This window comes from Cavia porcellus, unplaced genomic scaffold, assembly GCF_034190915.1.
Source record: "Cavia porcellus strain 051 isolate PalLab524CR breed Dunkin Hartley unplaced genomic scaffold, mCavPor4.1 scaffold_14, whole genome shotgun sequence".
NCBI lineage: Eukaryota > Metazoa > Chordata > Mammalia > Rodentia > Caviidae > Cavia > Cavia porcellus.
In genome coordinates this window covers 58,335,699-58,407,787 of record NW_026947497.1, presented here as the reverse complement: position 1 = coordinate 58,407,787, position 72,089 = coordinate 58,335,699, and the positions used below count along the sequence as shown (strand labels likewise).

General features: G+C 38.4%; 1 long non-coding RNA gene across 1 annotated transcript; it reads left to right on the top strand.

The window, feature by feature from the left end:
* Window positions 1-40,206: 40,206 nt before the first annotated feature.
* Window positions 40,207-64,874, top strand: LOC106029148 (uncharacterized). Its single transcript, XR_001202821.3, has 5 exons — window positions 40,207-40,474; window positions 58,449-58,566; window positions 59,413-59,444; window positions 60,497-60,556; window positions 63,354-64,874. It is a non-coding gene; the product is annotated as an uncharacterized LOC106029148 (long non-coding RNA).
* The last annotated feature ends 7,215 nt before the right edge of the window (window positions 64,875-72,089 follow it).

Below are 72,089 nucleotides of genomic sequence, written 5' to 3'. Positions count from 1 at the left end.
GCTGAAGGGAGAAGAGGAGGAACACCTGTGCAGGAAAGCAGCACATGAAGGGGGAGAAAACAGCTGTGGGAGAGGCCTGAGAGGCCCCAGGATCTCCAGCCAAACAAAATTTGGAGCTGAATAATACATCAACTGAATTTAAAAATTCATTAAAGTAGGGCACAGGAACTTGTTCAGGCAGAAGGCAGAATCCATGAAATCAAGACAAGTTATTTGAAATTACTCCCTCCGGAAAAAGTATAAGGAGTGAAGAAGAGCGAGGAAACATGAGATTTCTAGGAAAATATCAAGTGGATACATTGTGCAGGTTCCAGGAAAAGAGGGAGAGCGTTAGAATGAACATGAAAGAGAGATCAGGCCTTCCCGGACCAGGGGGAAGAAGACGCACATTCAAGGCTTCTGAAGCCCGACACTCCTCTGGGTGGACACAGAGGGGAAGGCCCTGGGTCACGGCACCATCAGAGTTTCAAACGTGAATTACAGAGAGAGTTCTGCAGAAGCAAGGAAAATGACAAACTCCTCGTGTGCCTTGGATGCCCCTCTGTGTGACTGGGCTCATTCATCAGTGTTTTGGGGCAAAAGATCCCATCTACTAAAGTAACTCACCTCAGGAAATTGTTCTCAAAAGTGAGGTGCAAAATGAAGATTTTCTGAGATATACAGAAGCTGAGGGAAGGTCCTGCGTGCAAATCCTCAGTTATAGTAAGTGATTCCGAAAAGATGCAAAAAGCTCCATAACCCACATTCTCACTGCCAGTAAATATTTCACAGCTTTTCTCATTCTTTGGAAGACATTCCCGAAGGCTGATACATACAACTCAAAGAGGTGAAAGAAAATATCTCCTAATGTGAAACAACATAAGCAGGAAGACAATCTTTGACAAGAAAATAAAAGCGTGGCCAGGAAGAAAAAGTTAATGGTAATCCCATACTAAAATTCCTTTTTAATGTGTTTCGGAAGAAAATAGGGATTCCAAAAGGAAAATTGAAATTTAAGGAAGAATGTTGTAAAAAAGTGAATTCAACATTGTGGTGAGAATAAATAACCAGAATTGGTAAAGTATCAATATTATCTATTTACAACTGCAAAAATGAAAGACAACAGAAATACAGAAAATACTGCAAATAGAGACACTAGGAATCAAAGCAGTCTAATATCTGGCTGTTTGGAGGGGGACAGATTCCTGATTAGAGTTACATATGGTTCACGTGAATACTCCTCTTAAAATTTCTAGAGTGATTCTAAAGTTGCAAGAAGGACCGCATTAACTTACAAAAAATAAAAGTGATATAAAGACAAATTTGTTCTCAGTTGGCAAAGAACTATGAATAGAGAAATAAGAAAAATAGAATTAACAAAATATGATTGTAGAATTTATTGTAATAATATGGTAAAACACAGTGAATACAAATGAATTGTACTCTCAAAGAAAATATAAGTTAAATTAATCAATACAGATACAAAACACCTAGAAATAAAAAGGTATCAAATTGCAAAGAAAATATGAACAAAAATGCAAAAATGAGTGAAGCCATATTACAGAAGATGAACATTTGTATCAGAAACCATTATTAAGAAGTCATTAGAAAACTTTAATCACATGTATCTAAAATATCTTAATTATCATGCAAGCAATAAAATAATTTCAAGTTCATAAGTCAAACTTAAAGACAGGTGTGGTGAACTGACAAGTTTGGAAACCAGAGATGTTTAATTTTAAAGTATTTATATCGATAATTAGGTACAAAATCCACAAATATTCCTAGTATTTCCAAGTGAATTAGAGTTAAGTTTAAAATTAACAAGTTTAACAAATCTTGATTCTGCCTGAGCACCAAACGTATATCATAATTTAAACAAAAACTTCAATCTATGTAGAGAGGTGTAATTGTGGTACCAGAAGTAAGGAGATGCTCCCAGGCCACATGTATGGGACACATTAAAGAGCCACAGGATCTGGCCAAAAGGATTTTCTAGGGATCAAAACCAGAACAATTTGAGTACAAAATAATGCCGATTTGGAATGGAACCCAAAGTGTAAAACATCATGGTGATTTAAATTTAAAATGAATTAAAGTGAAGACAGACAAACTTTCGCATAGAGAAATTCCAAGAAGATGTTAAAATAACTTTGCAGGAAAAGGTATGTAGCCCCACATCATTCCTCAAAGGTGAGTTATATCTCGCACCTGAATTCTAAGAACAGATTAGAGAGTAGCAATGCAGTAAGTCTAGAACACAGAAGTGTGGCCAACACTATCTCTAGTGATTCCTTGTTATTGCTGTTGTTTTTGTGTTTTTAAATCCCTACCACTTTGATTGTATTATATAAAGTACCACAAGCCTGGGGGTGGCAGTGCACTCCAGAGGCCCAAGCATTCTGGGAGGCTGAGCTCATCCCTCTCTCACCAATACTTTCTTAGAACACTGACCTGCCCCCTTCAGCAACAGTAAGGACTAGAAAGGTAAGAGGATCTTAACACAATAATCCAATAAAATTAGAGCTTTCCAAATCCTAGTTAACTTGTAAACTCAGTTAACCACAACGTGCGAGTGTCAGACTGTAGCTAGAGTGATGTGACTGCCCCTGTCAACTTACCTTTCCTCCGGGGTGGTTCTGTGAGTTTGGCCATACGATTTGAAGTTCAGTCCTTTAATATTGTTCAGCCAACCACCACCAGAATCGGAGGGCAAAGAACAGTTCCTAACACGGCCACTACGCACTGCGGGAATAGATTATTATTTTCATAAATATTTCACTACTAAGAAGTGCGTGTTGAAGTATGTTTATATCCAGTAAATTTAACACCTAGCAATCTGTTAAAATTAAGTCTGCTTTGGGATTGTTTTAGAGTATTTCACTACCGATCCTAAGTGCAAGGCTGAGGTGAGCACCAGCTCTGGGATGAAATCTTCTAAACTGCATGCTGGTGGAGTGGGATCATGTGCTGTCTGCAGATCACTGTTTAATAAAACCCTGTAAACTGCATCTGACTGGAGTGTTGTGCTCTTTCAGTTGCTGGTCTGTCACCCATTATTCCCCTGTGGCGACAGCCAACAGGGACCAGGCCTCAGTCTGCTGTCCAGGAGAGATCTCAGCAGGTCTATGCACAGCTTCCCAGGATGCTCTTGTCCTAGGAAGCCAGAAGTTTCTCCAGGGCCCAGCAGGCTCCTGCATCAGCTGCAGGTCTTCAGGAAGGAAGCCTGGATTTCAACAGCGAGGGCAAATCAATGATGTGGGAGTCACACTCATGTTGGTCAGCTGGCTCAGCGGGAACAAGAGAATTCTTACAATCAAGTCAAACCCTCCAAGACAGTGTATGATTCAACAATGTTCTGTTCAAGCAGCACGGATAAAAATAAATCTTTTTAAAGTAATTCATTTTATTAAATAGAACTTATAATTTTATACTTAGAATGACATAGGAGAAAGAAATTTTAAAACTCTATTGCATATTGGAGGAATTTTCATTTTCAGAACAATCATATTTGTCTGGGAGTGAAAAAAGGATCTCTCATTTTGTACTGTTTTTGACAAACTCTGAAACAATTGCAGCAGCATTGTATTTCAAAAATTATTTCCTCATATTGCATAACTAGTGCAAAACTAAAATTGTGATACTGCTGAGTTTCTGACTGTGGTTTTGAGAAAAAAGCTCTAATCCTGTATATCCACTTTCAGCACAAAATGTTAAGACACAAAAGACCCCACTTTACTGTTAGTAACAGGTGCAAGAAAATTATACCTGCACTTCAGTGGGTCTCAGACCTGACAGGCCTGAAAATAGATGACTTCTGGATAAGATGTATGTGATTTCCATTTATTTGTATGAATATTGGTAAACATTTAGATTGCAATTGTTCATCGTACATATGGAACGGGCAGCCAAGTGTTAGCCTGTCCTGCAAAATTAAAAGATAATCTAATATTTCCTGTGGCATTCTTTGTCTAATGCAGCATTATATCTCTTTCTAGAGCTCACTTTTCTTAAACTTTTGCATTGCAGTACAAATGTTAAAAATAGATGATGAAAAGGTTTTCTCAGTTATACACCTAAACAATTACAACTTCAAAGTTAAAAGATTTTTAGCAAGAAAAAATACTGAACTGTAAAGTGAGTGTAATGGTGCATGCCTGTGATCCCAGAACTAGGGAGTCTGCGGCAGGAGAGTCACCATGAATTGGAACTCAGTCTAGTGAGTATACTTGTATCAAAACAAAATCAATTACATAGTTTATTAGTTAACAAAAAGGATTTACAAAGCAGAATAGGAAACAAAGTTTTCTTTCTTTGCTTTATTCCTCTACAAATTATTTAGACGGATTTTCAATAAAGTTATTAAGGACTATCTTTGATTACAATCTATCAGAATAATGAAACAGAAGTCAATATTGGGTGAATAGAAGTCATTTTCATTAAAAATATTTTATTGGAAACCTAAGAAATAAAATGACTAAAACCTGTTGCAGAGTTTGTATACATTTTAGATCTTTAGGGTCTCTTCAGGTTTTGTAAATAATATACCTTAACTCTTGCTGTGTACAATTTTTTTTGTTTAACTATAAAATGTCACAAAATTAATCTCAGTGAAGCTTAAATAATTTAAATACTCCAAAGCAATTAAAATTAACAAAAAGAAATTTAAAAAAAGATAAAAAGACTGAATTATCAGTGTTTGTAGATGACATGATACTCTGCATAGAAAACCCCAAAAACTACACCAAAAGACTTCTAGAATTAATAAATAAGTTCAGTAGTGTAGCTGGATACAAACACACCCTTGAAAATAAATGACAATCCTGCACCTGAACAACAAACTCACTGAGAGAGAAATTATGAAAAACACACTTTTCACAATACTGTGCAAAAGAATGAAATACTTAGGAATCTATCTAACAAAGGAAGTAAAGGATCTATACATTGAAAATTATAGTACTCTGGAAAATAGAAGTCAAAGATCTCTGAAAATGGAAAGACATCCCTTGCTCTTGGATAAGAAGCACCAAAATGTAAAAACAGCCATACAACCAAAACTGTTATGCAGATTTAATGCAATCTTGATCAAAATACCATTGCCATACTGCACAGATCTAGAGAAAACATTCCAAAAATTCACTTGGAAAGAGAAAAGACCTAGAATAGCAAAAGTAATCCTGAGCGACAAAGACAGGGCAGGAAACATTACAATCCCTGACTTGAAATTGTACTACAAAGCTACTGTGATAAAATCAGTATGATATTGGCAAAAAGACAGACCTGAGGATAAATAGGATAGATTAGAAGATGCAGATACATCCACAAAGACACACAGCCAACTTCATTTTGACAAAGACACCAAACATGTTCACTGGAAGAAAGATAGCCTCTTTAATAAACAGGGCTGGAAAAAATGGCTTTTCACATGATGAAGACTTAAATTAGACTTATGTCTGTTACCATGCAGTAAACTGAAGTCAAAATGAATTAGAGACCTAAATATTAAAACAGAAACACATAATATACTTGACAAAAAGGCAAATACAAATATTAAAGACAGGAATAGACAGAGATCATGAGCAGAGCCCAAACTGCAAGGGAGATACTTCCAAGCATCAACAACTAGGATCTCATCTTATTAAATTTTTTGCACATCAAAATACATTACCAAAAGACTGAAAGAATACACCCAAACTGGGAAAAAATTTAGCCGACTGTCCCTCAGACAAAGGACTAATATCTAGAATATATGAAGAATTGAAAACATCAGGCCTCTCAGATTCAAAGACCCAATCCAAAAATGGACATCTGAGATGATACCATACTTCTGAGATGCAAAATTCAAATGGGAAATATATATATGAAAAAAATGTTCAACATCACTTGTCATTCGAGAAATGCAATTTAAAACAACACTGAGGGGGGCCCAGGATCCGGCTGCCTGTGGGTCGCTTAAGTCCAGCGGAAGTATGGAACTCTCCTGTTCACCTGGGGGCCAGGCTCCTCTGGCTCCCTGTTGGTCTGGTAAGACCAGCAGAGGTAGTGAACGCCACTTTAGACCCGTGAACTGTTTGCTCTGCCTGGGGCCCAGGATCCGGCTGCCTGTGGGTTGCATAAGTCCAGCGGAAGCATGGAACTCTCCTCTTCACCTGCAGGCCAGGATCCTCTGGCTCCCTGTTGGTCCAGTGAGACCAGCAGAGGGAGGGAACCCCTAGGCCGGGCGAACTGTTTTCTCTGCCTGGGGCCCAGGATTCGGCTTCCTGTCAAAATCAGTGAGTAAGGAGGGAGCAGGGACCTCCGTCCCAGCCTGGCTGACCTCTCTACCTCACTTGGAACGAAACTTGAAGCGCAAAAATATAGGAAAATGACAAAACTAAAGACCAAAATGCACTCTCAAACATGCAGCCCATCCCAAGAAAGCCTAGGAGCCATGTGTATAGAAGAAAATATATGCCACATACCTGAAATACCTGAAATAATAGTAACTGAAATAAAGAGGCAACTCTAAGAAGCATTAAAGGAAATCAAACTAGAAATAATCTCTCAGGAAAAAGAAGGAATGATAAAATAAATGGAGATGCTGAACATATCTAAAGAAGACACAGTTAAAAAACTTGAGGAGATAGACAAAAAGATAGAATTCCTGAATGAACAATATAAGAAACAAACAGAATATATAAAGCAGATGCAAAGAGATATACAGGAAATCAAAAACTCCATCAAAAGTTGTAAAAACCGCCTCAATAAATGTGAAGATAGAATTTCAGATCTTGAAGACAAGATTGCAGCCAGTGAACAGGAAAGGAAAGATCTTTTAAAAATGACAAGAAATCAGGAAATAACAATTCAACACCTGCAAGATGACGCAAAAAGGAACAATTAAGGTTAATAAGGATAAATGAAAAAGAAGGGAACAACATAAATGATGTCAAGAGGATATTTAGAGAAGTAATAGCTGAAAATTTCCCAAACATGAGACTGGAAACCGATATCAAGATCAGTGAAGCATATAGAACTCTAAATAGCCATAACCAAAATAAAACTACACCCAGACACATAGTAATGGCCATGCCAGAAATCAAACAAAAGAATAGAATATTAAAAGCTGTAAGAGAGAAAAGACAGATAATTTATAAAGGAAAACCTATCAGAATTACAGCAGACTTCTCAGCACAAACAATAAATTCAAGAAGAGCATGGAGTGAAGTATTTCAGATCCTAAAGGAAAATAATTTCCAACCTAGGCTGATGTATCCTGCAAAACTGTCCTTCAAAATGGATGGAGAAATAAGATACTTCCATGACAGAGAGCAGCTGAAAAACTACATGATCACCAAGCAAACCCTGCAAAGAATACTGAAAGACAGACTAGATGCATCTAGGACAAAACCACTAAACAAAGCAGACAATGAAACAGAACTGAAAGACAAAGATGCAACAGCAGAAAGAAAACATGTCAACAATAAACCAATATATCACAGTTACAACCATTAATGTAAATGGTCTCAATGCACCAATTAAAAGAAACAGATTGGCAGAATGAATCAAGAAACAAAATCCAACGATATACTGTCTACAAGAAACCCATCTAACCTAAAAGGATACTCACAGATTGAAAGTCAAAGGATGGAAAACAATACTGCATGAAACAGGAACCCTAAAATAAAAAAAAGCAGAGGTAGCTATTCTGTTTGCAGACAATGTGAACTTCAAGCCAATAATGATCAAAAGGGATAAAGAAGGTCACTACATACTGGTTAGGGTAAAACTCCAAGAAGAAGAGATAACTATCTTAAATAGATATGCACCAAATTCCAGAGCACCCAATTATATAAAATAAGTACTAACAGAAATGAAAAACCAAGTTAACAGTGACACAATTCTAACAGAAGATCTTAACATACCATTGACACCAATGGACAGATCAACCAGACAGAAAATCAGCAAAGAAATAAAAGAACTGAATTGTACCTGTGAACAAATGGACTTAATAGACATATACAGAGTATTCCACCCAACAACAACAGAATACACATTCTTCTCACCAGTACATGGGTCATTTTCTAAAACAGACTGTATATTAATTCACAAAACATATCTAAATAAATGCAAAAGGGTTGAAATCATCCCTTGCATGCTATCAGACTATAGTGCTATGAAATTAGCAATTAATGATAAAAGATACAACAAAATTCCCACAAACACATGGAAACTGAATAACACACTCTTGAGTAATCAGTGGGCCACAGAGGAAATCAAAGAAGAAATTAAACAATACCTACAAGAAAATGAAAACACAAATACAACTTACAGGAATCTGTGGGATGCAATGAAAGCTGTACTCAGAGGAAAATTTATTGCACTGAGTTCCCACATCAGGAAAACAGAACGAATACAAATAAATAACCTGATGTTATACCTCAAACATCTGGAAAAAGAAGAGCAAGCCAAGCCCAAAGCCAAAAGAAGAGAAGAAATTATAAAAATCAGAGCAGAAATCAATGCAATAAACACTAAAAAAATTTCAAAAAAATCAATGAATCAAAGAGTTGGTTCTTTGAAAGAATAAAAAAATTGATAAGCCCCTAATCAACCTTATTTAAAAAAGGGAAGAAAAAGCTCAAATTCATGCCATGAGGAATGAAAGAGGAGAAATCACTACAGACCCTATAGAAATACAGAAAATCATCAACATCTATTTCATAAACCTCTACTCTCAAAGGTTTGATAACACAGAGGAAATGGACAAATTCCTAGAAGCATACAAAGTACCAAAGCTAGGGCAGGAAGATGTAAAACTACTGAATAATCCAATTTGTATTAATGAAATTCAAAATTTAATTAAATCCTTACTTACAAAGAAGAGTCCAGACCCAGATGGATTCACTGCAGAATTCTACAAGAAATACAAAGAAGACTTAATGCCAACACTCCTCAAACTCGTCAATGAAATTGAAAGGGAAGCAATCCTTCCTAAGTCATTCCTGGAAGCAAATATTACTCTAAACCTGAGAAAGCCCCAACTAAAAAAGAGAACTACAGACCAGTCTCCCTAATGAACACACATGCAAAAATCTTCAATAAAATATTGGCAAATAGGATGCAGCAAATCATCAAGAAGATCATACACCATGACCAAGTGGGATTCATCCCAGGCATGCAGGGATGGTTCAATATACATAAATAAATAAATGTAATACACCATACCAATAGAGCCAAAAGTAAGAACTACATGATCATTTCTATAGATACAGAAAAAGCTTTTGATAAGGTCCAACATTCATTCATGATAAGAACCCTGCAGAAAATCGAAATAGATGGTCTTTACCTCAATATAATAAAGGCCATCTATGACAAACCAACAGCCAATATCATACTAAATGGCCAAAAATTGAAGGCCTTTACTTTAAAATCAGGCACAAGACAAGGATGTCCCTTATCACTGCTCCTATTTAATATAGTACTGGAAATACTAGCCAGAGCAATTAGATAAGCGAGAGAAATAAATGGCGTAAAGATAGGAAAAGAAGAAGTTAAGCTATCGTTATTTGCAGATGACATGATACTCTATATAGAAGATCCCCAAAACTCCATTGAAAGACTGCTGGATATAATAAATAAATTTAGTAATGTAACTGGCTATAAAATCAATACTCAAAATCAATAGCATTCCTATACACTAACAGCACAGTCACAGAAAGAGAAATAAGAGAAGCCACACCCTTCGCACTCGCAACCAAAAAAATGAATTATCTAGGAATTACTCTCACGAAAGAAGTGAAAGACCTGTACAGGGAAAATTATATTACACTGAAAAATGAAATTGAAGATGATCTCAGAAAATGGAAAAACATCCCTTGCTCATGGATAGGGAGAATAAATATTGTGAAAATGTCCATTCTCCCAAAACTTTTATACAGTCAATGCAATTGCGATAAAAATACCATCAACATACCTCATAGAACTTGAGAAATCACTCCTAAAATTCATCTGGAGTGAGAAGAGACCTAGAATAGCAAGGGCAGTTCTAAGCAGCAAAGGCAAGGCAGGAGGTATCACAATCCCTGACTTGAAACTATACTACAAAGCAACCATAGTAAAATCAACATGGTACTAGACCCAAAACAGAGCTGAAAATCAGTGGAATAGATTAGAAGATATAACCACAACTGCAAACACACTCAACCACCTTATCTTCGATAAAGGGGCCAAACAGGTTCACTGGGAATACGACAGTCTCTTTAATAAATGGTGCTGAAAAAACTGGCTGTCCATATGTCAAAAGCTAAAACTAGACCCATGTGTATCACTATGTACTAAAATAAAATCTAAATGGATCAAAGATCTGAATATTAAAACAGAAACACTAAATTTATTGGAAGACAAATTGGGTAAAAACATTGAAGATATAGGAGTAGGTAGAGAATTCATGAACAGGACTCAAACCACACGGGAAATACTTCCCAGAATCAATAACTGGGATCACCTCTTATTGAAAAGTTTCTGCACGTCAAAAGAAGTCCCCAGTGTGGTGAGAAGAAAACCCACAAACTGGGAAAAAAATCTTAGTGAACTGCCTCTCAGACAAAGGACTTCTGTCTAAAACATATAAAGAATTAAAAAAAAATCAGACCCCCAAAATTCAAAGACCCAATCCAAAAATGGGCATCTGAGATGAATAAACAATTCTCAGATTAAGAAATACAAATGGCAAATAAATACATGAAAAAATGTTCATCATTGGTCATTAGAGAACTGCAAATCAAAACCACACTAAGATTTCATCTCACTCCTGAAAGAATGGCCAAGATCAAGAAAACCAACAACAAAAAATGCTGGAGAGGCTGTGGAGCAAAAGGAACTCTCCTGCACTGCTGGTGGGAGTGTAGACTAGTGCAACCATTGTGGAGGTCTGTCTGGAGATTTCTCAGAAAACTAGGACTGGAAGCCCCATATGACTCAGCTATACCATTTCTAGGCATATTCCCAGAAAAACTGAAAGCATCATACCACAGTGATATATGTGCACCCATGTTTATAGCAGCGCAATTTGTAATAGCCAGATCTTGGAAACAACCTAAATGTCCATCAACTGAAGAATGAATAAAAAAGTTTTGGTATTTTTATGCAACGGAGTACTACTCAGCTATAAAGAATGACCTCATTGAGACATTTATAAATAAATGGATGCAGCTTGAGACCATACACATAAGTGAAATAAATCAAACTCACATGTATAAATACCGAATAGTTTCCCTAGTGTAAGAAATGATAAGAATACATACAAGTACGTGGTAATCATGATTCCCAATCATATTAGTTTGAATACATACAATGTTTTCACTCATTAACTGCAATGGTTTTAACCTAGGTTGTTCGATTTTAGTATCTATGATAGCACGAATTGCTATTTTGAAGAAAGCAAAACAACATCAATGCTAGTGCTGATTTAATATCGTCTTGTTTTAAAGTCCCATCAAGTTGTAGTACATCTGTTTCCACTGGTTTTAACATGTTGTATCTTACTATATTTCACTGTATGATATAGTATAAACAAAACTCTTTATAGGCAAAGAGATAATATAGAAACCATTGTTTGTTTTCTATTAGCAGGTTCTAAATACCTTTTAATTCTTGCATTCTCTTGAAAGGCTTCACATTGCCTAGATACGCTTGATATTATAGCACGCGAAGTTACACTCAAATAATTTAAGGAAAGAGGCACTATGGTGACTACTATTATGTTAGATTATCTGGTGGTGAAACACAATGATGCTTGAATTGCTTGGTTCTGCCCTACATTGTTCTATTACAATATCCTCTCTTATCTCAATCTTCCCCCTTTTTAAAAATTAATCTATTTTCTCTCATTTTTTTAATTAAGGGAAAACTAAATTAAAGAATAATGGGACATATTATAGTAACTTTTTGTTGTCCTATTAACCTGACTTGAACCCCAGTATTGCTCTCCCCCTCTTGTTCTGTCTGATTATTATATATTCTATTTTGTTTGATAGTATCAAGTTTGAGGGTATAGGCAATCACTTTGAAGGCAATAAGATATACTATGATGCCCAATATGGATTGACTATCATCTTTTTTTTTTTCTGAAGTCCTGTAAGGTCCTCAGTGTAGATTTTATTGGTTTTGTTCCGTATTGTTTTGATCAATTATATTACAGCTATTTTTGCATCACGTGCAGCCTTCTATTCTAACTGACTCTGTTTTGCTTAGTCACATTTGTTTTTATTCTCTTCAAAAAAGTAATGAGAACCGTGAGAGTAATAAAACCCTAAAAGTCTAATTGTTACTGTAAAAAAGAGAGGAAAGTAAGGTGGACTAAGGAATATAACCGCAGGTATGTTCGAGAGTGTAGCACGGAAAACCATATAACTGAGCTTTTGTTGGATCATTGAATGGAACTGTCTCCAATTCCACTGTATGAATGTTCACTTTATATGCTTTAATTTAGTGATATGGACAACTGTTTCTGGGAAAATAATGTGTAGCCTGTTAACTGGTGATTTCGTACTGTATATAATTTTTTCTAGAAATACTGTATTATTTGTACCCTTTTACTGCATTTTTATGTCCTTTCTTTTTTTCTTCTCTGTTTAATAAAAAACAAAAAAACAAACAAACAAACAAACAAAAAACAACGCTGAGATTCCATGTCACTCCAGAAAGAATGGCTGATATTAGAAAATCAATCGGTAGCAAACATTGGTAGGGCTGTGAGGAAAAAGGAACAGTTTTCCCTCGGTTGAAAGGAGTGTAGACTGGTATAACCACTGTGGAAATTCCTCAAAAAAAAAAAAAAAAAAACTAGGATTGGAAGTCCCATTCAACCTAGCTTTACCCCTTCAGGTATATTCCCGGAAGAATTGAAACATCATACGACAGCAATGTATGGTCAGCTAGGTTTGTAGCAGCACACTTCATAATAGCTGAATATTGGAAGCAAACCAAATGCCCATTGTCTTGGCTACTTTTCTCTAGTTGTTGAGACAAAATACCTGGCACACAAAATAAAGGAAGGGAAGGTTTATTTAGCTTACAGGTTTTGGAGGTTTTAGTCCACACTCAGCTGACTTCAAGGCATGGTGGCATGGCTAAGGAGCAAACATTCTTGGAGTTTGCAAAAGCAAAGAAGAAATGGGCAAAAAGAGAAAAGGGAAAAGCACACCTCTTTTCCTCCCTTATACTGTATGCTGTGTCCCCTCCCCTGTGTGGGTTCAGCACTCACACTGCCAATCCCAGCGCTAGACAAAGAACCAATCACAAATGCTACACTCAGTCACCTCCAAGACTGCATGAGGCTTTCGGGGAACACCCACACACGAACCATAACACTCACCAACTATGAAATGGATAAAAACATGTGTCATTGTTATATAATGCAATACTGCTCAGCTTTAAAGAAGAATAAGCTTGATGCTTTTATAGGTAAATGGATGCAAATCTAGAACATATGCATAAGTAAAATAAAACAGACTTCCAACTATAAGCATCACATTGTCTCTCTAGGGTTAAAAACTGAAAGAGTAAATAAGATCCAAAATGTGCGATAGATACTGTGAATGTGAAAGAGAAAGAAACTGCTCAAAAGGAGAGAATGACTGGGATGAGGGAAAGGAGAAAAGAGAGAAGGGAAAAGATTGTATACATATGTATTTACATAATATGACGTCTATACTATTAATTTCTGTTATTTCATCAAAAACAGTGGTATGTGCTATCATTATTTTTTATGCCTATATCTTGTAATCTGAGTAATTACTTGAAAGATAGTAATGAGCAGTAAATTAACCATTGTTAATCTTCTATTATGTCGCTTTGACATTCTGTATCAAAGTTTTTATTCTTTTTTGGTATTTAAAAAGAATCAAAAATTAAAATCAGTTTAAATACATATTCCATGATGGATTAATTGCCAGTCTAATGTTCAGTTTAAATATTTAGGTCATGATCAATTAGAACTCACAAACTACAAACCAGTAAAAGTCAAAACTCCATGAAAAGAAACTGTATCTATATACCTACATGTCTATAACTACACATATGTAGGCATAAATAATCAAAAATTTAGCACATAAAGATTAATACATACAATTTGGGCACCCCACCAAAAACCATAAAAAGAACAAACCAAATAAAAGAAAGCAACATAAGGAAACATGACTGAAACAGAAATTAAATGAAGTGTGCTCAGGAAGGGAGTACTAAAGCAACTGATGAGAGAATACATCACCTTTACCAATGGTTAAACTCCCTAGATTTTTAATCAGTGAAAACAAAAAAAGCATCAACTATTTTCATGAAGCCAAATAACAACAATTCTACTTTCACTGTATCAAATGCAAAGGCACAAGTCTTGCATGGAATATAGAGCATCTTTGTGTAAGGTGTTGGGGACTGGATCTTAAATAGACCCCAAAAGCCCACTTTCCTGAAGCTTGGGCCTCTCCTGGATGGGTGTGAGGTTTGGAGGTTGGGGTGTAATGGGAGGAAGATTGGTCATTGGGGTTGTGCCTTGCAATCATGTTAGGGGCCTCCATTCTCCACTCCCTCTCTGCTTTGCGGCCCCATGCAGGGAGAAGGCCTCTTTTGCCACACACTTGCCATTACCAAATCTGACCTCCCGGGCACCAAGCAACCGGGGACTAAAATCTCTGAAACCGTGAACCACAGTACACCTGTGAAGTGAGTCACCCCCTGTAACTGTCATAGCCATGGAAGTTAACTAACACAAAATGTTACATTTTTAAAATTGCTAAAAATGAAAGGAATTGATCAGAAAATGCATCAAAATATGTAGGGATAGCAAGAGGTAAAATAACCTCTTGGCAGAATTACCATGCTTTCAGTTTCTCAAAGACACTCTACCCAATCCACTGCATCAAATTCAATCCACAAAGTACTGATCAATCAATCAATAATTGGTTAACCCATGAACAAATAATTTGATTAAAGTAATTACTAAAATACTAATAGAAAACCAACTTTTTGACAGGAATCATGAGATAAAAAATGTGCTGTTAGAAAATTTGGTTCTGGTCTAAGTGTTACAACAACATGAATCAAATGGTGAGTCTAAGAAGCATTTTCAGTGAGATTGCCATATCCTCCTGGTGGGCACAACTGACACAAATGCTAGAAATGCTAATCTTCAGTACTGAAATGTACAGTTTTTCCTATTTGTCTCAGCGACTTATTTTGCAGTTATTGAAAAATAGGATCTAAGGCTAAGTAAATAATAAAACATCCAAAGTACTATCGGCAGTTCTTTTATGGTCATGCGTAGGATTCCGAAGTCGCTTCCTGTGTGGGAAGCTCAGTGAGGAGGGGGGCTGCGGGGTGTGACCTTGCTCTGGGCCCTGCACAGGGCGAGGAGACCCGAAGCTGGCGGGCAAGGCTTTCCTTAGGGAGTATAAGCTGCTCTCCTGGCTCTCCACTGTCACCTTTGCTCACTCCGCAGAGTTAGTTTTCTAGTTCTCCGAGGACGAGGTGTCTAAATCACAGGCATGGTCCTCTTTCTTTCGCAGAGCCCTGGGAGCTGGGTAGACGCGCTGCGGCATCGGGTCTGTGAGGCCAAGGAGCCCTGAGGCCGGGTCTCCCCGCAGGGCCTCACCTGAGCTCCCGCAGTCACCACACTGCAGCATTTCCCCTCCTGTGTGAGGCTCAGGCCCGCTAAGGCTTCACCTTGCTCTTCAAGTTAGTTTCTCACTTTTCCCTGAGAGTCGGTTACACCATACATAGAAAAACCGGAGGAAAAACAGCCTGACCGGGATTTCTGCCTTCCATGTTTTTGTTGTTGAATTTCTCTTCTACCTTATCAGGTCACCAGTCCCATGTTTCTGATTTTGTTAAGAATTTTTCATTTGCAACAGCTGCTTTATCCTGGGGCAGCAAATTGCCATTCTTTGTGCCTCCTCCATTTCAGTGTCAACTGCAGCTCTGCTCAGAATCACTGTTCTAAGAATGTTGCAATTAGAATAATCAAAAAAAAAAAAAAAAAAAACCCAAAAAACACACACACACCTGTTCAGATCGGCAGCATTCCGCACCTGCCGACATAGGTTCATAGGTTTTGATAGTCAATCTCACATAATCCTTTGAATTCCTGTCCCCTCTGAATTCTCATGTGGGCCTCGGGAAAGGACTCCAGGTTCCTCCTCACACCACCCGCTCCAGCCCTCTCCACCCAGCCAGAGCTGCTGACTCCACGCCTGTGACTTCTCACCCCGGTATTCAGGATTTCCCTTGGCTGATTTCACCCTAATCTCTACTTTCCATCACTCTTCCTCTGTTCTTAAACTTTCAGGAAAATACTCACTTTGCTAGTCTTGCACTTTTTCAGAGAAATCAAAGATGAAAAAAATAGACACTTGACAAGAAGAGGAAGAGAAGATGGGTCTGGAGGTGAAACCGGAGACCAGATATTATTATTATTATTATTATTATTATTATTATTATTAAGTTTAATTTCTTACTTCAGAGTTTTGTAGTACTTGTCCCTGAGATTTTTTTCATATTTTGTTAGATTAATACATAAGTGTTACACTTTTAATGTGAATGTAAATTGTGCTGTATTTTAAATTGCAAATTTATAATCATTTGTTGCTGATATTTGAGGACTAATTATCTACTGAATTGTGACCTGTGTCTGCTAAAAGTGACTGTTAATTCTATGTGGTTGCTGTTGTGCTGGTAGTTGTTATTCACTCTTTGGAATTCTTTTAACAGACAATTACACTGTCTGAAATAAACACAGCTTTATTTCTTTCTTCCCAGCCATACCTGTTTTCTTTCCTTTTCTTGTCATATTTCCTCACTTAACAATGACTTCCAGTGTGATGCTGAAGAAGTGTTCCTAACAGAAGGAGAAAACATCTCATTCCACACAGATTTGCACACACTGAGATACGAATATTTTTGTAGAAATTTTATACAGCCAAAAAATTCTCATCTATCCTTGGTTTGCTGAAAGCCTTATAAAGAATTATTGAATTCTCTATCAAATATTTTTGAGTATTGATATCATAGCATATGATTTTCTTGGTTTACTCTTCTCTTTATGTAATTTTTTTGATATTTAATCATTATACCAGGATTTTCTGCATGGGATAACGTCAATACTCCCTTTGAATAACTATTTTTATACATTTTAAGTGTGATTTCCTTTAAAATGTATGGATTTTAACAATGTGCATCATGAATATTTTCATTGTTTTAATACTAAAATAATGTCAGTTGTAAGGAATAATTCAAAAGTTGTACCTTATATTTTCTGAACAAGATCACGGATATTTGTTTCTTGAGTGCCGGTGAGAACGCATCAATGTGTCCACTTCATTGTATGCTCTGCTTTTGCGTGTTGAGTTATCAGTTACCACTGCTTAATAGACACGGGTCTACTTCTACTATCTATTCTTACGTGCACTTTGCTGCATTGTGGGTCTCAATGAATCGGCCCATTTTGCCAGATAATCAAGTCAGTAAAATTGTGCATGTTGTTACCTTAATGTCCTGTAACCTTCTGGGATCTGCAGGTGGATGCCTTCTCTTCTTTTCTTTTCTTTTCTTTTCTTTTCTTTTCTTTTCTTTTCTTTTCTTTTCTTTTCTTCTTCTCTCTCTCTCTCTCTCTCTCTCTCTCTCTCTCTCTCTCTCCCTTCCTTCCTTTCTTTCTTTCTTTCTTTCTCTCTCTCTTTCTTTCTCTCTCTCTTTCTTTCTTCCTTCCTTCCTTCCTTCCGTTCGTTCTTTTGTTCTCTTTCTTTCTTTCTTTCTTTCTTTCTTTCTTTCTCTCTCTCTTTCTTTCTGTCTTTCTTTCTTTCTTTCTTTCTTTCTTTCTTTCTTTCTTTCTTTCTTTCTTTCTTTCCATTACTTTTTTTGATACACGAATTGAATCTCATGCTTGCCAGGTGCTCACTTATACATTGAGCTAAATCTTTAGCCTCTCTCTCTCTCTCTCTCTCTCTCTCTCTCTCTCTCTCATTTCTGTTATTTTTTAACTTGGTTTTCTTCTTTTATTTTCTGTTACTATAGATATTTATCCATTATATTGGTCTTTTCAAAGAACTAATTTTTTTTTGTTTCCTTGATTCTTGATTTTTTCTTTTCAACTTTACTTATATATTAATTATTTATCTCTTTTGGTTAGTTTTGCATTTAATTTGCTATTACTTTTCTAGTTTCCTAAGACAAAAACTTACATTATGAATTTTAGACTTTCCTTATTTCCTAATGTGAGCATTCAGTCATTCAGTGCTAAGACATTTTCTTGAATATGCTTGTTTTTAGCATTTCACAAAAATCAGTAAGATCAATTTTTACTTCGTTCAAAATAGTCTTACATTTCTTCTGAGGTTTCTTGTTTACTTAGTTTTTACTCAGAGCAGTGCTCCTTAGTATCTTAGTCTTTTACAATTGTCTGGGCGTGTTTAATTTTTATCTTGACTTTGCACAGCTCCTGTTTAAATCTGTTGAGGTGTGTCTTACAGCCCTGTCTTGTGTGCTGGTTTGATGAATGTTCTATGTAAGCCTCCAGGACTGCAAGTGCTGCTGTCCTCAGCCTGAGCATCAGGTGAATGCCAGTGAGACTTCATTGACAGTGTTGCTCTGTGTAACTCTGTGTTTACGGAGTTTTTACCTGCAGTAGTCACTGGTTACTGACACAGGTTTGTTATGTGTTCAACTCTAATGTTATGACACATACTAAGAGAAAATACAATTCTGGCTTCTCTGGGAAGAGTCAATAGAATAATGGATGCTTTGCAATAAGGTAGATAAAGAAATTTTGGTAATAGGGTTTAGGAACCCCATATCTAGGTCTGTGGTTAGAGAAATTGTGATGTAGAATATAGTTCATAAATTCTGGAATTGATACTGGAGGGACCTGCTGTTGGATGTGGTGTGAATATTTAGGGAGAGAATGCACAAGTCATGAGGAAGATAAAAAATGCTTCAAGAAGGTGAAATCATTTATCCTGCATACTCTTAGACATATTTTGGGTCTTAGTCTCTCCCATTTGCATTTTCTCAATGTTGGTGACTCGACTCCCTGTCCAGTTAGCCCAGTATACAGATGCAGTCTCCAGTGCTGATGGGGACACTGTGAATTGCAGAGGTGACTAAGGTGAAAGGAGGCTCCAAGCCAGTGAAACTTGTGGAGCTGTCACTGGGGAAGAGACAAGAAGAGTCTCCAGGCCTAAAGGACTCAGTCCTGTGAGCAGCAGACAAGGGCAGGTGCCTGGCAGGCACCTACACCTCCGAGGGAACCAAACTCACTGAATCCTTGGGCCATGAGAAGGAAGAGTTCTGCTCTGTAAGCCACCAAGTGACCTGGTTGTTTCCATGACAACCTGGGGTGATTACTATATGGTGCCTACTGATTCAGTGTAAGTAGCTGCTTTTATAACTGTCCCTCAATTTTGTTACTTCTGCCAAAAGATAATGGTGAAAAACCAATGGTTAGCATCTATGGGACACAGAATGATGAGGAAGCCAGAAGATAAAAAGGTCCACAGACTTAAGTAATTGCATTTAGAGAAACCAAATGAGTTAGGCAAAAGCCAAAGTCAGGTGCAAAGTCATTGTCTTCTGAACCTTGGTCATTAACGTGATGAAAGGAATCACTGCAGGAGTAATGTTGGGATAAATCTCCCCAAGAATCAGTCAGCAGCAGAGTGGAGGAGAGGTCCAAAGGAAACTAGTTAACTATTAAATGAGAGTGGTAAACTTGAGCATTTCATAATCATGCATTTAAAATACAACTTTAAATGAAGGAAAATTTACCTTACTGTTGTTGCCAGAAATCTATGCCAAAACAATATTAGCACTCAACTTAATAATTGAACAAATTGTAAAAGTTTATTATCACCTAATTGCATTAAATGTAAGGTCAACATTTTCTCTATTGCTTTTACTTTTTGGATAAATTCCTACCAAAACTTTACTATAATAACTGTATTTAGTTTATACGTGGGCTTGTTCAAAATAGCATTTTAAAGGTTTAATTTTTTATTAATGACAAAATGTGCTATGGGCTGGGAATTTAGCTCAGCGGCATAAATGTCTGCTTGGCAAACATGAGGTCATGAGTTCAATCTCCAGTACCAAAAAAAAAAAAAACAAAACAAAACAAAACAAAAAACGAAAAAAAAAGGTGCATGATATTTGAAAGTCTGCACCTTGCTTCTCTCCATATATATATATATATATATATATGCATTAAATGCTTAGAATTACAAGGCTATTTGAGGTCACAGATAGAGTTATTAATATTTATTTTAAGTAATAATTTTTGGGGCTGGGGATTTAGCTCAGTGACAGAAGCACCAGCCTGGCAAGTGCAAGGTCATAAGTTTGATCCCTAGCACCAAAAAAAAAAAAAAAAAAAAAAAAAAAAAAAAAGTTAAAAATCATTTTTATTTTACATATATATATTTATATAGATATGTTAGATTTACTTATGTTTATATGTCTTTAAGTAAACACGATTTTTATATAAATGAGTATTTTTATTTCTTCAACTATATTGGGAAAGGACCAGGAATTTGCCTGGCAAGAATGAGGTCATGAGTTTGATCCTTGGTACAAAAGGTAAAAAAGAGTCTATATTGGGGATCATAGGCTAACATGAGCTACTGATTGGTCGCTTACATTATTTTACAGTTACTAAGCCCAGTGCCACTGTTAAGCATAGTCGTTTTTTTCTGAGGCTGTTGGGCAAGTACTGAATAGGACAATTCAAAATTTAATGTTTAATACAATCTAATTGTTCTCTGCTCTAACACTGAAGATACCTCATTTTTGCCACTTTTAGTAAATAATTTGTCTACAGATTATTAGACACAAAAATGTTATATGTATATATTTAAATTACTTTAAAATACTTCTGAGATATACCAATAAAACTATTAGAGTTTTAAAAACTCTATTTAATGTTTATGAAAAATATTTTTACACTTACACTTATTCTTATTTCTACACAATTTTTATTGAAACAAAGTGTCTTAGATTCCAGAAGGCACTGCTATTTTCATAGCATTTAGAAAAAATGGTTTCAAAGCATCCAGTGAAATTGTGGGATCCATTATAAAATTGTCTTCATTTTACAGATGCTAAAATGTGAAAAATTGAGTTCTATAATTCATAATTATATTTTCTTTAATAACAAATATTATAAGATATATATATCTAGAACTTTAAACAATGTTTAATTAGTTTCTGAAAGAGTTTTTTTATAATAATCTTCATGAGGTGATAAACACAGCTTCATATTTACAATAATGGAGATTTTTTCAAAAAATGAATTTAAATAGTCTTGGTAAATGCTTTATGGGAAGTTTGTTTCTCATAGAAAAAATTATGTAATTAATATGTACTTCACATTTTACTTAGGATACAGAAAGCATGGAATTACGTAATAAAAATCATTGGTATTCAGTATAGTGTGCTACATGGAAATTATGATTTTCAGCTTGATGTATTATTTGGGTTTAGTAACTCATTTTTATACTTTCTTATGCACACTGATAAATCATATTATCTAGATTTTCTGTCCTCCTAATTTCCATTTCAATGAATCAAAAGTGTGTCTTAAAAAGAACACCTTTGAGTATTTTTATTTTAATTATTAAAGATCTAATATTCCTCTTAGTTGACAGGATATACTGAATTTCTGATGCTGTTTTTCCTCTGGCAAGTAGTGAATCACTGAATAATCTAGTTGTTGCCAATTTGCTGAATGAAAGTGGGAATTAAGGAAGCTCTGGGGTAAAGATAATATTTGCTCACCCATCTGCATGTAAGCAGGGCATTTCCTCCACTCACGCCCCTTTCCTGGCATCTACACTGCAGTTACATAAATTACATAAATAAAAGTGCATCCATGTTTACATCTCAGACAGTCCCAGGGAAATGGTAACAGTGGAATTTTGTCTTCATGTAGAACTCCTTTTATATTCTTTAATAAACCCATTGCCTGGAAGGAAGTACAGTTAATGCTTTTGAAGTAACTTTTCAAACAACACACACCAGTAGGTAAACTGAGAAAGTCAGAGCAGATTACAAATATTTATTACAGCCAAACTTTCCACTAACACAACCCTAAATATGTATATATGAATAAAAATTCCCTGAAATTTTCAACTTGACAACATTCTGATTTAATAGGAATCCAACTGAATAGAATTCCTCTCTCAGAGTTACCGAAGGATTCTAATGCAAGGGAAATTTCTCCAAATGTAACCAATGGAGTGGAAACACATACCCGCGATGTGTTCCGTTGTCCTCCTTTCACCTAATTTTCCCTCCTTGTCTTCCAGAGAATCCACTATCAGCATTGGCATTCCATTCCCTAGTAACAAATAAGTTTACTGCAAAGAAATGAAGATAGAGAGATGGGTACACAGGTAATAAATACGTAGGAGAGAGAGAAAAAGCCATTAAGTCGTCTTAAAACTGTCATAAAGTACTTGAACAGCTAGCATGACTCCCATTATACAGGAAAGGAACACAGCAGCAGCCCCCTAGCATGGCCAGCGGGGGTTAGCAGTAGGCCTGAGATACACAGAGAGCAGAGAAAATGGACCAGCCTCACCACGGCCAAGCATTCTTTTCATTATTAGCAGACAAGAAATATAAAGTAAAAAGCAGACATAAATATGAAAACAGATATAACATTCAGTTAGTTGCTATCTATATATAGTTTCTAACCATCTAAATATTGAAAAGGACTTCATTCGTTTGTTGAGAAAGAAATTCTATCCATCAGGCAACTTATTCCAAAAAAAAAAAAAAAAAAAAAAAAAATCTGTCACCTAAGGACAAGGCATGAGTAACCTCATCTGGTCAGAGCAGACTCCCAGCAGAGCAAACCTGGAAGAGGTGCACTTAGCATACAGTGATAGCCCAACTTTATATTAGACAGAAATAGTGTGAGATGCTTTTCTGCAGTTACTCGGTCATGTCTGAGCTCCTTGGTTAATTATTTAAACACATACATGTTCACTTTGCTTAAATAATTGTTTATGCTGTCTGTGGGTCATTTTCTCTAATATGCATGTAAATTAATTTCTAATAAAAATATTTCTACTTAAAATAATAAATAACATATGCACAGATAGCTTACTAGACATAAAATATATAAATATTGAGTGAAATTGAAGTGAATTTTTCTTTAGAAGAACCAACAACATGTACCAAATATTTAAAAGTTGTCTCGGAAAGGGAGAAAATTTCTTCAGTTCTAGCCATATAGGTGGAGAAAAATTTGTACAAATGGATTATTTTTTGGCTGGAGTGATGGGATATTTAAAAGTAAACTTCTCTCAATTTTTAACTAATTTGTTAGTTTCTATTTCCTCTCCATCTTCCAACTCCTTATTTCGAGTTTCTGTAAGACAGAATTTATAGGAGGTGCCAGTGGTGTAAGCTGCAACTCTGGTGTATAGTTTTCCAGGAAACATTCAAAGTTATTTGGTACTGAAGACATATTAAGATTTATAAATTGGAATAAAAATGAGGTACTATGCTGCACCCTTAAATATCCCTACTCTAAATACAGATAATGCCAAGGATTTGCAAGGGTGCAGACCAGCTGCACCCAATGCTCGTGAAAATGTAAAAAGCTACAACCTTCTCAAGAACAGTAGGAGGTTAGCTCCCCCAGCACAGGAAAAGCACAGGTCTGTCGTCAGGCTTGTGAGTGGAGAGTGCTCACTGAAAATCTGCCCCGCCCCCCATCCAAAAGTAGACACAACCAAATCTGCACCCCCTTGACCAAAACTAGACACAACCTGACCTTGAGTCAGCTTAGCATATATACAGAGACTAGTAATACTCGGCATGAAAGCACCTGAGCAGTTCCACACAGCAAGCGTGACTTCTCCTCTGTTGAGAGCAGAGAGCTCGCGAGTAGGAAGCAACACAGGAAGTGCAGACCATTTCAGTGCGTGCGCGCAGTTTTCTCAGCAGTTGTGGGCAACACGGAACAGAGAGCACATCTCTGGCAGGTCACCAGGGTCTGCTCTCTGCAAACCAGAGCGCAGGACCGCACAGTGGCGGATCCCAGGGGCACAGCTGTTGTGGTGGAGGGGAGCAGATGAAAGGAACATCATTTTGCGGAGAAGCCAAGCTGACCTCTCCTGCAGTCATTACCCTTTAAAGGACCCATCAGTGTCTCTCAGAAACCCCGCCTTCTGTCCTCGAATGCGCCAGCGCTGTCCTGCCAGAACCGATGTCAGGTCCAGAAAGGGCCGTGGAAGCCGAGTCCCACGCGCGGAGCAATTTTATTTATTTGCCATTGAAACTGTCGCTAGTAAATCAGCCACATCCACGGCCCTGAGCACTCAGCGCAGAATCCTCTGCAGATCAGCTATGGGATTAATTATCCCGAGCAGCCCGGAGGCACAGTAAATTGTGAAGAACATTCGTTTGTCTCAGTCAATAAAACTTTGAAATATAAAAAAGAGCTTTTTTTTTTTTTTTTTTTTAAATCGGTACTAGGGATCGAGCTCACAGCTGCCTGCTTGCAAGGCAGGCACTTATGCCGCTGAGCTAAATCCCCGTCCGCTGGAGGAGCTTATTTTCTAAGAAATGAAAACTATGTTAGGTCATGAATTCAGATCCCATGCTGTTTAGCCAGGGGGTCCTTATGCTGTGGTCTTTCTTGTTTCTTTTTTTCTTTTCTCTATTTTCTGTAGTCCTAATAATATTACTTTTAATTCTTTATTTTTCAAAATTGATGTGCACCTTTAAGTCTGAAACTGCTCAGGGTTCATCCTCAGGTGTGTTCGTTCTGAGTGTGATGCCAGGCTGCACTCACAGGGCCGGCAGGCAGGGCCCCAGCAGGGCTGGGCAGGGTAGGAGCCCGCTGCCCTGGGAACAAGCTCAGCCGAGCCTCTGCCTGGAGCAGCAGGGGTCTCTGGGTCTCACTCCTGGGTCCTGAAGGGTCCACAAGGTGCTGCCTCTCTGTTTCAAGTCCTAGTGGAAGGAACCGCGGGAGAAGGAGTCTGAAGATATGGACAGGGTTCTGAGTATTAGCAAAAGAGTCGATCAAAAAATGCCCCCGTGTAAAATGGGGCGGCACAGTGGACATGGCTGGTTTGTTGAATATATCGAGTTCTAAACTGAAGAACATTAACTTTGCTGCCAGCCTTGCTAATTTAAAACAATCGTACGGAAGAACTGATTCCATTGTTTGCAAAATATGACATAAGACTTCCAAGTGTGGGGCTGGGGATTTAGCTCAGCGGTATAAGCACCTGCCTTGCAAGCAGGCAGTCCTGAGTTCAATCCCCGGTACCGATAAACTTCCAAGTGCTTCATGTGTAATAGTGATTAATATTATGAACAGAAGTAAAAATCTTTAGGGAAACCAGAAATAACAGCGATCAGAAGTCAATCTAACCTGTGCCCTGTGCTATACGCAGTGGTGTCAGAAAATAGAAAACTCGTAGTCAGAACACAGACTTTAAATATACAGCCATTAAAATGAGAATTAGAAAACAGATTTCTAAGAAGCAAGCGGTATTTTTATTATAATCGTGCCTGTAATATTTTATACATTAAGAAAAATATACAAATATTCTTCAGAGGTAATTTATTTATTTGAAGCACATAAACCTTGTTTATAGCACAATAATGCACTAGCATTAGAAATTCTATGAGAATCTTAATAAAAACAAGTATACATTCTATACCGTTTATATTCCCCACAGCTAATTGTCCTTTTTATACTCTGCGCTTTCCGTCCTAGCAATTCTAATCTGTCACGGGAATGTACCCTGCATCGTGCCATTCCTTATGTGTCAAAGTGAAAATAATCACACAAGAAACATATTCAGAATATGCCATCATTTTTGTTATTGCTTAATGCACTGAGAGAAAAGGCATTATATGCACAATGAAGAGATAGGAATTGATCTCAAGAAAATTTACATTTTTTTCCTCTAAAATGAAAGCAAAACAAAAACAACTAGCTAGATTTCGAAAACTTGATTTTTCCACATTATGAATGAGAAATTAAAACCTAATGACTTAAAATCAACAGTCATATGTGAGGAAAATCACATTTTAAGTAGTGTCAAAATAGATAGAAACAAGATTACAGAAGAAGATATTGTAAAAATGAATAGATGACTGACAGATTACATGGGAAGTCAGAAAACACATGGCTGTTCTAAGCAAAATTGTTGCACAGATGATAATGCACCGTTAAAAATAGCAGTAAGTGTTGAGACCAGGTGCAACATGAGACACAAGTGACTACGTCAGAAAAAGAAACCTTCATTTTATACCAACTTGCAACTCTAAAAGACACTGGCTTGCTCGCTGTGTAACACACACAATGATGGCTGTATAAATATGGTGATGTCAGTGAACTTCCAAACCTCTTTGTTTCTTTCCGTATCAAAGGAGGTAGTAACATTAATTCTCCCCAGAGATAAAAATGAACCAATCTATTACTATTTCAATAACATTGCATTAAATCAAGGATATATGTCATCTAAATGTAATGAGAAAGAATTTTTGAGTATTGTCTTGATTCCTATTTTATAGCAGCATGAGTGCAATGATGTCACCAAAATCACAAAGATATAAAATAAGCATGGGTCAGTGTTTAATTCATAGGACCAGCAAAACATCAAACAAACAACTCAATTTGTCTATTGAGATCTTTTGGTACTGAACACTGCATTCAAGCATAGACTCTTCATTCTTTGCTAACAACTGACAAATCTAAAATTGAAACTGTCCCCTCCTGGAATCAGTGCAGTGGTGCAAACACAAGATATGATAGAAAAACATGGCAAATGCTTAAATTAAAAAAATTATTATATAAGGCATACTGCCATTAATTCTTCTCAAAAAGCTGCCCCTTCCTTTCACACACTTATCCCATCATGCTTGCCATTTCCGAAGCAGTTCTGGACATCTAATTTTATGTCTTTAATTGTGCTGCCTTGATGTCCTATCTGTATTCAAAAAGGTGGGTGAGGACACATCATAATGCCTCTGTGAGCCTGCCCTTGTGTTGGGTGGCTCCCAAAAGCAACATTCGTTTAGCTTTTGAGCACACCTAGGAAAGACACCCATGAAAAAACTCTTCCAGAACTGCGCCAGAAAGTGGGCAAGAACATTGGGATAAGTGTGATCAGTCAGAGGGCAAAGATTTGGCAGGAAGTAACTACCCTGAGCCTTTTGATGTCATAGATTTTTGGTTTAAATTAAACATTTACTGCATATTTCAATGATGCCATGTAGGATAAGAATGATGTGATGTCATACATCCATAATAATCATTAAGGTTAATAATAAAATCAGCTGACACAGTAGCTTAATGTTATTTTGAAAATACATTTACCTTCCCACATTGCATAAGCAACAAACACATAACAGGCTCTACCTGCAGTCCAGAGGGCATCACTGGAACACACAGCACAGGGCTGCTGACTAAGCCTCCCTGAGCGTGGAGTCTCCTAGAAGATGAGGCACCAGAAACAGAAGAGCAACTCATGGGGTGTGGCACCAGTGAACTGTATCAATGGACATTACCATGGTGAACCTCAGGTTCTGCTTTGTGCTTGCCACAGGGCAATGGGTGTGAGTGTGTGTGTGTGAGTGTGTGTGCAGCTGCATTTACATATCTATATCAGGATGTGTGTATGAATCAAAACATCATTTCATCTCAGCAGTTTTGTACTCTGTTCATTCAAGGCTCTTTATTGAAGTCATCTTGGAATTAGTGCAAGTTGAAAGGCTCAGATTTTGCTTTGTTTCACTTAACAGGGCCATGGTGTCCTGCCCAGATGTCAGGTGTTTTACTCTGAAGCCAAAATCTTGTTTATGGTGGTGTTTTCTGACTGGTGGCTGGAGGATCAACCTGAAGGACAGTGCTGCTTTCCAGTCCCTCAGCAAGTGGCCAGTGCCAGGCAGTTCCTTTAAAGACATGTGGCCACTTTAACCCTTCTGTTCTTTCTGGTGAAAAGGGAGGACTCTAGTACAAATGATTTAGGTTTGGGGCACCAGGATTTCCATACTGGCATAAACGAGAAATGCTTGGAAGTACAGTGCTATAACTGAAGGCTGCTGGGAAGTGCAGTAAAAAGCAGTGCATCAAAAATAATCTTCTGAGTTATCACAAAAGTTTCCCTGCACGGGTGATTCTCAGCCACGTGTTTTTCATTGCTCTAAGTCAGAAAGGACAAAAAATAACGCAGATTTTGAAACTTGAAAATAAGCAAGGACAGCTTTATACACTAAAGTGACCTAAATCCAATGCATAAAGGTAAATACCTCCAAAAGATGTTATTGTTGAAGCTTTTGATTTCTGAAAATGCCTGATTATCAAAGAATCCAGAGCACAGATTGCCTAATACTTGGGTGTTCAATAGTTGTTTCCTACACTCTGCTTTCTCTGTGGTTAAGTCCTTGGTTGAAGGGTTCACAAGTCTTTCAAAAATAAATGATCTTAAAATACCAATGAATTCAAAACAGGATAAAATATGCTCACATTACTAACTACTAGTTTAAAATAAAAATAGATTACACAAATACAGTGAGATTCTACCTACTTTTTAAATAGAATTCTGGTGACAGAATTTTTCTTATGAGAATGTTTATTTTATTCTGTAACTCCTGGTTCATTCTCTAGAAAATGATTCATCACATTGATTTTGTGGTTGCACATTTAAAACAAAACATGGTACAGTTATCAGTTATCAGCTTCAATATAATGTGTTATCTTTTCAAAGTATGTCAGTTTAAGTAATAGACTAAATCTATAACTGAAATTTCATCAATTCACTACATCAGAGCATCAAAAACTTTAAGGGAAAATGCAATTTCTGTATAATTTGGATTTTTCATGAAAGTACCTTATGGAGAAAATGAATCTATTGGCATCTACTTGGGCACATTGACATTTGTTATTGTTTCACCTTGGGTGTGATCAGATCTTGATATAGATAGTAACTCAGGACCAATGCAACTGTACGTAAATTGTTGATAGATAAAAAACATAAAACCTAAGTGGTTCACCAGCGAGATCTGGGCCATGAAAGAAAGCAGTGAAGGAGGCGCTAGTACCACTGCCTACAGGAACTTTCTCCCTGATTGGGGGACGAGACTGGCTCCCCACCGGGCGGGAAGGGTGAGAGTAACAGCTGTGGCTGGGAGCTCCGCCCTGCGGGAACTTTCTCCCTGACCTGGGGACCCAGGTCGGTTCTCCACGAGACCCAGGGACCAGGCCAGATGAGAGACTGTGGCAGCTGTGGCTGGAGCTCCACCCAGCCTGAGGAGACACTCTTCCTGGCCTGAGGAGCAGGCCATAATTCCCTGCTGGGTCCAGTGAGTGGGGCCAGGGTACCCCATCCCAGGCTGGTGGATCTCTCTCCCACACCTGGAACAACACTTGAAGCTTCCAAATACAGGAAAATGACAAAACGAAAGTCTAAAATGTAATCTCAAACATCCAGCCCATCCCAAGAAAGTCCAGGAGCCATGTGCAAAGAAGAAAACACATGCCACGTGACTGAAATACCTGAAATAATGGTAACTGAAATAAAGAAGCAAGTATGGGAAGCCTTAAAGGAATACACACTAGAAATACTCTCTCAGATAAAAGAAGAATTGATAAAAGAAATGAAGCAGATGCTAAACATAGATAAGAAGAGGCAGTTAAAAAATTAGAGGAACTAAACGGAAGGATAGAATCCCTGGATGAACAGTATAGGAAGCAAACAGAATACATAAAACAGATGCAAAGAGATATACAGGAAATCAAAAACTCCATTGAAAGTTGTAAAAACCGCCTCAATGAATGTGAAGATAGAATCCCAGACCTCGAAGACAAGATTGCAACAAGTGAACAGGAAAGAAAAGATCTTTTAAAAATAACAAGAAATCAGGAAATAACAATTCAACACCTACAGGATGACACAAAGAGAAACAACATAAGATTGGTAGGGATAAATGAAAAAGAAGGGGACAACATAAAGGATGTCAAGAGGATATTTAGAGAATAGCTGAAAATTTCCTAAACATGAGATTGGAAACTGATATCAAGATCAATGAAGCATATAGATCTCCAAATACTCACAATCAAAATAAATCTACACCCAGACATATAATAATGACCATCTCAGAAACTGAACAAAAGAATAGAATATTAAAGGCTGTCAGAGAGAAAAGACAGATCACCTATAAAAGAAAACCTATCAGAATTACAGCAGACTTCTCAGCACAAACAATAAAGTCAAGAAGAGCATGGAGTGATGCATTTCAGATCCTAAACGAAAATGATTTTCAACCTAGGCTGATGTACCCTGCAAAACTGTCCTTCAAATTTGATGGAGAAATATGATACTTCCATGACAAAGATCAGCTGAAAAACTTCATGATCACCAAGCCAACCCTGCAAAGAATACTGAAAGACAGCCTAGATACATTTAGGAAAAAACCACTAAACAAAGCAGACAGTTGAACAGAGCAGAAAGATAAACATGCAACACCAGAAATATAATATGTCAACAATAAACCAATCTATAACAGTTCTTAACATTAATGTAAATGGTCTCAATACACCAATTAAAAGAAACCGACTAGCAGAATGGATCAAGAAACAAAATCCAAATATATGCTGTTTACAAGAAACCCACTTAACTCAAAAGGATACTCACAGACTGGAAGTCAAAGGATGGAAATTAACATTCCATGCAACAGGAACCCCCCAAAAAAGCGGGGGTAGCTATTCTGTTTGCAGACAAAGACAACTTCAAGCCCATAATGACTAGAAAGGATAAAAAAGGTCACTACATACAGGTTAGGAGAAAACTCCAAGAGGAAGATATAACTATCTTAAATATATATGCCCCAAACTCCAGAGAAACCAGTTATATAAAACAAGTACTAACAGAAATGAAAAACCAAATCAGCAGTAACACAATTCTGACAGGAGATCTTAACACACCATTGACACCAATGGACAGATCAACCACACAGAAAATCAACAAAGAAATAACAGAACTGAATTGCACCTGTGAACAAATGGACTTAATAGATATATACAGAGTATTCCACCCAACAACAACAGAATACACATTCTTCTCAGCAGTACATGGGTCATTCTCTAAAATAGACCATATATTAATTCACAGAACATATTTAAATAAATGCAAAAGGGTTAAAATTATCCCTTGCATGCTATTGGACCAAAGCGCCATGAAATTAGTAATTAACGATAAAAGATACTGCAAAAGCCCCACAAACACATGGGAACTGAATAACACACTCCTGAGTAATCAGCGGGTCACAGAGGAAATTAAAAAAGAAATTCAGCAATACCTACAAACAAATGAAAATACAGATACAACTTACCGGAATCTATGGGATGCAATGAAAGCTGTCCTCAGAGGAAAATTTATTGCACTGAGCTCCCACATCAGGAAAACAGAACGAATACAAATAAATAACATGATGCTACACATCAAAGAGGTAGAAAAAGAAGAGCAAGTCAAGCCCAAAGCCAAAAGAAGAGATGAAATTATAAAACTCAGAGCAGAAATCAATGCAATAGAGACTAAGAAAACAATCCAAAGAATCAACGAATCAAAAAGTTGGTTCTTTGAAAGAATAAATAAAATCGATAAGCCCCTACCCAACCTTATTAAAAAAGGGAAGAAAGAACTCGAATCCATGCAATAAGAAATGAAAAAGGTGAAGTCACTACAGACTCAATAGAAATACAGAAGATCATCAACACCTATTTCAAAAACCTCTACTCTCAAAGGTTTGATAACACAGAAGAAATAGACAGATCCTTAGAAACATATGAAGTACCAAAACTAGATCAAGAGGATGTAAAACTGCTGAATAACCCAATCTTTATCCATGAAATTGAACATGTAATTAATTCCTTACCTACAAAGAAGAGCCCAGGCCCAGACGGATTTACTGCAGAATTCTACAAGAAATACAAACAAGACCTAATACCGACACTCCTCAAACTCTTCAATGAAATTGAAAGGGAAGCAACCCTTCCCAAGTCATTCCTGGAAGCAAATATTACTCTAGTACCAAAACTCGGGAAAGACCCAACTGAAAAAGAGAACTACAGACCAATCTCCCTAATGAACACAGATGCAAAAATCCTCAACAAAATATTGGCAAATAGGTTGCAGCAAATCATCAAGATTATACACCATGACCAAGTGGGATTTATCCCAGGCATGCAGGGATGGTTCAACATATGTAAATCAATAAATGTAATTCATCATATCAATAAAGCCAAAAGTAAGAATCACATGATCATTTCCATAGATACAGAAAAAGCCTTCAATAAGGTCCAACATTCATTCATGATAAGAACTTTACAGGAAATTGGAATAGATGGTCTTTAGCTCAATATAATAAAGGCTATCTATGAAAAACCAACAGCCAGTATCATACTAAATGGCCAAAAATTGAAAGCCTTTACTTTAAAATCAGGCACAAGACAAGGATGTCCTTTATCACCTCTCCTATTTAATATAGTACTGGAAGTACTAGACAGAGCAATTAGACAAGAGAGAAAAATAAAAGGGGTAAAGATAGGAAAATAAGAAGTTAAATTGTCATTATTTGCAGATGACATGATACTCTACATAGAAGACCCCCTAAACTCCATTGAAAGACTCTTAGATATAATAAATAAATTCAGTAATGTAGCTCGATAGAAAATCAATACTCAGAAATCAATAGCATTCTTATACACTAACAACAAAATCACAGAGAAAGAAATGAGAGAAGCCACACTCTTCACACTAGCAACCAAAACAAAAAAATGAAATATTTAGGAATTACTCTTATGAAAGTAGTGAAAGACCTATACAGGGAAAATTATAATACACTGAAGGAAGAAATTGAAGATGATCTCAGAAAATGGAAAGACATCCCATGTTCATGGATAGGAAGAATAAACTTTGTGAAAATGGCCATTCTCCCAAAACTGTTATACAGATTCAATGCAATCCCAATAAACATACCATCAACATACCTTATAGATCTAGAGAAATCACTCCAAAGGTTCATCTGGAACCAGAAGAGACTTAGAATATCAATGGCATTTCTAAGCAACAAAGGCAATGCAGGAGGCATCACAATCCCTGACTTGAAGTTATACTACAAAGCAACAATAGTAGAATCAACATGGTACTGGAATCAAAACAGAGCAGAGGATCGATGGAATAGATTAGAAGATACAACCACAACTACAAACACACTCAACCACCTTTTCTTTGATAAAGGAGCCAAGGAGGTTCACTGGAAAAATGACAGTCTGTTTAATAAATGGTGTTGGAAAAACTGGTTCTACATTGGCCCGAAAACTAAAACTCGACCCACTATCACCATGTACTAAATTAAAATCTAAATGGATTAAAGAACTGAATATTAAAACAGAAACACTAAATCTATTGGAAGACAAATTAAGTAGAAACCTTGAAGACATAGGGGCAGGTAGAGAATTCATGAACAGGACTCAAACTGCATGGGAAATACTTCCCAGAATCAATAACTGGGAACACCTCTTATTAAAAAGTTTCTGTAAGTCAAAAAAAAAAAAATCTCCAGCATAGTGAAAAGAAAACTCACAAATTGGGAAAAGATCTTAGTGAACTCCCCATCAGACAAAGGACTTTTGTCTAATATATATAAAGAATTAAAAAAAAAATCAGATCCCCAAAATTCAAAGACCCAATCCAAAAATGGGCATCTGAGATGAATACGCACTTCTCAGAGGAAGAAATACATATGGCAAATAAATACATGAAAAAATGTTTATCATCATTCGTTATTAGGGAAATGCAAATTAAAACCACACTGAGATTCCATCTCACTCCTGAAAGGATGGCCAGGACCAAGAAAACCAACAACAACAAGTGCTGGAGAGGCTGTGGGGAAAAAGGAACTCTCCTACACTGTTGGTGGGAGTGTAGACTGGTACAACCTTTGTGGAGGTCAGTCTGGAGATTTCTCAAAAAGCTGGGATTGGAAGTCCCATTTGTTCCAGCTATTCCACTTCTAGGCATCCTCCCAGAAGTACTGAAAGCATCATACCAAAGTGATATATGCGCACCTATCTTTATAGCAGCACAATTTGTAATTGCCAGATCTTGGAAACAACCCAAATGTCCATCAACTGAGGAATGGATAAAAAAGCTGTGGTACTTCTATACAATGGAGTACTACTCAGCTATAAAAAAGGATCACATTGAGGTATTTATCAATAAATGGGCACAGGTTGAAACCATACTCATAAGTGAACTAAATCAAACTCACATCTGTGAACTCCGAATAGTTTCCCTAGTGTAGGAAATGAATCAAATATATAAAAGTACGTGATAACCATGATTCCCCATTATATGGCCTTGAAGCCTTATAAAATTTTCACTCATTAATTGGAATGGCTTTATTCTGGGCTGTTTGATATTATGGCCAGTGATGCAATGAACAGCTACTTTGAAGAAAATAAGACATAATAACAGCTAGTGCTGATTTAATACCATCTTGTCTTAAAGCCACACCAAACTATAGTTCTTCTATCTCCATTGATTTTATCATGTTGTAACTTGCTGGATTTTATCGTATGTGGTAGTATAAACAAACATTGTTATAGGCAAACAGATAATATAGAAACCATTGATCATTTTTTCTGTTAGCTGGTTCTAAATACTCTACAATGCTTTCATCCACTTGAATGGTGTTACACAGTCTTGATATGTTTGATGCTATAGCATATGAAGTTATATTCAAATATTTGAAAGAAAAAGACACTATGGTAACTACTATGAAGTCGGGTTATTTGGTGGTGAAGCACTAGGTTGCTGAAAGTGTCATGTGTTAACCTGTATTGTTATGTTGTTATGCCCTCTTTTATCTCATCCTCTCCCTTATTCATTAAAAAATTATTAATTTAAAAGAAATATCAACCAATAAAAAATGCTGCTGGGTCTGTAGGGAAAAAGAAACCCTTTACAACTGTTGGCTAGAGAGTAGACCAGTACAAACACTGTGGAAATCAGTGTGGAGATTCCTCAAAAAATTAGGATTAGAGGTCCCATTCAACCCAGGTATTCCCCTTCTGTGTATCTTCCCAGAAGGATTGAAAAACAGCACACCACAGGGACATATGTGCAACCATAAGGTTCAAAATGTACAATAGTCACTGTGAAATGGGAGGAAACTGTTCAATAAAAAGAAGAAACTAAGATAGGGGAAAAGAGAAAGGATAGAAGGGAAAAGAAAAAAATGCAAGTTAGTTATACCATTAGTGTCACTTAGTTCACTGAATAGGAAAGGTTGTGCTAATATTGATTGAAGAAATTTTTATGCCCATATTTTGTACTTGAGTGACTAAAGATAAGATGTGTAATTTATCAACAATTGTTACTTTTTCATTATTTTGTTGTGAAAATTTGTTTTACCTTTTCTTCTTAATATTAACAAATAAAGTAAAAAAAAAACCCATAAAATCTATTTATTTGTAAATCCAAGAAGAATTTCCTGACTACTTGCTGCAATTTAAGCAATGCTAGTATTAGGGATACTGTGTTAGTCAGTGTTATGGTTTGTGTCTGGATGTGCCCCTAAAGCCTCATGCAGGTATGGGGTAGGCTTCTAGGGTTTGTGATTGATCATTGTCCACTTCTGGGATTACGTGTGTGAGTGCTACGCCTGCCCTGGTGGGTAACCTGCATATAGTATCAGGGAGGGAAGGAGGCTTGCTCTCTGGAGCTCCCTTCCTGCTCCTGCTGCTTTTCCTGTTTTCTGTCACCAGGAACTGTTGCCCCTCTGCCAGGCCACCTTGCCTTGGAACCAGTTAATTATGTACTGAAACCTTCAGAAATCTTGAGCTAAATAAAATTTTTCTTTCTTAATTTTGGGTGTCTGGCATTTTGTCTCAGCAATGAGAGAGTTGTAATGAACACAGTCAGTCTTCTGTCCATGTTACAAAATACTTGAAATCAATACTTTAAAAGGAAAATAGACTTATTTTGTCTCCTGGCTTCAGAGTACTCTGTCCCTGGTTGCTTGACCTGATGGCTATCTGCCTGTGATGAGGCAGGACTTCACAGTGAGAGCTCAGGGTGGTGAGTAGCTGCTGGCCTCTGAGCAGCTGGGAAGAAAACTCAGAAAGAAGGGGCAGGGACTCACTGTGCCTTGAGGAGCTTGCTGGCAAGGACCCCCTCCTTTCACCAGCCCCCCCCCTGATATTCGCAGCACCTCCCAGCAGCACCACAGGAAGTGACCCAGCTGTTAATACCCCAGGATTGGGGATCATTCTAGTTCCAACCTACTACAGATTCTAATTTACCAAATAGGGACTCAGTCTCAAGCCTCTAGCACAATAATTACTATCCTGGTTCTATGTAATCGTTAGTAGGATGCTATTAATATAAAGATTTTAACCTCCCTTTGAAATTGCAATTGAGAAAACCTTAAGGTCATCCAAAGAAATTTGTTCATATTCTGTGCTTTAAATGTGTAAGTTCCATTGAAAAACTACCTTCTGTAAGTCACTGAGCAGTAAATAGAGCACAATGAAAATAACACAAAGGCACCGGGCAATTTGCCCTGTGATGGAGCGATCACTGATGAAGCACACTTCGCTCATTGTATGTTTTCCCACTGCTTATTTTATGAATTTTTTTCTTACTTTGAATTTTGAATACAGGGAAAGAAAATACAAATGGTTGCAAAGTATTAGTTAAGGACAGAGAAATTTAGAGAGATGGCCTTAGAACTATAAATGGATTGTGTTGAACATTTTAGAATTCTTTTTAGAAAAAAGGGGTTTTTGCATAATTTTGAGTGAAAGAGTCATGTTTGTATTTCAAGTTGACTAGTTACAGAATGAACACTCAGAATATAAATCCTTTCAGAAGTCAAGAAATTAATGGGAGACCATGGCAGTATTAAACCAAGTAAATAAAGGTCATTTGCATTTGAAAATATAGGTAAATTTGGTGAGTTTGGTGAGTTTTACTGCCTTGGGGGACAAACAAATGAAGAGAGAATTTAACTCAGCCTCTGTATAGAAGCTTTACTGTCATATCCTCAAAGGCCTGGCTCAGAGGCTTACTCTATATTCTCTGTCTCTCTGTCTCTGTCTCTCTCTCTCTCTCTCTCTCTCTGTCTCTCTCTCTCAAATCTCTATTAGTATTGTGTATTCTCTTTTCACTGAGCATATCTAAACTTGTAGCTATATTCTTTCTGAATATACACATATGTGTTGTCTAATTATTTGTATGACCCCAAGAAGCAAAAGCAGTAGTTCTTTCCACTAGCTCTAGTCATTTGAGTAAATATTAGTGGATTAGTTACTATATGCTTATCAATATTATTGAAAAGATAAATTCAAAGCATCCATAAATGGTTTTATTTGGCTCTCAGGATTTGTCTATTCTATTATTTCCAACCGTTGAGATCTGTGTATTTTATATTCCTTTCCTCTTACTCTCATCTCAGATGTTCCTGAATTTCTATACCCTATTCTTTTCTATAGAAGTACTCAAATAGTGCCTGTCCTTTGCCATTTTGTGTTAGTGTCTCTTTAGTGAGTAATACAGGAAGGGTGACAAGTGCTTGGACTCCAGCTGGAAGATAAGCAAAGAGAATAATGCACCAAGATTTCATGTCTGCACTCTGCAGATGAGGTCTTGGGCAGTTTCTGTGAAGACAGGTGGGAAATTAGGTATTTGTCTCAATACCAATGTGAATATAGATCTAAGACCAAAAGGTTGATATGGATTAGAGGAAGAAAATTTTTTGTGCAAATTCCACTTCTATCAGATTGAAATATGAGTAGACACGCAGTTCTAGGTAAGCTCTGTCCTTTGTGAATAGAAGTCCTACCACTATAGCCAGGGATTAAGGCAGTGGCATAAGTGCCTGCCTTGCAAGTGTGTGCTCATGAGTTTGATCCCTGGTACCAACAAGAAGGAGGAGGAGGAGGAGGAGGGGGAGGAGGAGGGGGAGGAGGAGGGGGAGGAGGAGGAGGAGGAGGAGGAGGAGGAGGAGGAGGAGGAGAAGAAGTCATACAGTTATAAAAAATGATTATTTTCAGACAATTAAAATTAGTGCAGAACAAGAACTCCCGAGAGAAGGAAGGGGAAGCAGACCATCATGGCAGCCCCATTCTGATGCGGAAGGCAGGTTCCAGTCTGAAGTGGGAAGTACAAGTCGTAAGAGGCCCCACAGCCAGCAAAATATAGCAAGTGGAAGTCGAGCTCCAAAGGGCCAAGTCAGCTGAACCACAAAAGGTACAAGCTAAAGAGGAGGAAATGGAGCTTTGGTTGAATGTAAGTCAGCACACCTGTGGGTTGAAACTCCAAAATCCTAGCAAAAGCAGCTACCAGGTAGGATAGCCCTGGCCTGGAACACTTTCATAAAGCAGCCTGCAGAGGTGTACGAGGCCCTGAGCCAGCGGCTGTGGAGAGGCCTCACTGCACTAGCATCCACCCCACAGGGCACTGCGTGTGTGTCCCCACTGAAGAGCATCATAGCATGAGCCCGCTCTAATCTACAAGGCTTAAGGACTCATTGGGAAGCAGTTTCACAATCGGATAAGATACATTCCACATTCTTTTACAAAGGCAAGGAAAACTTTTAGATCCCAGTAAGCGTAGTCATACAGTCTTACACATGATCAGAACCATTAGCCAAACAAAGAAGCTTCCAAGTAGGAGTTCTAATCAGAATAAAACACAATCAATAGCAGTCTTTTCAAAACAGCAGAGATGATCAGATTACTGGAATGGATGGCTGGTCAGCACCATCGACAGGGCATGAAGATTCCAAAGGAAATATTGAATTTGAGACCAGAGCAAGAGAAATTACCCCAATTTAGTGGAAAAGTTGGAGCAACGAACACAGCTTTATCATCCAGCAGTACAACAGAACACCGTCTCCCTTCTGCGTATTTGTGTCCCCAGGAGGACAAGAAAGAAGAGCGTGAACTGGCCAGCAGATGTCCAGTAGAGAGAGGAGGAAAGTGTGCAGGCAGTTTGCAGCTCACACCCAGCTGGGAGGGCACTGGGAAGGGAGGAGCAAATCCATCCTATGAGCACAGCAGAGGTAAAGCCTGGATTCTCAGGGAAGCTGTTTTGAAACGCTCTCTTCTCACAAGTAAATGTAGGTTCTGGGAAATGAAGACCCTAAATCTTAAGAGATGCATTCTGTCTGGAGTTTTAGAATGACTCATAACAACAGCTGGGAAATGCTATGGGCAGGAAGCTCTTGGAGGACAGCTGCTATTGTCCAGTAGGGGGAGCCCAGCAGGGCCTGGGTTCAAGCTACTCACTTGCTAAGAGCGGTTAGAAAACCTTATTTTGCCAAATAGAATCTTAGTTGTTTTCAGAATAAGAGCCAAGATTTCATATTACAATTACCATTTTAAACTATCAGAGAGGCAGGGTGTGGTGGGATTATACCTGTAATCCCATAAAATAAAACAACATAAAATAAAATGGCAGAATAATTGCAGGGAAAGTAACATTTCAATGTGTCTGTACAGTGATTTGGAGCAATGACTGACAAGGACCTTGTGAGACAAAAACCCAACACCCTGCAGGCCTGAGCCCATGAGGCAGATGCCGCAGAATTAGGCTGGGAGTTATGTCAAACTTCTTAATGTTCAGTCCTGGTTCTAAATCTCCACTCGGGGTTAAGAAGTTTCCCAGCAAATGGTTTTGTGTTGTTGGCTGATACAGTTGTGGATAAGTGAGGACCGAGGCTGCATTTCCACAGAGTGACAGTGGAGAGGAAGCTGTAGACACTGGGAAAGGCTACCATGTCCCCTGAGGCAGGTGCCACGCCAAAGTAAAAGCAGATGCAGAAAAAGAGTGCAGGAGCTGTTCCTGATGGACATCACAGAGCAATCTTGGACGTTATCGCAAGTGCTCAGATGAGGCGAGGTCCTGGGCAGAGGCTTGTGTTAAGAAGCCTGAGAGTGTGGGGGTGAACTAATAAAGACACAACAGATGGGCTGCCCGCTGAAGGCAGGGTGCACTGAGTCCCAGAATCATGTGGACACCGCTCATCGGAGGCGCTGTCTCAGCATGAGTTTAAATATAGCCTACAGGACCTTTGCCAAATGCTCATGGGTCAGTGCACATTACAGCAGTCCTGGGCAGAGTGGGCAGGGTAACAGAGCCTGGCCATCCAATACTAAGAGCACTGACTATGAAGAAGCAAAGGCGGCAGTGTGTCTGCAGAAACCTAATATTTCAGAGCATTACCAAGGCCTGGACTGAGGGCAGTGTGCTGCCTCGGGGGCATTTTCCTCTCAAAGCGCTGTGTGTGAACTGTGGTCCTGCTGTGTCTGCTGTCAAGGCCAAGGCGTCTACATCAAACTCGTATCTGGATGCTGTTCCTGCTGTTTGTAAAGACAGCGCAACTCAGGTCGCCAGTGTTTCTTACCAGACATGTCCAAGACTCTCATGATCTACTGGTATGTAAAGCCATTTCATATTCTAAATTTACTTTACTGTGATATCAGTGAATAAGAAACACTTTAAAATACGAATGGGCCTTTCCTGAGTCATAGAGTTCTCGGTTTCCTGTAATGGTACAACAGTTACAGCAGTGAGGAAAGCAGAATACTTGAATACTCACTTTTCCTCCCTTTTAAAAGTGATCTTTGGTGACTGTGTACACACATACACTGGTGTGTGCTTGGTTGTACCATGTGTAGTGCAAATTTGACAAAAGAGATAAATAACCTTTAAATCAAAATCTTAAAATAAATATTGGTTCATAATTTAGCAGCTTTGATTGAACATGTCCCCTTATACTTGAAGAAAGATGAGAAAAATATATTCATAAATAAATATACTGGTGAAAGTGCTTATAGATAGCTATATCTGTATATTACATGTCACCCATTCCCTGGACAATTAATTATAACTTGTATCACAAGTGTCTAGAAATGTGACCAATTTCTTTTCTAAGCCAGACTATAAATCCTCATTCTATAATTTACTTTAAATTCATATTGATGTCTCCTTTTAAAAGAAGTCATTTAAATGGGAAAAAGCTAAAAGTTTACATTGGCAAATTTATTTGAGTAGAATATGAATCACTCTCACCCATGCCTGAGAACCGTAATTATACAGCAACTTGGGAGAGAGAGAGACAGTACATCAGGTGACGAGCGGAGCAACCTCTGTAGTATGTAGAACTCAGCAGCTGATATTTAGTTTCTTTCCAGTACTTTTAGAAACATAAAGGTATCATTACAGTCTGGGGTATTATTTTCAGGGAATTCAAAAGCAGTGAAAATTATTGTGAATGTCTTTTATTTGTACCCTTCTCCTACATTTTTGATGATTTAAGAAAATACTGGTTTGCAACAAACATTGGCTAATGTTTTAACAAGTGTCTGATTATGAAAGAGCCAAACACCTGGAGAAAGTGTGTGACTCAAACGTTAAACAGAAATACTTGGGGGTTCTTTGGCAGCAAAATGGGAATGAAAGTTGTCAAATCTCAGAGCCACTGAGTGACTGCTAGAGAGAGTCCAAATGCTAGGATAAGCTGATTGGAACTGAGAGGGCTCCTTAACAGTGGGTTTTCCTTAAATTTCTCAATTCTACTTTGGAAATATTTTGTGGGTAGGCCATGCCTTCAGAGCATTGCTTTGGTTGCTTCCAGATTTGCAGACATCAGCTAACACCTAGTAAGTTACTGCATGGCACTGTGGCTCCAAGGGGGTCCACGCAGGGCACTCCAGGACTTTACAACACGTGAACAAGTATTTAACACGTTATTTCATTTTAGTGTGCTGTTTTGTACAAATTAAGAGCTATAAAAATGAAAATACTGAAATTACTTAATAATCTTACTGAGTTTACAATCTTTGTTCTTAATGTAATTTTTAAAATAACCCAGAAGTAACCAGGCTTCCTAGTGCCGCGATCTTTTAAGCTCAACACAGCACTTACTGATTTTAAACATAGTTCCTGTGTTATCCATTGTAAAAATTTACATAAACATTTACTTTATATAAAAAGTTAAAATACATGATCAAAACTTGCTATGGTGTTAATGCATCATTAGTGATTTCATAGCTTATTTCACTGCTTGAGTTAGACCCTCTCCTCTGCCCAGCTCTAATGTCTGTTATTTAACTTTGGCAACGTGCTTAGTTGTTATAGACCCACAAATATGTTAGTAGGAGATGACACTTTGATATTCTTTACTTAATCAAAAATGACATGCCATTTATGTTTATAGAATCTATTACCCTGTGCTTTTTAAAATTAAGCAGGTTAATAATTTGGTTGAGTTTCTGCTTCACTTAAAAATAATGAACAAAAAGAAGAAATGAATGAGTCCCACACATTTGAACCATACCTCAAGGGTGAAACAGATTGGTGTACTGCCATCAAGACTGGGCTTCCAGAGTTTGGACAATGTCATTTTTGGTTTAATTGCAGTGAGATTTCCTGGGGAGGTATAAGATGTAGATCCCTTCAGATCTCCTAAACAGTTTCTGTCGAATTGGCCCATCTGTTCTCATCAAATTATTCTCTGAACCCATATTTGGTGATCTTAATGCTTCTGATTACTTAGAAAACACAGGCCTAGAATACCTAATGAGGATAAATCATATAAAATTCTAGTTTCCTGGCAGTATTTCTTCCATGTATAGTATGTGTCAGTATTTTTATATTTCAGAATAAAGTGTGAAAACCCAAATGATCAATATCAAATGCTATTGTTCAAATATTTTTACTAATATTTAAAGAAGTTGCATATTTTGAACGGCTTAATATTGGTGATAAAATGTCATGTAGATATATTCAATTATTAAAATCAAACACTCACATTACAGAAAGTTGGCTACAGGAAACCCACTCCTACACCAATGGTGGCACATCTGTGGCATGTGTGCCCAGGAGAACTGTTAGAACCAATGAAAGCTTTACGAGGTTCCCAATGCTGCTCTAACACAGAAAAAAGTAAGATTACCTTTTGTTTCCTCTAAATTTCTTATTGTATAATGGAAGAAACAACATCTGCAATGTAGAATAACTAGATTAACTTTGATGACTGTGTGTGTGTGTGTGTATATATATATATATATATATATACACACACAAAGCTGTAATGTTTCTGAAAAGAGTACTTTATACAAAGCAATGAGCTTAAGAGGAAAATATTTAGGGTCGTGGAGAAAGGGTACATCAGCAAGGTGGGTTTGCAGGACCTTCTTTCAGAAACTCCAGTCACCTCTTATGTACCTTTTCTAGGGTCACGCAGGTCGTTTTCACCATTATGACCCCAGGAATGGACATAGTCAGAAGTGGTCCACACTCCCACAGCTCTGCACCTTTCTTACTTTCCGGGCATCTGTGTGTCTCTGAGCCCTGCCTGGCTTCACCTCACCCAAGATATTTGTGCTTAAATAAACACATGAGCAGGCTCATATATTTTACCATAATATACAGTGATGAAAAATATGATTATGCATGGCTACGTAGGAAGATGAGAACTGTTTAATAAAGGCATTATTTTGCATATAAAAGAAGAAAAATTTAAGCTGATAATTGAAATCCAAGTGACTTTAACAATTTGTGTTGAAAAATCGAAAACATTTTGCTCAGAAAACAGAGTCAGCAGCCTCATTTGTCTTCACAACAGTTCCAGAGAGAGAATGCATGTCATGGAGGTGGGAGACAAATCAGGTCCTGTGCGAAGCAGGCAGTGTGTAGGCAGAACAGGCCACTGAAGCAGACCAAGTAAGCCTGCGGGTACCACAGCCAGGAGCAGCAGCCACGTGTTACACTGCATTTTCTCCATGGGAAGTGAAGCACTAGAAATTTATACATATGTAACTATCATAAATATATGTATTATAAAAATAGAATCTTAATTTCTATGTTACATATGTTTTAAATACATGTACGAGGGCCACTGTGCATATATGTAATTTAGTAAGAAGGATACTTATTATTTATATTCATTTTCATGCGTAGTATGAATGTAGTATGTATACATATTAAATCCTAATTCTTTCACATAGTCAAGAAGATTTGGAATTCACTATTGTAAGTGATGGACTACACATGTCCTAAAACACCTGTAAAACTATGTTAAGCCATGATGTCTTCCCAATAAATATGTTGCTCCTATTCTGTTTCTTTTTCATCAGTACTTTGACTTTACAGAAAGCTCCATTCGTTATTTTAACTTGAGATCTTCTCCCTCTGAGCTGCATCATCATCCGTATTTGCTTCTTTTCCCAGTACTTTTGTCGGGTCCCTAGAGGCTGCAGCAAGGCCTCGGCCTGGAGAGGACAGGAAAGAAATGTCATGGCTGTCCCCAGAGGGGTCCGCCACCACTGAGCTGTGTGCTTCCTTCAGCAGCCAAGGACTAGACCAGCTGAAATGACTCAGCTTGCAGCCACCAGCTTAGCTTGCGCCTACCTAGAAATAGAATTAAACCTGCTGGTAGCTAGACACTGTCCATTGGGGCGTCTCCTATCTGCTCCAAGATCCTGCCGTCGTGAGATTACTCACCAGTGCCCCGTAGACACGCACACTCCCCTGTGCCGCTGGAGCACTGGCTGCTGTGCATGCGTTGGTGTCTGCCTTGGAGATGGGGTCTCCCTGGTGCCCAGCTGCTCTCCTGGGTGCCACTCCCATGACCGCCCAGTCTGGGTCTGCGGCGCAGCACCCGGTGCCCCGGGCCATCAAGAGCAGCAGCCTCGGTGCAGTGCCTCTTCCTGACAGGCCCAGAGCCGCACTGTCCTGACCATGTTCTCTGGGCAGCCCTGAAGCGAGGCAGTGCCCTCCTGCTGTGCTCAGCCATCACGTCGGTTAATATCAGAATGGAGGTGCAGACAGACAGGCAAGCGCAGAGCCTGGCTCTGAACCTGGCTTCCTGCTGTCCCAGCTCCACTTCTCTGGTTGTAGTCAGGGTTGCAGGGAAAACGACTGCACACAGGACGCACACTTTGTAGAATTATTTTGGAGCAGTCGCCAAAGAGTTGTTTGGTTTCTAGTAGGGTGAGAGAGAAGAGGCGCGGATAACAGGTGGAAGCAAAGCAGGCCTCTGACAAGGGCACAGGTGGGCTGCCCAAGAGAGTGCAGCCTCCAGAAGTTTCAGGCAAAACCGCGGGCTTTATAACCAGAACCTAGAAGAGGTGGAGCCAAAGGGGCAGGAGGAATGACGTGTTGACAGCTGATAGGAGGAGCCTTTGTACTTGAGTGAAAAGTGGGAGGGTTGACGGGGTTTGCGAAAAGAACACAAGGGGGCGCTGTCCAGCGCCAAAGGGAGCTCATATGTGAGGAAAAACCTATCAGAGTTAAACACAAAATGTGCAGGAAATTTGTGCAGACACTAAAGACCCAAAGAATCCAGCTGAGGACCTGCATCCCACAGTGTGTCCTTCATGAGTCCAGCTGGAGGCCTAGAGCCCAGGAGAAAGACAAGGACTCATGCAGGTCTATATCGAGGACCTGAACTGGGAGGCCCAAAGGTCAGCAGTGGAAGTCAGAAAGTCTGTGCCAGCAGCGGGAAGGATCTGTGCCAGCAGGCTGAGGATCTGCACTGGAAGCAACGCTCAAAGTAAGGACCAGAAAGTTCCTCTGATGGGTACACAGCCATCCTCAGCGACAGTGAGGTTCTGACCTCCTAACTATGAAAACAGCTGAGTTCATATTAGGAAAACCAGCAAGACAAGCTTCTCCAGGAGCCAAAGCAGCACCATCTTCCTCTCCAGAGCCAGGAAGCGATGCTCAAAGAAAGGACCACAGCTCTCTCAAAGTGAACCTCAGATATTCTCAGTGACAAGAGATCCCAAAGCTTCTCTGACGATGAGAATAGACAAGTTTTCATCAGGAAAGAAGCTCAACAAGGCCTCCAGGAAACCAGTGGCAATAGAGAATCAACAACACTGCCTCTTCCTCTCTAGTTCTCCATTTCATGCTGTGGGCAACAGCCTGCAGGTGGCCCTCCACACCCACCATCATGTTGTTAGAATTGACCACCAGCTCTCAATCCATCACAGTCACCAGCATTTCACTTTTTTCATTGTTCTTTCTTTAAACCATGTGTTCATTTTACTTTCTATCCAGTTTAGGTTTAATTACAGCAGTAGCCTTCCAACCACTTTGCACTCCCATCCCCCTGCTCTGTTTTAGGTAACTCACCAACTATGGTACCAGAATATACCCTATTTTCTTCCCTGTGTATGGCTGTTCACATCGGAACTGATTTACCTTAAATCCAAGACTACACATTTCCAGTGGTCACTGTGTTTTACATAGAAATCGGATGACAGATAAATAGATAGGTGTAGATAGTTGTTGTTTTAATTTCCTACTCTTTAAAGGCTCCCTTGGTCATTTTCTTCTTTTCTTCTTTATTGCTTCCCGGGGTCAAACTCTTCTCCTTGTGCTTGCCAGGCAGGAGCTTATGCCACTGAGCTAAATCCCGGGACCCGAGAGCATTTTCTTTATTGCTCCTGGTTGTCCTCTTCCTTCTTCATTCTCAGGTAAGGGCCTTAGCTCCTGTGCTCCACTGAGCCAGCAGAGCCCAGCGGAGATGAACACTCAGCATCCTCTCAGGATTAAGTACGCCTGCGCCATGTGCTCTGCGGTTAAGGTGGGTGTGGTTTCTCAGCACTGACCAATCAGAGGGCAGGCCCTCTTTGCGCCTTCACCCCCTCACCCCCATCCTGTTCTCTTTTCTACCCTGCCAGCGTCTCCTGCAGCCTTCGCTGCAGGGAGCTCCTGTCTGTCTTCTGTTATTCTGAGTTACATCAGACTCCTTTGAGCCCGACTCCTACCAGTATACTCCTATAGATTTCAGTTTATGATCTCAAATTCAACATGAAGAAACTCAACACCTTCTTGACTTTCATCTCCTTTACTTTAATCTTTCCCAGTTCAGGAAAAATCACTTACAACCAGCTGGTTAAGACAAATTTGAAGGCTTCTTTGATTCTTATTTCCTTTCATCTCTCCATATCCAGTGTATCAGGAACTCTTAGTCACTTGTGATTTAAATTATATTCTGATGTTTAATGTCTCTGCTTTGTAATAGTTCAATTATCGCCACGCTAACCACCACTATTTTTTCTCGGCTTACTTAAATAGTCTTGAATATGTTCTTTCCTCTGCCACATTGAGCCTTTACAAATGTTCTCCACAGATACACATCAACTACACATAATTTCTTCTTCAGCACTTGAATTAAACTTTAAACTCCTCTCCTTAAGCAGCTGTCTGTCTGTGCCACCCTGCCTAACACCTGGGTGAGGAATTTACCCTCCACATTCTTCTCCTTGATACTGTGGTTTCAACGCATTTTCCTTTGTTCTCTGTAAAGCCAGGAGGAGATTTCTATTTCAAATCCGGGCTTGCAATACCATCCCACTTGGTTTTCCCAGGAGAACTTCTCACTTGGAGTTTGTGTCATATAAACATGACTTTTTAAGTCACCCAACGTAATAGAGTCAAAATATCATTTGCACTGTCACCTTGATTTATACTTCGTACATCACTAGAAGATGTGGTGTACTTACTGTGTAAATAATTAGGCTGCGGTGCAATTATATGCTCTTTTCTCCAACTGCATGTGTTTTCCCTGTTTTAGGACTTTATTTGCAATTCCAACATTAGTACCAGATATATTGTATCCCTTAGATAACATTTTACTAAGAATAATTATGAGATATACATTGAGTTTTAAATTGTCAACTCTGGGTAAAAACTTGGACAAAATAAGTTTTATTTGGTGTTCTTTTAGGATGATAGAGGATTTTGAGTTTAAGTCTTGCTTTGGAATCTCCCAACTAACAAATCCAACATTTTAAAATCATTTCTCACCTCATGCACTTTAGATATGCATTTAGCATCCTGTGGATGAAACTGCATTCAGTAATAGTTAAAGAATAGAAGGACAGTATAAAGAGGAACATGTTAATTTTGTACTCTCTAAAAATGTGCTCTAGTAAGAAAAAAATAAGCATTTATCTAAAAGGAAAATCCAGTTATTATTCGTTAAACTTACCACAGTTTTTCTTCTCTTTATTCTGTAATTTAACAGAACCTTTCCCCAACTCCAGGAATCACTACCCTAAAAGACAAAATAAAAGGAAAACAAGTAAAATCCTTCCTTACCCCTGCCTTCTGCCTGGTTCTCAGTGTGTTTCCCCTTGATTCTCCTGGTGTCAGTGGGGCATGGTGGGAGCAGAAAAGAGCAGAATGAATATAGTAAGAAGAAATCTTGCTTCACTTCAAAAAGTTCACTACCACCTATTAGCCTGAAGAGACGAAGAAAGCTCGTTCCATCTGCTGCTTCCCCTCCCCTTCTCCCTTCAAATCCAACTAGGTTAAGTTTTAACTTCCTAAAGGCCATAAAACAAAGGCCTGAGGTACTAGCTCCTGACATCCTGGGTCTTCCCTATCTGGTAGCCCCGTCACAAATTGTGTTAATTGCATCAGATTGTATTAGATTGTACATTCTTCACAGAAATAGCTTCGTTTATATCATAGTAATACCTGTAACTGTAAATGTGTGTCTTCCTTTTCCCCTGGGTAAAAGATTGATATGTTAATCAATGCTCTCATCTGTAAAGAATTGTAAAATCTTACCCAATTGATATGTTAACCATTGTTGCCCTCTACAAATAGAAAGGTTGTGGTGCTAAAGTAAGGTAATTATGTCAGGAAACTCAGAGATAAAGTCTGCTGACTATGCTAATCAAGATTGGGAAGTATGTCAGAACCAAGCCACACAGGAGCTAGGTGACCTAAAAATAAGCTGTGCAAAACAAGACAGTTAATCAACTCTGACCCACTGGTCGCCCCTCATGATCTGACCAATCACAAATGGACAAATCACCAACTGTTCTGCTCTAACTGCTATGATTGGCTTCTGTAACAATGCTTGCTTGCTTTGCGGTTTTCATCCTTAAAAACACCAGCCTTGCCCCAACTCAGGGTTCTCCGTTTCCACCTGTTTGGAGGACCCCGTGTACACGGAATAATAAAAACCCCATTGTTTTTACATGAGAGCGAGGCCCTTGGAGCCTTCCTCGCGACACCGGTCTAACAAGCCAAGGCAGTTATTTAAGTCCTTCTGTCATCTGTTGGGAGATCCTGGTGCAGACAGAAGATCAGCCTTTTATCAAGCATTTGCTTCTGCAGAATTGAACACTGAATGTGTGTGTGCATGTGTGTGTGTGGCACTGAGCACTGAATCCTTCATGTTTAGCTACCTCCCCAGCCTGTTTTTATTTTTTATTTTGATAGAGGGCCTGACTAAGACTCTCAATTCCCCATGCAGGCCTTCCTGGAAATTGTCATTTCTGCCTCAGATTCCCAAAGTGCTAGGATTGCAGGTGTGGGTCACCGTGCCTGTTGTGAGTTGGGTCTTTCATTTGTTTTTACAAGTGAATCAGTGCAGGAAATAGCAGCCTCTGTTGCTGTTAGTGTTTGGATTATTTTCCAACCAAAGAGGTATGAAATCTTGCATTTGTGACATCATACATGCCATATAATGGCGTGAAATGACCCAGGAACTGCAGCTTGATATGGAATGCCTAAAAGAAGGGCAGACTGGCAAGGAGAAAGGTAGGTTCCAGGACAAGGCTTAGCAAAGCTTTCAGTTTCCTGAGCAAACCCCAGGGGACTCAGCTACTGGGAAAGTTCAATAACTAATGAAAAGGGAATACAGATTGTTAAGTGTTGAGAGACATAGAAATGGAATTCAAGACATTTACATATCACACGATTGGGCACAGAACCAGGTGTGGATGTATATTGAACAATGTACTGGCCTCAGGACCAACTTTAACTAGGTGACACAGGACCACTAATAACCAACCTGAGACCTTCCTTAAACAAAGTCATAATCTTGTCAGTCATCTCATTCATGAAATTGTGTTTAAAGCTGCAAAATGTTACATTTCTATGTCGTTTTTGTTTTATTGAGGTTTTTGCTACATAGTGTTAAAGGTCTGCCACAGAATAGGAGTAGAAAAAAGAAAGTTTTCCATCAGCAGACAAAGTGAATCTCTAAGAACAGGCAGGAACTTTCCAGCCCTCAGTAGGCTCAGCTCTGTAGCATTTTCCACTGGCAGTGTTTCAAAGATGTAACAAAGAATCACTTGAGGAAGCTTACAATGTACAAGTGACACAAAAAATATCTCTTCAGCAGGCTCTAAAGAAACCCAACAGGAGGTTAAGCATACTCCTGTGGTTCCTGTAAGATTGCATTGGAATTTTCTCACTCAGGAAGGCTGACAATATGTGATACATTTAGCACGCCTGCCAGCAGCCTGTAGAAATCCATGGTGCAGCAAGGGCCCACTCTTTCTGGACACACATTTCTGATTCCCTTTTCGTCTCTCTCCCACATGCGGTTTGTTCTGAGTATGTAGTCTATGCTCTGTATCTGTTGTTTCCTGTCAACTACATTTCCTTTTGTGCATGCTGATTTTAGCAATAGAGATCATTTGAATTTGGTGAAGCTGCTCTATAAACAGATCCTCCCACAGAATCAGCAGGACATCACTTGGAGATAGATGTGAACTAAAACCGACTGAGAAAATCATTCCCTTACAAATCTTTTTTGTTTTCAGCCCAGGCCTTCATTTTGGTGAGCTTTTGCTATCAAAATTTCCCTCATGGTGACATGTTGAGATCAACAGTACCGGTTTGCATTTCTTTTCCATGTATGAGGCCACTGTTACGTCTCTCTGAAATCCAAAGATTGTATCATATAGTTCTGTCTTGAAATTGCAGTGTCTCATTTGGCATTCCACTTGTTTCTGCATACAGCTCCTGCACTGGCCAGGTTCTGCTCTCTTAGCAAATGCAATATCAATTAGCAGCTGTTAAACCAATCAGCTTGGAAGGTGTGAGCAGCAGGTCTGTTCATAACACCACTCAATTCATTATAAGGCCCTGGTGGGGAAAACCAGGCTAAATCTACACTGAAAATATAGTAAGCCTTTGCATCTGCAAGGCATACATTTTTATGCCATATTTTGTCTCATCACTTTTCCACAAATCTTTTACATTCCGGTAATCACCATGAGAAATCTGTGTGAAGTGCAGCAGATCTATGAATGCATTCAGCTCAGCTATGAGGTGTCATAATAAACACGTTTGAATAGGCTACTGGTGCATACAGAATGTTTTACTTGCATCTCAGCCTTTGTGCATTTCATAGCAACTTGTAGCATTTTGTTTGTTACAGTTTCCACCACTGAACTGCAGTGCTGACATTCTGCCCAATACATTTCACCCCTACCAACACCTTCACTATGTTTTTGGACCTAGTTCTAACACTGGATTGTTCCAGTTGGTTTTGTGACCATTTCACATTTGAACTAGTCAAATGTGTACTCACATTGCTGTTTGTTTATCATTTGAATCAAGGAGGTCTGTATATGTATCAGTCTATTTTTTGCTCCATCTCACGCACAGTTAAAGGAGGAAGGGTTTATTTGGCTCACAGTTTGTAGAGGTTTTGGTTTTGGCTGACTCTAAGGCAGGGAGGCCTGGCACAGGGCATCACAGTGGAGAAACTGTGCATGGCAGAGCAGGCAGGAGGCAGCAAGTAGAAGATGGCAGCAGTGAGCCTGCCTTCCTCCTCTGCCCTCATGCTCCATGCAGGCCACAAGTCTACAGAATGGTGGCACCCACAACCAGGGGCCAGCTTCCATCACCCACAGCCAGAACTCTGCTAAATCCATTAGTTATCAAAAACATTAATCCCAGTGTCACACACAGACACAGTCACCTCCTAAGAGCCCCACTTAAGTAAACAGGGTTTGGGGGAGATGTCTAGATATAAGCATAGCAGTGATGGAATTATCCAAACAAAGATAAGTATTCGTGTGAGTATACTTGTTGAAGAACACTATGTTGTAACCCCCCAAAAAAAAAAACAAGGCCCCATGATGAAAAATGGGGCAAGATCCCCAAGATGAAAGATGGAGCAAGACGACATCTTTTTAAAAGACGTGCTTTTATTTTAGCTGGCCCAGCCACACAGTGCAGATGGAATTTGCAAAACTGTGCAACTGAGTCAGAATTTTGACTGATTTTTATAGTTCATTTATGATTAGTTCATTGATCATTAAGTACATAGTGATGAGAAACAGAAACAAGGTGGGCCTTTGTTCCCCTTTGCTTGAGGTCAGAGGCATTTCACAGTGGGTGGTTAGCCAAGTCATAGCCCTTGGTCTGCCAATTCCAGGAATATTTGTCTCTCATAAAGGAAACAATGGTTGACACAGCATCGATTGTCTCTTACAAGTGGAACAAAGGTTGACATAGCAAACAGGTTACTTGGGGGCAGATGCATACAGAACAGCATGATGACGCGGTCAGTTAATCTATAACCATGTGGTTGGTGCTTGGTTGCTAGGGTAATGAGCTCAGCACAGAATGAAAATACTGCTAATAACTCCTTTTAATTAACTATTTTTGTTAATAACTATCTTTTAATTAACTGTTTTAATTTTTCAGCATCTTAGTGTGACACAATAAACCTTTTACATAGACTCTACAATGAAGGAAGTAAAATTTTACATGCACCCTTCCCCCGTTACCCAGTCATACTCCCAGGATGGCCTCTGTCAGCCATGTGATTTCACTCCTGTTTCACCTTCCTGTTTTCACTTCCTCGGCTTCTGGTCACCGCTCTGTTAAGGGAAGAACGGACTATGTGAAATGGACTGTGTGACAAATGGACAAACTATTATTAAACTGGTGAACAATGACTCATCCCGGGAAAGACCAAACGAGACTTCTAAAAGATACTATCACGGGCCTTGACTTTAGCTTCTACACCAGACAGAACCAGAAAGAGACTGGGGAATTTGGTGAAATGTTTTAATTTATATAATGTCAGTGCAGTTTGAACTCCTGGATCTCTGGATCTAAGGAGTGTTTTCTAGAATTTGGGGATCTGTCTAGAGTAGTCAGCCAGGCAAGTGGCAGTGATGAGGGCTCTGGTCCCATTCAACAGTGCAGAGCACCAATACCAACCTGATGCTGTCTCAGGCAGATGACATCTGCTGAAGAAAGAATCCAGTTTCTTAATTTACACACATAGCACATATATTCCTTATTTAACTTTCTAGTTCTAGGTGTGTGAAATAATTCTGACTTTTAGCGTTGTTTTTGAGAAGCCAGGTAATATCTGTAAGCTACTTGGGTGAGTGTATTTTGGTGGCATTTTCTATACTAAGTAACTTAACATATCATTGTCTGTGCCTCTGTCACCAGTGAATTATGTACAGGACACTCATCACTGTGTAACAGCAGCAAGCAATGGTGATGCAGAAGTGGGAGACAGTGCCTCAAAGATGAATTTTCAATCAATCACTTCCTCTGCAAAACCACACAATAGATTTCAAGCTCTGAAATTGTCTCCCAAAGTCTGTTGTAAGCATGATCACTGTATTCAGTTTTAAAATGCTCTCAAAATCAGCAGCTTTAAACATATACGCTCATACTCTGTATATATTTTAAATACCAGGAGCAAGTATTTTGATTAAGCATACTTTCTGGAAGTGACTTCATATGCCATCCTAAGTTAAACACTTTTAATAACCATGTATAAGACAAACAGTTGGGCTGTTAAAGTATTGCTGACTATAACCTTGTGCACTGAAGATTTTCTTGCCAAAGTACTTGTGGTTGTGTAACTTGGACCTCGGTTTGATTGAGATACTGATCTTCCCTTGCTTAATCTGACCTGATGACTGTGGTTTCTTCACCACCTTCACCCAGCAGAGATCGCATTGCTTCTCTGAGGTGCCAACCCCACTGGAAATCCCCAGTGAGCTTTGTCACCGAGGGAGGAGAAGAATGGCACATTGTCACCTCCACTCCCTGCAGAAGTGGCCTTGGCTGGAAGATTTCTCATTTCACTTTCAGGGCTGGGAAGAGGCTGACGTCCTTTCCTCTGCAGTAATCTACTGAAGGAAGGCTGAGATTTGGAGAAGTCTGTTTTTATTCTGCGGATCACATTTCATGCTATGTGTCTGTCTTGGAGTTACCCACAGAATTTTTGCTCAGCCTTTCATGAAATAATTAGGAAACATTGCTGAATATTTCTCAATTAATTGTTGGATCTTGTTTATGTGACAGTGTGTCACTTTGGCCTCAGCAAAAATTTGGAAGACATTGCATTTTCCTATTAACTATAGTTTTGTACTTCCTGTTTATTAATTCATGAGCTGAAGATAAGGAATGCTGATTCTGTGAAAACTCAACAGGCTTTATGAAAATTTATTGCCACCAAAATCTTTCAAGAATCTCTCTAAACGTATTAGAAAGGTATAATCATTTACCAATGTACAAATTTAGTAACATAACTAAAATGAAACAGAGCTTACCAAAGCTTAGGGGACACATTTTTATATCAATTAGCTTACTCATGCAGAAATTATTGAAAAAGTTTTACCAGTGGTCCCTGAAGGCCTCTATGTCTGCCTGCATAGCTAGTAACTTTGAGCTTAAGTTAGCCCCAAGATAGAGATCGATGTGGTCTGGACATGGTCTGGATAGGCCACCAGAGGTTCCTCCTGTGTTAGCATCTTGCAGCCTGGTCCTAGGGCAGTAATCGGGGAAGTGCTAAGACTCTTAAGGTGTGGGGTCTAAGCTGAGGAATGTGTGACCACTGGAAGAGCTACTCTCACGGGGCAATAAGGTGAATTTCACAAGAGTGTTTTTGGTTTCTCAAAACTGTTGCTACAAGATGGAGCCCCAATCCTGAATTGCTTTGCAATGTAATTTCTTTCTCTCACAGACATTTCCACCAACAGCCTCAGGGTGCTCATCAGAGCTAATGCTATACTGTTTGAACTTTCAGCTAAAACTAGGAGCTAGATAATCTTATTTTCTTTACAAAGTAGACCAGCTCTGGTACTTTTATTATAGTTAGAGAAAATTGACTAATGAAATTATTTTCCACCATGAAAACAAGATTATTTATTCAAATTGCTTGAGGCTGATAAAAAGGTTTGAAATATTTTGGCTTTTTTGACTTCTCAGTAACAAGTAACTAACAACAAAATGGTACCCTTTTTGCAAATAATGGGTAAATATGATTTCTCATCCTTTTAAGATCCAAATAATTTTCTTTTTCATTCACCTCACATAGTACAAGCAGATGTTTCAAAATAGAATCAGACAATAGAAGCAGCACTGTGAAAACTCTGCAAGACAATAGGCATATTTTACTTTTTGTGGGGGCCTACATGCATCCAACAAAGTTTCCATGTCTTCAGCATTGAACTCTTACCACGAGTTGCCACTGCAGATGACCCTTCTAATAGTGGAGCTGGTAAGATTATCATGCATGGTTTGGCCAGCTTTTCCACTCAGAGAAAAAATTGCTGTCACCCACAATTTAAAGCAGCAGAGTTTTGTTTTGGCTCACAGTTTCAGACATTCAACTCTGAAAATCCATGATCTCTAAAGCAGGAGAACATCACAGGAGTGCATCACATGAGTTATATGCAGCTCAATCTAAATGGGAAAACCTATTCACATTGTACAATGATCATTCTAGTTATATCTCCATTTGATTAAATATTTAATGAAAATGTAACTAATTTCACGTATAACACTATATTTGCAGCATTTTACAATCTGGATCATATTAATGACTATTGAGGGAGCAGGGAAAGCTGCTTCCTTCATGGCAGCCAGGAAGCAGAAAGCAGGGGGCAGCAACAAAGAGGAAGGACTCAGGGCCAAAACATAGTCACCACGGTCACAGTTCCATGACACACCCAGACACACTCAGCAGCATGCTTTACCACTGAGCAAGGAAGCCCTCAAGCTTATCAAGCTGGAAATCAAATTACCATCATAGTGCATACATTCTCCCCATCACTGCCCAGGCTCCATTAACCATAGTTTTCCTTTGTGAATCGGGAAGCCTTGGCTCACTAAGGATCTCCATTTCTACTTTTGTAATATTTCCAAAAGTGAGGTTCATCCTTGCACTCTCTGATTTACGTTCTCAATCCACTGAAGTCTAACTTCCACACACCTGCTTAGAATGTCCTCTATGTCTGTGACCTCTCTAGTTCTCAAACACTTACATGTGTTCATATATGGAAGTTACTTTTCTAAGATCTCCACAACATATTTCTTAATAAAGAATATAGATCAAAAATTATGCCTGAGGAAAAAGTATCATTGAGAATCACTTTTAGCGCCTTTTCACTATTCATTATTGTATTTGACTTTGCTGCAAATAACCTACATGACACACACCTGAATCTCAGCTCCTCAGGAAGCTGAGACATGAAGATCACAAAATTGAGGCCAGCCTGGGCAACTTGGTGTGACCCTGTATGAAAATATAAAAAAATAAAGAAGGCTACATGTTAACTCAGTGAGAGCACACTTGTCTGAACATGGGAGGCCCCCTCTTCTATACCCAGTCATAAAACAAGAAGCAAATAACCACTTCCATCTTGATCTGCATGATGAAATATCTCTGAGACTTCCCTGACTCAGAGGAGGCTTCTTTCTCCTTTGTGTGAAATTTTGTAAAGCTGTTTTAACGTCACATTTGGGAAGTGGACGTGTAACATAATCTCAACCCTAATTTTCTTCTCTGGGCTTCAGTTTCATAATTTTCTTTCTTCACTCATCCCCAGTATTTGAAAGCTAAGAATTACTAAATGGAACACTACTTCCTTCAATCGTATACCTCCAAGTTTTCCCTTAGCAGTAAATGCATTACCCCAATTCCTTTGCATGATTCAGTTCACAAGTATTTTGACTGCATACACTTTGCCAGTGTGGCTTCAAATTCTTGGACTCAAGTGGTTTCACCACATCAGTATCTTGAGTCGCTGGGATTAGAGGGGTGTGCACCACACCCAGCTAGCTCTCCCTAACTAAGATCTCTAAAACCTGGGCTAAATTTTGGAGAAGCAGTACTATAAGACTCTTTGCTGATTCAACTCACTCATGGTAAGAAAAATACATAAATGAAAGACCATAAATCAATATTTTTCTCAGAATCTAAATGTATTTCAAAAGCTTTTTTAATGTTTTAAAACTAAATATTATTCTATTTAATGTAAATTTAGAATATTTACTAAATAATTTTGTTTCATCATTTAATACTTGAAAGTTTACAATCACAGGAAAATAATGAAAACTAAAGCTCGATCTACAAGTGAAAACCTATTTATGTTGTACAATGGTCATTTTAATTATAACCCTATTTGGTTAAATATTTAATCTAAAGTGTAATTGATTTTATGTGTAACATTAAATTTGAAGCACTGTATAATATTGATCATATAATGGCTATTAAATTCAAAATTATATTAAACAATATCATTTAGAACATTGAAAATGCTTTTAGGGTATTCATTAAAAATCATTATAAACATTTCAAAGAGAGATGTTAATTGAATGTACGTCATTATCATTGATTAATTTAAAGCAGAAACACTAAATGTTTTCTCTGGAAATCAGTTTCCCAATCATATGAGCTATACAGAGAACTTTACTTTAAAACAATGTGTTAATTGTCAAAATAACATTAGGCTAGAAAGTGTTTAGACTATATTATCAAAGAGTATTTTGGATTATTTGAATGGTCAACAATATATGAAGTTTTCTATGCAAGATAGGCACAATTTAAAATGCTTTTTATTATTTAAAACAATATTGTATCATACTGAGAACTTCAAATTTTATAGAAAATCATAGGGAAAAATTTGAATGCCCTTCCCTACATCTGTCCTCATGTATGGATTTATAAAAGTAATCAGTTTCTGGCTTTGAAATTTGTATTTGCTGATACAGTTATTAAACTTGGTAAGTTATCTTACTATTTGAGTACATTTTGTATCACACTTTTCTATGATATGCATATGTTATAAAGAGCTTCTAGTGTTAAATACATATGAATTGCCTTCATTATTTGGGGGTCTTATATTATTTCATCTTATAAGTGTGATATAGTTTACCTAACAGTCTTATATCAATGGATATTTATTTCATTTCTGATTGTATTTTGTTCTCTTATTTATATGATTTGAATGAGTGTGCTGCAAAGGCTTATATGCTATAAGCTCCATCTCACTACTGTTAGGTGTTGGGACCTTTAGGAGGTGGGGCCTAATGGGAGGAGTTAAAGTCATTGGAAGTAGGCCTAGAGACAGGAAATGAGGTCATTAGGGGTGGGGCCTAGTGAGAGGAAGTGAGATCATTAGAGGCATAGCTTTGAAGGGGCTCCTGGGACCTCAGGTACTTTTTCTCTGACTCGTGGCTCTCATTATGTGGATAACTTCCTTTATCACTTTCCTCTTTCCAGCATATGCTGCCTTACCACCGTTCCAGAAATAAGAGAGCTAACAAATCATTGGCTAAATCCCCGCACTGTGAGCCTAAAACAACTTTTCCTCCTATTAGGTTGACTGTGGAGGCATTTGGTACAGTTGTGGAAAGTTTGACTCCCACAATTCCTGAGAACACTATGAAGACTGTGTATGTCTTTCTGTCATCTGAATATACTACTTCACGTCTCAAGGTGAACTTTTCCTCTCCTTCCCTTACATTTGAAGGGAATTTTCAAATCCTAGAGATGTTTATAGTTTAATTCTGCCAAGAAGTCCTTCCTTAGGATGATGTACTTAGGGTTCCCCATGCACCATATTTCTAGGTTTCCAAATCAGTGGTAGGACCTCACAACTGAGACTTATGACAGCTACAGATAAGTTCCTGTAAGGGGGAGTGGTTGAATAGTATTGTTTCTGTACTTCAGCTTTTTTTCTTTGTTTTCTGGGAAATAAACCACAGGGTTTATCTATTCCCAAATTCACATGTAAAATAATTATCAATCCAAGACTTAGTGAGTAAAACATAAAACATCTGTTTTCTTTTAATGTAAGCTGGATTTTTTCCAGAGGTCATTCTCATTTAACAGAAATCACTTGGCAGAAAATGTAAAAGATATTTATTTAAAATACAGCCATGTGTCATGGTGTGATTCTATACAGTTCAGTTCTGAAGGACAATGCATTGTTTTTGCTGTGGTATTTTAACACTAGCGACTGGTGCCATTGAGAGACGACACTGTGCCAATGTCCATAAAAGGGTGTGTGGAAATTCCCACTCCATCTGTTTCATTTCCTACCAGATATGGTTCTTTAAGACTGCATAAATGATAGCAAAAAGCTTTAAAGCAATTAAGTTGCAATCATATGCAAATCTGAAAAGTGGTGGAAAGCAGCCTTCAAGATCCAACCTACCACCTCTCCTCCTCACATCAATCAGGGAACAACATGGCTATGTTAACTTATGCTGGTCTTTTATTTTCTCTTCATTTTATGCATATTTTCATTCTTTTCTGTGGTTGCTGAATTCTGATGAGGAGGCACTGTCCAATCCAATCTGGTCAGCCTTCAGGTAATTACTTTGCGTGCTTAAATTCCCATTCCATTGAAATAAAGTAAATAAAATGCCAGAATGCACATTGACCATTTTAGCAGCAACAAGAGACAATTTTCAGTCTTAACATTTACCAGCCCAAGTGATGCTGTTCAATAATGTAGCTGTCAAGCACATTTCTATAGCGGTATTCTTGCCTGGTTAGGCATTGTTTTTTAAGGCTGCAAATTATATTATACTATGAATTTTGTAATTAATTTTAATTTATATACTTTTTCAATTGTGGAATTCTAAATAGCAAATCAAATTAGATATACAACAAGCCATTTTAGATCAAGTAGAAATTATTAAAATATCCAGATGGTTAAAAACCAATTCAATGCAAATGTACTGCAAGAAAATAATTAAAAGTATCAGGAAATTAAGTATTAAGTAAATGTGTAGCAAGACTGAAAGAACAAGATTATAGAAAGTGTTATTTATTGTGATTAACTGATAAACTCGTTAGGCACACACAGAGCCTCACACACAGACATTTTTCTTTCATGTTTTTCTTCCTGGTAAGTAGGCAATGGAGACAATAAATTCTTTCTAAATGATTTCCAATAAAATAAGGTATGGAGATGATCTAGGTGACTTTTGAAGTCCATATGTCAGTCTCACTGTCACAACATGTAATGCTGCCTCCGGAAAGGGCAAGGCTGGAAATTTGTTGACCTTGTGTCATGTGAGCTCACTTTTCTTCATGCCACAGAAAAGTCTGCAGTATAGTGCTCTCTGTGTTGTGAAAAATGTCTATTTCCCACTTTCACTGATCAAACAACCCAGCTACCCTTGCAATAAAATATACTGCATTCATACAGTCATGAATGAGGTGGGTTCACATGGACTGTCTCATCTAACTAAGAATCTATTCATTTAAATTTGAGTCTGAAATTCATGTGGGCATAATGAAGATGTACAGATTATAAAGCAGATACACCTGCTGTCACATTAGTACATTTTAGAGCTGGACTTGAGCTGTGCTATGGTTTCTGGGGCTGCAGACATGGTTTCGCTCTGCTCCACAGATGGCTTGGACTCCACGATGGCATTCTAGCATGCAGCCTCTGATGGTTAGGAAAGAACATGTAAGTAACCTACTGTTGGTACTGCTGTTCCAGGTAAGTCTTCTGTCAGTCAGGGTTTGCATTCATCCATGCAGGTCTGTGCTTTCGCTCTCTATCTAGAGAATCTATGAACAAAGTGGCTGTCTACCAATGTGAAACACTTCCATGTAAACCAAAGGCAATTTTCTAAAAATCCTTCATCCAGAATCACCCTTCCAAGGACTTTTTAATATCCTTATGCTGACACTGTCTTTGCAGAGAGTCAAGCGCAATTAAAAAATATAAAAGAAGTATAGGCCTTGACTCAATTTTCATAGTAGCACCCTTGAGAAATTTATATTAGCTGCCTCTGGTCTTAAAAACAGAAGAAATCACACTTTTTCAAGTAAGTCTTTATGAGCTTACCTTATGATTGTCTCTCTTTTTTGTCAGTGGCAATATTATTCTCATTTTACTAGTCTGAAAAACTAATCTTTAAATGTCTCCTTCCCCCATACAACCTAATAGCATGCCATGAGTCCCATTAATCTACCTGAGAAAATTAACTTCTTTGTTTACTGTGCAACCACAGATAACTCAAAATCTGAGCTTTGGTTTCATCAATTATAGCACAGGGAAATAAAATATACATTCATATGGCTCTTGTTACTATAAACTGTGTAATTTCTTAGCTGCATATTCATTCAAACATTATCTGACTTATACTAGACCACAAAAGAGTTTTATCAATTTTAATAAGTGCATAATAACATGCTCTGAAAGCTTTATTTCTTTGTATGCTACTGATTTCTAGACATAGCATTCCCACTTGCTATAAAATATCTGGCTATAAAATATCTAGCTATAAAATATCTAGCTATAAAATATCATCCCAAATCATTTGTCACACCTTTTCTGAAATCTATGTTGTTTGTCTATGACAGCCTCTTCACAATGACCGAGTTCACATACAAGTGCCAGACACGTAACCATACACTATAAGTTTTTCACTGCTCTACATGTATTTTTAAGCCTTTTTATTATAAAGTAATTTGTCTGAGCTTTGCCCCATAAACAGTGAGATAAATAAACCTTTCCTTCCTTGATTTGGGGTGTTGAGTGTTTTGTCCCAACAATGAGAGAAAAATAACCAAGACATAATTAGGTACCAGGAGTGGGGTCATAATATTCATTACATAACTTTAAATATTTTGTAAGAATAAAATAATATGAGTACTTTAGCCCAGTGCATAGTCAACGGTAAACATTGAACATTTAGTAGATACCAAACAGCATACACACATCATATGTATATATATATATATATATATATATATATATATATATATGTCATCAGCATTACCAATATCATTATCTCTAATTATATGTACCATCACCTAGCATAACATTTAGTATCATTTGAACAAAGCCACTTTGTATTGATTTCTAAATAAAATATTTTTTAAAATCTCCCTTTTGTATGCATGTCTAACTAAACTGTGGACTGTGATGAGAGGGTAAAATAATTTCATGTGCTCATCATTTAGTACAAACTCACTGTGAAGGTGCATTTCTCACCAGGGCATCCTTTAAATTCAGTGTTATGTTGATACAGTGTGTCAACTTGAGAAGCTTAGAAGTTTAACTGACAGACTCAGCAGGGAGACAGGATTCTTAATTTATAAATTTCCTCATCCTGTACAAGAGGAGGGCACAGAGATTTTGTGGGTTCTACACCCACTTTGGAGGGTGTGTGTGGGTGGCCTGGTACAACGTAAGAGAGGAGAAGAGGCTTGTTCCCCATTTTGCTCTGGCTGCTGCCTTGAAATGTTGCCCCAGTGCCATGCTGCCCTGCCTTGGAGCCAGATGATTTTGGGCTGAAGCCTCCATAAACAGTGAGATAAATAAACCTTTCCTTCCTTGATTTGGGGTGTTGAGTGTTTTGTCCCAACAATGAGAGAAAAATAACCAAGACATAATTAGGTACCAGGAGTGGGGTCATTGTTTTGATGGTAAATGACCATGTGATCAAAGAGCCTTTGTGAATGGCTTCTGGGAAGATTTTGGAAAAGTTTAGAGATGTCACCTGAAAGAGTGGTGCTGGGCACCTTAAGCTATTCTGTGTAGGAGATTCTGATCAAAGCTCAGAACACCAGATGGCTGATAGAAAGCCTGCTGGTAAAGACCAGGCTGAGAAGGTTTCTGCTGGGTTGTTGGACTCCATATGTTGGTTGTTATGACTTGGCAGAAAGTTCGTGGAGATTTTGCTCATATTGAGAGACTTTGCCTAAGACGAATATTAATGGCAATGGACTAATTAATCTGGCAGAAAAAAAATTTCAAGGCAGTCAAATATCTAGGGAGTGGCATGGCTATTGCTGGGGACTTTATGCCACATTTATGTTGAGAATCAAGAGCAAAGAGCCCAGCAGGATGGCTTAAAATATTGTGAGTTTGGCCAGAAAGGAAGCTCCTGTAAAGCTGTGTACTATATAGATAGAGTTGAGATCTTGATTGCTGAGAAGGAACAGAAGAATAGAATAGAGGGCCTGAAGGCATCATGGGAAACAGTGGGTCCCCATGCTTTGCAGCCCCAAAACTGCAAAAGTAAAAGTCTTTGGCTGAAAGAGAAAGCCTCAGAGTGCCATGATATAGAACTGCAGTGGGGGCACCATGAGGATCCAGAAAAGCAGCAGCATCGAGAATCTACTCCTCACAATCAGCTTCGAAGTGCCCAGCAATCCAGGCACTCAACCTCTACAACCAAAAAAGAGGAGAGTCTGGGTACTGCGCAAGCTGGTAGCAGACCTCAGCATTGTCCATGTGGTTCTGGTTTTAGGTACATACAGAATACAAAACTTCCGAGGTTGAAAAGGTTTCCACCCCAATTTCGGAAGGCCTAGGAGGTCAGGCAGTGTCCTCAAGAGGGCAGTGTGTGAAGCTGTGAGTGTGAAGCCAAAGGTACAGTGGAGACTGCAAAAGCCTAGAAAATCCAGCAACATGGGTCATCTAAGGAAAGCTGCAAGGAGGGAGCAAAGCCAGCCCAAGAGAGAAGCCATGGGATCAGTAACCACCAGAAGTGCTGTAGGGGTGGAGTCACCCAAACCCATTGGAGCTCACAGTTTTCCACATATTTCCTCATGGTGCACATGGAGCTACAGGACTTAATGTTTGCCCTGCTGGATTTGGGACTTGCTTTTGTCTCAATCATTTGTACCCTCCTGTATCTAATGTTTGGAGTGAAAATGTTTGTCTTGTGCCATTGCATTTTGGAAGTGTTTAACTCTGATTTCATTTGTGCAGGTGTATGCAGCTAAAAGTTTGCCTTTCTTCTTAGACTTTCAACAATTTTTATGGTTGATGCATTGTGTCAACTTGAGGAGTTTAGAAGTTTAACTGAGAGACTCATCAGGCATCCAGGGATTTTACTTTGTAAATATTCTCATGCTGTGCAAGAGGAGGGCATGGGAGATTTTATGAGTGCTACACCTGCCCTGGGGTGTGAGGGTGGCCTGTTTATAATATGAGGGAGGAGAAGTGGCTTGTTCTTCCTTTTGCTCTGGCGGCAGCCTTGAAGTGTTACCCCAGTGCCGTGACATCCTGCCTTGGAACCAGCTGATCACAGACTGAAACCTCCACAAACTGTGAACTAAATAAACCTTTCCTTCTTTGATTTGGGTGTTGAGTGTTTTGTCCCAGCAAGGAGAGAAAAGTTACCAAGATGTACAGAATGTATTTCATATCTTAAATAAACTGTTGAGCATCAAGCAGGATATTAAAGCCACAGAATTTTGTCCAAGAAGTCGTGCCAGAGAACTCAGCAGCCTCAGCTATCCAGGCCACAGCTGAGGGATCACTGGCCCAGCTCTGGGCAACACCCTGGACTGAAGATGAGCTCCAGGGCCAGCATGCTTAGCCTTGGTCCTCCTTCCAGGGGTCTCAGGTGATGGAAGAGGCTGTGGGCTGAATGAAGGAGTCCTGAGGAAGTGCCCCTGGAGCTGTCCATGCAGGCCAGCCTCTACTTGTGCCCAGCACCCACTGGGCTCTGGATGCATGAGAAAGTGTGACCTTGCCAAGGCCCAGTGGTAGCTGAGAGAGGACACGTTATCCTCAGGTATGTGAGTTTTCAAATAGTTACAAATTTCTCTAATTTTTTTAAAAAATTCTGAATGTATAGAAAATGTTGCTTCTCAGGGAATGTGTTCCCCTCTGTCTTATCTTGTGTTCCCCTCTTGCCTCTAGACATAGAGGCAGTGCCCTGCCTGTCACAGCTTCCATCATAAGTCCACCAGGAGCTCAGGCTGCACTGCAAGTAGCAGGCAGAGCCCTGCTCAGTGAGGACAGCCCAGCCAGGGCAGGGATTCGGGACCATGCTGTGGAGGATTCTCCCAGTGTGATTCACTGCTGGGAGAGCTAAAGGTTATAGGGAACATGGGAAATGCCTTCAAAAATCTGACATTCTTCACATTTTCAAAATCTGACCTGTGCCATACTTTTGAGAATCTGTAGAGATGTCATAGAAAAATACAAGCAGCACAATACTCAGAGGAAATGTTAGTCATGTGCAGATTGATTTATGCAGTGTAAACTGGGTAACATTTTGTGAAAGTCTGGTAACTAAAACAATAGAAGGAAAAGGCACAGTAAGGAACCATCACACAAATAAAATTAAAGACAAGGCAAAGGAAAGTAACTTTTATTCTAGTGAGGAAGGAAAACAGGTGTGAACATATTTTAAAAGTAACGAAACATGTTTTCCTGATCAGCTCTTTTGCATTTGAAATATACATAAAGATTTCTATACACATAGATTCATAATTACAGTTTTCCAGGCATATGCAAATAATGTGTAAAATTGATAGAAACCCAGATCTATTTTGGTTAATAGAAGGAGACTGAATGTAAAATACCCTACACATTAGAGGCGTGTGGACAACTCAATATTAAAACACTGTAAATGTTAGGAAGATGCAGGAGTTTTTAAGTGCACCAGGAAGTAATACAGTGTTTTGTGTTACTTCGTGGGGGCAAAAATACCATTTGAGATTAAAGTCTTCTGAACATGTAATTTGAGGAAATGAAAAGCACAAGTTCAATGACCTCTGTATTAATTCCTTCCATTAGATCATACACTATCTGGCATCCAGTGACCCTAAACCCCCTCTGAGGCTTAGAGGTCCACACCCCCGCCTCCCCGGCTGTAGTCTCTGTTCCTTAAGTGTGAGTCCATAGGAAATCTAGAAAAAGGGACACCAAACCCAGAACAATGTTCCCCATACTGGCCAACATCACATCTGGGACTCTGGGGAGCAGTTTTCTGATCCAACATCGTATTTCCACGATTTCCTATTGTGTTCTACTTCCTGTGTGTGCACATCATCAGGGACAAACCTAAGATCAAACTTTCCTCCATATAGGGAAAAGTGGCTTATCTCTGTTAAGAGACTCAGAAACTCATGCTTCAGGGAGACATGCAATGTTAGAACAAGTCACTGCCAACCTGGTCCATTGGGGTCATGCTTTTACTGCACTGATGTACTGACTTTGTTCTTTGAAACCAAGAAGCAGTCTTGGTAACTGAGGGTCACTTAGTAAACACACCTCTTAGTTTATTTTCCCATTACAAAATAAAAATGTTCACTTTTCATTTGTACAATAGCATTCTCACCCCATGTTACATATCTAAGGCTTAAGGTCTCTAATATTTCAACTTTTACTTTGCCCCACCCACTTTTTTAAAAATAAAATGGTATTGGATCACAATCCAAGCGAGAGTTAGTGCTGATCTCAACACTTATTTAACATTGAACCTGGCACATCCTAGTAACTGGTACTGGGCGTGGGTTCAGAGCAAGCAGATGTTTATTAACATTCCAGATCATGGCAGCACTCAGAGCCCCTGAGCCACTCAGGGAGCTCTTCTGTAAGCTGCTGCCCCAAGGATGGAGGGCTCCATGGCCTTCCTGTGTGCTGCTGTTTCCAGTAATCAAATTTGCATCTTACTCTGCAGGGACCTTCATCTCTTTCTGCCAGCTAGAAGAAGCATCCTACCCAGTTAACAAACCAGAAGCATGGTGGCTTAATTTCACATGGCAAATACTTCTTCCATCCCTGAAAAATTAATATCTCTATTACCAAGACTTATATGACTTTGGAGGGGTCTAAAAGTTCCTGTACACAAACAAAAGGGATTTCATAAAAAATTACACAGCTATGATAAGCCAGCAGTTTGAGTAAGAGAGCAATCTCAGGCCTTGCTGGGGAATCTGGAGCGTGCAGGATTCCAAGGGCTCCATGGGGAAAGCGTTGCCTCTCTGCTCGCTTGCTGTGGTGATTACACATGCACAGTGGAGCAGACACAGCTCCTGCTCATTGTACTGAAAATTATAGTTAAAAACATCCGCACAGTGCTCATCCAATTACACTGATAGACTTCCTGAAGTCACGTATGTAATCAGGAATATAAATTAAGATGGGTTGCCCAAAATAAACAAAAATGTATCACAACCTTGAATTTGAAACAAAGGCCAGCCATTAAATCACTAAAGCCTTCAGATCCTGCAGGGTTGTTTAAATAGAGTTCAGAAGAAGGACAAAATAGTTATCTGTTGTGCTTTCTGAAAACAATCACTAAGTGAATGTCAGCCCAGCAGTAACCCTCAAAATACCTGGGAAAATATCCCGAAGGAAGCTATTTTAGATTCCATAAAGTTGTTTAAACAATCTTTCATTTTCTGATATTTAGAAAAAGATAAAAATAAATTTCACAAAATATTAACTTAAAACTTAGTGTATAACAGTACTGTTTTGTGACTAAAATTTCCCTCAGCTCCCATATTAACTTCCTGTCTTCTTTCTTCTCATTTTGAAATTCTCCACCTATTTTCTACTCTCTCTTCCCTCCTTCTATTTGATGACAATATCAGTAACATTAGACTATGTCAGAGTCACAGTAAAGTGTTATTTCAAAGCCCAACTCTGAAGTTGAGGCTAATTGATAACTAATTTTGGCTATACTAGCTGTTATCTTGGTAATACTGATGCCAAAAGTGAGGACTAATGGATCAGTGTTAGTTCAGAGCAAAATGAAAAGAAAAATAGTATTTTCCATTCCAACCTCACCTCTTTCCCTTCCCTTGCAACTCAAAAGAGCCACAAGGTCAGCATCTCTCCCTTCCAACCTTTACCATGTATTCATGGTGAGTGCGCTCAAACATTCTTCTGTGTTTTTGAACACAGGATACAGCACCATCCTACCCATGCCCACTTCCCCAGGGAACAGCACGCTGGAGCTCTTTGCTGCTGCCTGACTGCACCACAGTCCACTTGTCGGACTCCCCACCTGCTGTCCCTGAGCTCTGGTAATCACCGCTCTGTTCTGCATTGGTCAGCGGTTTTAGATTCTGCCTATGTATGGGACCATTCAGTCTTCATCCATCTGTGCTGGGCTTGTCTCCCTGATAAGGGTTTCTAACTCATCTGGGTTGTAGAAATGATAGAGTTCATTATTTTCTACGGCTGAATAATACTCTGTGCTGTATATGTTACACATTTTCATTATTCTGTTTCCAGCTGATTTTTGTTTACATTTTTTGGCCACTGTAAATAATGCTTTTATTATTTCTTTGACACACTTACTTCATTTCCTTTTTGCATATATTCCAAGAAACAGAATTACTTGGTTCCACAGTAGTTGTATATTTAATTCCAAAAACTCTGTAACACTGAGAGACCAGGAGCCTTTTCCCAACCTTCTTTCCCGTGCTGCTTCTCTTCAGAACCTTCCTAAGAGCCAGGCTTGCCGGAGTCAAGTTACCTCATTGCATTTTTGATTTGCATTTCCCTAAGGATGGTGATGCTGAGCAGTATCACAGCACACTGGTTATTTGTTTACAAATACGTTTTTAGCACTTTAAAAAGCGTACTGCTTCTGCATGTACAAACTGTCTCTTAGGACACATCGTTATCACATTTTAAATAGCATCAGTCGCATGTAGAAATGTAGACACACGCATGATTAGTGTGTTAGTTCAATCATTTGAAATGGCTCCATACCAATGAACTGCTACTGCACGAGTAACATAAGTTTTTGTTTAATTTCAAATAAAAATGGTGCAGATACGTCTTTGATACTCTCAACAGGATTTCTGTTTTCCACACCCCTGAATCGGGGACTCCTTTCCCCATTGAAAGGCATGGAGCCCAGCTGGCCACTGTCTCCTCAGTGTGTGAGATGTCGTCCTGACTATGCATCTGACCCGCAGCTATAAAAAAAAATAAAAATTGGAGGGTGAATGTTCCTGACTGAGCCCTGCCTCATGAGGAGCAGGTTCTCTGTGGTGGTGATGCCAGTGGCTGCCAGGCCTCAGTTCTCTGTGTGCTGATTTTCCCCAGGGCCTCATTGGCAGTGGAGGCCGAGCCTGGACACTGCAGGCGGGGAGGAAAGGGTGAGCCAGGTTTGGGACTCATCGGAGCTGCCTTAGCTGCTGCTCTCATCCTTCGTTAGTTCAGCTCTGATAGGAATAAAGTGATCTGTGGCAAGCAGAGACCAACTGCATTCTCTACAGGTTCAAACCCTTCCATGGTTTTGTTCCTTTGCTGGTTTGTTTATCCCTCTTTGCTCTTGGGACTACATCACTAAACAATCCACGTGGACACACAGATGCATGTGCTTGCGGTCCTGAGGATTTGTCTACCTTAGCAAACCCTGTGCACGCCAAGTCAGAGGCCCCACCCTGCAGGGCGCCAGGGTCCCCACGTACCCCTAGTGCAACTGTGACACACTGTGGGAAGTCAGACATGAAATTTGCACCTCAGCACCGAAACAACATGAGGTTTCCAATGTTCTGTATTTATTGCACTTTAAAAGAAGTATGTTTTAGACATGGTTAATTAAATAAAATATAGTATTTATATTAACTAAGTTTACCTTTTAAGATATAGCTAGTAAAAAGCTAAAAATTACATATGTGACTCACAATTATATTTCAGTTGGACAAAGCTGACAGAAAAAGGATACTCAAATAGAATTTATGGTTGTATTGTCATTTGTTAGCAGTCATGTTTGTTTTCAATAACAGTGTTGATCAATGGATACAAATAAAAGTGTTGATCAATAGATACAAAGTTCCTGTTAGATTAAGGCAAGAACATACTTGGGCTAGTATTCTTGATATTCTTAGGGAGGGAATATATTGCGATACACTACTGACTAATAAGGTGACTCTACATAATGATGATGCCCTTGTGTCTCAGAGAGCTGGAAGAAAGCAGTTTGAAGAAATCATGAATCCTAGGCATGGGGGAGCTGCCTCTGCCCTCAGCGTACCCAGCTGGGAGACTCCTCTGCTAACCTGTCTCAAAGTGAAAAAGAAAGGAAAAGTTTGGAGTGCAGCTCAGTGCAAAGCATTGGATTCAATTCCAAGTACTGGAAGAAAAAGGAAATAAATAAATTCTGGAAGAGATAGCTATGTTTGCTCTAATTTAAATATTGTACAAGGTGTGAATGTGTCAAAAGACCAGCTACCTTGCCAGATATGTGTGAGTTTTATGTTTGTTGCTGTATTAGCTAACAGAGCAAATTTAAACTCAAAAATAATACTCCAGTGTAAAAGATTGATGGAAAAATTCTATATTCTTCATATAACAAATCATATAATAGCACATAATTCTTAATTCCTAGATATTATTCACCTACAATTATTTCAAAATAAATGTGAATACTATAGTTTAATTATTCCATAATTTCAGATTAAAATTATTGTCAAAATAGATTTTTTTCTGTTTCATAGTCAAATATCAGTTTTGTTATTCAAAAAAGTTGTTGAATCCTAAATAACAATATATTGGAGATAGATATTAATTTACAAAATATACTTGTCTAGGATATAAAATTAAATATATTTTGCAGCAAGATCGTTTTATTCCATTTTAAATTACTCTTTGTAAATGCTGTATTTAATCATACTAGACAGGACAAATAGTATAAGAATTTTCCAGACAAACTGTTCCTGATTATCATTAAGATCTAATTCTGATACAAATCCCTATTGGTTAAATTTATCTTACTTGCGAGGGATTTTAACTGTACAAAGATGAGACAATGTGGAAAATATCAATAAGAAAGAAAAACAAAACTTCATGTGATGAATCATGTAATCACAGCTTATTGGAGGCAGAGGCAGGAGGATCCCAAGTTCAAGCCCAGCTTGGACAAATTAGAAAGACCCTGTGTGAAAATGGAGTGAAGAGATCATTTAGAAATGCAGCTCAGTACTAAGGGACTAAATTCAATCCCCAGCATCATACATTTTTTAAAAAGATAACTGTTCAAATTATTTTATTGCCCCAAATACAACAAATGGAAACCAATGATCAATGATCAATGTAATATTTATAAATGTCTACCTTTTCAAAAAAGTTTAAAACTATTGTCACTTCTGAGGATGGGATTTACAGTTTTGAGTATAATGGCTCCTTTCATTGTGATTTCCTTGATTTGTAAGTAAAAGCACATATCTGTACAGCCCTTACATTTTATATTCAACGCCAATAAATAGTGTCAGTTCTGTTAGATAAATCATTATTAACTCAACTTGAGGGCATATATATACTCTAATCGTGTCAGTGAAAATGTAAACAAGTATATATTTAATGGAAATTCACTGTGTGTGTCATCTCTTTAACACATAAAATATATTTTAGGACAAACATGTTAAGCAATGTCTTCCATGTTTTATATATATATATATATATATATATATATATATCTTCTTTTAAAATCATAAGAAAATTATAAAATGCAAGGTCATACAGAATATTTTGGGAGTAGTTATTTATGGATTGTTAATTTAAAAATGGCTTTGTAAATTCTTCTGTTTGTCTATTTATGACTTCTAGCATCACAGAAGTTTTGAGATACTAGAAGTCATTATGGACAGATGAGAAGTGTGAAAACAATTTATTGCCAGATTTTAAAAACGGTCTGAAAACCTTATGGCAACTTCTCAGTGATGGCTTCCATCATATAAATGTAAGTTTCATAGTAGCAGCAACAGTGGGAAACATACGGATCATATCTTATAAACATATGTAACAGTAAAAGATCTTACAAACACATATAAGAACAACAATGTTATATTCCTTCATAAAATAGCCAAATTTTTTTTTATTACTGTAACCTCGAGGTATAGCACATTTTTTAGCATGTTGAACATCTCTGAGAAACACTACATACTTCTGAAAACAGTCAATCATGTAATTTTTGTTAATGTTAGTCGTAATAATTTATTTTGCATGTTGCCCTTTGTTATTAACTATAAATAAAATTTATAAGTGTGTATTTCATACACAATCACTGCAGAATTTTAAGACATATTTTAAAAACTTAACCATTATACTAGATTTATTACTCAGAGCAAAAATAATTAGTTTTCTTTTTGGTTTCAATATGCCTATAGATTCCAATCTGAAATTCATTCAGTTATAGGAAAAAAGTGATAATATTGGGTTATAGGAAACACATAAAGAATTAATTTCACAATGATATAAACTCAGCACACTACTAAGTAATTGG